Here is a 71,513-nt window from a genome sequence, read left to right on the forward strand (position 1 = left end):
GTCATTGATCCTTAAGGTGTGTTCAGACCAACTGTTGGCCGTTGTAGTGTTAATGGAAGTATTTCGCAACTGGCTAACATTTGCCCTTACGTTAGTTACGAATCAAGTACAGATACATATTTTCCGAACTCCCCATTTCGACCTTTGGATTCGCTCACTTTTCTCCGAGCCCTTCCCTTTTTCGTTCCGTCTCTGTAAAGTACTGAACACCTTTTACAGAAGTAGATCCTGTCAATGAAAACAACAACAGATCCTGTCTGTAGCTATTGGTAGATCTAGTCTAACAGAAGTAACAGTAGATCGCATCAGTAGATCCTGTCCTCAGACAACAGTCAGACAAAGAAACGATAGAGTCTGTCAGTAGATGCTGTCAGTAGAGACCTGTCCCCTCCTGGTGTGATCATGGCAGCCGGGGTCAAAGGTTGGACCCCCAGGATGCCTTCCACCTCCAAGCATTTGATGGATCCAACTTGTATTTTTGATTGGCTGTCTGTAATTGGATGTGTTTGATCGGCTGTTTCTAGGCAACCATCATGTCCGGCTCCAGCCTCAGTCTGAACCATGACCCCACCCCTCTGCGCAGCACACTGGGCCGCCAGGCGAGCTTCCAGGAACGCAGCAACTCCAAACCGAAGGTAACCAGCGCTGCCTCCCTACCTAACACGTGACTGTCACACCTGCGTTATATTACGTGTTTCTATCTTTACCGTCTTGAAGAATCACTCCCGTGCATTTTTTTTTCAGGTGACCCCTCGGTCAAACACCTTGCCCTCGGACCCCCAGCGCCGAGCCTTTGCCATGAGGAAGATGAGGCAGGAAGTCAATGAGATCCTAAACCAGAACCCTGTGGAACTCCACAAGGTGATGTTTCCCCCTTTGAAGTGGCAGGACATGAATCCACTTGCTGTGATCCTAACAGAGTGTGTGTCTGTGTTTGTAGCTGACTCTGGAGAAGAACTCAGATCTGGAGGACTTTGGTTTTAGTGTATCTGATGGTATGCTGGACCGCGGCGTATACGTTAACAACATCCGCGTGGGAGGCCCGGCAGAGCGGGGCGGCCTCCGAGCTTATGACCGAATACTACAGGTAAGGAACATGAGTATGTACGGTGACGCCAGCCCCTCTAGGAGGTTGTCCTTGGGCTCATGACTTGTATACCTTTCATGACTTCCAGATTAACCACGTGCGGACCAGGGACTTTGACTGCTGTCTCGTTGTTCCACTGATCGCCGAATCTTCAAACCATCTGGAGCTCGTCATCAGCCGAAACCCCACCAACTCCTCCCTGCTAGTCAATCACACTGATGGCACCAACAACAGCAGCCTCTCCCCTCAGCCAATAGGCAGCGAGCTGGGACCATCAGAGTTCTGCATTATCCAGGGAGAGGACGTTGGTCCGATCAAGTGGACCCAACCTGGAGATGGGCTGGGGGTAGGGCTTGGGATGGCTCAAGTGAATAATAATTCTTTATAGCAGAAAAAAAAACTGGATTAAACCGGTTCTAACCAGACTGAGACTGGAGAGGTCAACAAAGAAAACACTAAAACAAAGCTGATTAAACTGGTTCAGACCCATCCAAACTGGTTCAGAGTGGATCCCCCATGGTGCTACACACCTCTGGATGAACTTTGACCCTTGACTACTAAAGTTTGACCTTTGAACTGCTAAAGCAGCCTGAAAGCACACTGATGGACCGGAGCGACTCGTCACCTTTTCACTTGAACCAGTTCCACATACTGGTCCTACTGGTGTCACTGGAACCCGAACTATAACTACTGATCCTACTGGAACCATAGCCAGAGGTACTGGTCTAACTGGTCCAAGATTAATGGGTACTAGTTCTACTTGCCCAGAGCCATGGCTACTGATTCTATTGAAGCCAGAGCCATAGCAAGTGGTCTTACTGGCCCATAATACTGTTCTTACTGGAAAACAGAACCATGGCCCTACTGAAGCCACAAATAATGGTCTTACTGGTCCAAGACACATGGGCTCTGGTCTTAGGGGTGACAGAACCATGGGTACTGGTCCAAATGAAGCCAGAGCCACAGCCACTGGTCTTACTGATCCAACGCATGGTTCTTGTTCGTTGTCGCAGTGGCTCCTGGTCCATCTGGTCTTACTAGAATCAGAACCATGGCTTCTGGTTGTACTGGCCAAGGACCACAGCAGCACAAAGACTGATGACGCTCCAGAATCTAGAACCTGCTGATGGACAAACAGGTTGCCAAGGAGACTAGGGATGCTCCGATCACGCTATCTAGGACCGACGCTATTGGGATGGTCCAAACCAATACTGATTAGTGACTGGTGTCTGTTCTTAAACACTGAATTCATGTCAAAGTCTTAACCTTGATATTCTTCAGGTTGTGGGTAGAAGAACCTTTGTTGGCTCAGAGGGTTGAGTCTAAGCATAAGATTAAAGATGGACAAGAACAAGTCTAGAGATGGTAAATCTGAGTTGAAAATGGTCGTGTAAGGTTAAGATCAGGCATGGATGTGGTTTGGTGTAGTTCAGGTTCAGATAAGAATCTAGTCCAAAACAAGATGCAGCTTCTTGAATTTTATTTTTACATGTTAGATAAACAAAAACAAAATCCAAAAGTCCATTTGACAAGTACGTAGCTCGTAGGACGCTATCAGACTAGCACCATTGACCATTTCAACATAGACTTAAAGTCGTCGCTGATATCAGACAGAATTATCAACTCGTTACCATCTTCAGTCCGGTTTCCCTCCAAAGGTGGATTCGATTTTCCGTAACCGATCACTAGAGACGAACTCTGATGTTAGGTGATACTGAAAGACTATGTAAACACAGCTTGACGACTCACTAACCGTGGGTAGTCCCTCTGCGATGGTCAACGGGTTGATTACTTTTTCCATTGAGAGATGCCGCCACAAATCAGTCACTTGGTGGAGGGAGAGGATTCAAAGGTCTGGACCCAGGCAACAAAAGGTCCTGAAATTGTTTAGAAAAAAAGAAAATGCTCGTGCCAATTGGACAAACTCCATTAGCTGGGGAAGAGAAAGTCATTTTAAAACTTTACGACAACAACATAAGGCTCATTTCTGCTCCCATCCCGTGTTTAAATAGAGACGTACGTTCAAATCGTTCTGATCGTCTCTGTCCTCGTGCTTTCAAATGTCCTTTACGTTGAACGAACGTTGATCCAAACTTCCTCTAGAGGGCGTCGCTCACATTCAAAAGTTCCTCCAGTAAAGTTTGACCCCAACAAAGATGGAGACGATGGAGGAGAGAAGCGTCCTGAGTCAAAATGGCGGCAGCGTTGTAGACGGCGGTGGTGTGTGTGACACTAAAGACGTCCCAGAGTGTGGACGGAGAATTCCACACGTTGGTTTGACAGATGAGACAAAGTGACGACCGACGTCTCTGTCAGTGTTTCAGGACGACCGTCGGGGCTTCGATGACTCGCTCGCTCCTGATATTCACGCCACTTTTTTGTGTCCGGTGCTCGACACTGCCCCCACGGTTTCAGGTGGTACTGCAGCGTTTGCTCCGTATCTGTACGCATCCGCGAGCTTTCAGGATACGGACAGAAATACGGAGGAAATGGACGCAGAGGACGCACAGAAGCCTGCGTCCGTGTCCGTATGCGTCTCTAACGTGGAGCATGAATGAGCCTTTACTGGACCTCACAGTGAGGTTGGTGTTGACGGCTTCACGCTGGATTATAGCAGAATATTTCCCATTAGTACCGTCAAGTTTGAAAGGCGACCCGGGAGCCGCAGGGGTGGAAACAGACGGCCATGATGGATTTGGTGTGCTGTGGTGTTTTTAATGATCAGTCACTTTTGAGACATAAATCACGTCAATCACTATCGGCTGATATCGATCGTTCGGAGCATCCCTAATGAAATGTACAGAAAGACCGAGGGTTTACTGTTGAGATTTGAGTTCTGTGCCATGAACGAGCTGCAGACAGGAAGAGTAATAATAATGATGATGATGATGATGATGATGATGATGATGACACTGAGCAGTTCTACGAGAATCTTTTTCTACTGTTTACACCTGTTGGACTGGCCACACTGTGTGTATGTATGTGTGCGTGTCTGTGTGTGTGTGTGTGTTTGTATGTTATGTGTGTGTGTGTTAAACACAAGGCCAGTTAAGCCCCTCCCACCTCAATTCCTCGTCTTGGCTTTGCCCCGCCCCCCTCTCCCTTCTTCCCTCGACCAATAGGCAGCCAGGATGGCGGACAGACGGCGGTTTGAGAGATTCAGCTGATTGGCTGGAACCAATCAGAAAAGAAAACCTTCCCTGCCTGTCTGTGATTGGTTCTCCTCGGCACACAAGCCAACCAATCAGCTACCAGGAAGAAGCCAAGCATGCCCCCCCCCCACTCCCTCCCCCCAGTAACAGTGATCTATTATGCTAACCGATCGGTGTGTTTTTTGATTGACTGTTGTCAGTTTTCTCTGTTTGTTTGTTTCCATGGCGACTGAACCTGAAAAGATGTAAAATAGATGAAAAAACGGTTCAGTCGCGTCGCTGTTCACATCGAGACCATCGAACCCTGAAAACCTTCACCTCATAACCACGAAAACAACGATGTTACACCAGAAAAAAATCCTGATGAAACAGGAAACCTGTGACAGTAAATTCCTGTGTGTGTGTGTGTGTGTGTGCGTGTGTGTGTGTGTGTGTGTGTCTGTTTATTTTGGAATGATGTCAACATCCCACTCCTCTCACCTCAGTCTGAACTCACTATTTAAACTGGCCAATCAGAACTCTCCCTGAGCTCCAACCGCCAGTAAAAACCCTCCAATCGATCTCCGCTAAACCTCCTGTGCTCTGGATCGGAGCGATGTGATTGGCTGTTTCTGTCTGGACAGTTATCCCAAACTTAACTGAGATGTTTTCAATCTGTAGCTAGCATAACATGTGGCTACCCTGGAGTTAACACACACAGCACAAGGCTAACGATAGCTATGGTTACCGTCTAGCACACATATGTTTACCATCTGGGAAATGTAGCAAGTGTTTGGTTAGCGCACAGCTAACACAAGACTAACACAGAGTCAACATACCTACATGTTAGCACAGGGCTAACCCAGGGCCAACACTGGGCTAACAAAGCCAGTGTATGGTTGACACAAACCTTGCACAAAGCAAACCCAGGGTTAACAGCTGGTGAACACAGCTAGTATCTGTTTAACGCACAGCTAACAGAAGGCTACACGGAAACATGGCTAGGACAGGAACAAAACCTGGCTAATACAGCTAGCATATGGTTAGCAGACACCTAGAACGACGCTAACATAGCTAACACATAAAAAACAATATTTGGTTACCACACAGCTTTGGGGCTCATGTGACACAATAACCATTGCTTATATAAGGTAAGCATACAGCTAACACAGGGCTAATGGTGCGTTCCATTTACCTCGGAAGTCTGAGAATGACGTCGCACCCGAGTTATTAGCGTTTCAGTTGCAAAGTCGGAAAAAAGTAGCCAACGGACAAAAAACTGAAGTGGAAACGAGATGGCTACATCTACGAAAGGTCATTCACTACGTCTTAGGCGACTTTTTCTAACCCTTCTCCGTAAATTTGGGTCACAGAAAAAAACATAAATTAAAAAAACACTGGCTGTACTACCAGGCTACGGTTAGCCGTATTACAGGAGCTTCTACTTGCGGTTTACAGCCAGGGCAGCCATCTTTAAATGTCAACTCTGGGGTTGTTTGGACTCGAAGTTCAGAAATCCCGACTTCCGAGTACAACTGGAAAGCACCATAACACGCCTAGTTGCTAAATGGTTAGCACAGACCTGGAACATTAAGACATGGCTATGACATGGTGAACAGCTGTTAGCACACTGCTAACACCTAGATAACTTAGCTAGGTGTCAATTCAGACCTAGAACAAGATTAATACAAGACTAACACTCAGTAGTGTACACATACACATACGGCTAGCATAGGGCTAACAGCTAGTATTCAGTTAGCACATGGTTATCATTCACCATTTCATGGCTAACATTACACAAAAAATATAGTTGGTAGTGGTAACTACAGAAACTGGGTGGTAGCCTTGCCAGGTGATTAGCGCTGTTAGCATTTTAGCGCTGTTCCACCAATGGGATGCGGTCACAGAGCGGAGGGGCGTGGCTTCAGGAGGGTTTGATGAGTGAGATATAAAGCCATACACACTGTGTTTGTGTGCATGCGTTAAGTGTGTGTGTGTCTGTGACTGTGTGTGAATGTGTGTGTATATAACATTGCAGGGATTTGCACTCTTTAGTGATTCACCTCAGCAAGACATCCGCCCACACGCACGCACACACACACACACACACACCCACACACACACGCATTGCACTGCCATTTGAAATAGTGGGTCAGATTAGTTTCCATGTAGCTTCACCAACCAACCAAACTGTATTTTTCTTTAAAGGAACAGGGATGTTGTAAAGTATTTTTGTACAAATTTAATACTTTGGTAGCATGACGTTCCTGGTGTTTGTCCTGTCGGGCTCCACTGCTCTCCTCCACCCCCCTTTGTATGGACGACTACTGAGCAACAATAAAGATGAAGACCTGCTGGGAGGACTGGACTCTGCGTGGGTTTCTGTTTCAAAACAACATAATTTTAATATTTTATTCTCAACAATCAGTGTGAATGTAACTTTAAAGTGTGTGTGTGTGTCTTTAAATCAGTGTGAATGTAACTTTAAAGTGTGTGTGTGTGTCTTTAAATCAGTGTGAATGTAACTTTAAAGTGTGTGTGTGTCTTTAAATCAGTGTGAATGTAACTTTAAAGTGTGTGTGTGTCTTTAAATCAGTGTGAATGTTACTTTAAAGTGTGTGTGTGTGTGTCTTTAAATCAGTGTGAATGTAACTTTAAAGTGTGTGTGTGTGTGTGTCTTTAAATCAGTGTGAATGTAACTTTAAAGTGTGTGTGTGTGTGTGTCTTTAAATCAGTGTGAATGTAACTTTAAAGTGTGTGTGTGTGTGTCTTTAAATCAGTGTGAATGTAACTTTAAAGTGTGTGTGTGTGTGTCTTTAAATCAGTGTGAATGTAACTTTAAAGTGTGTGTGTGTGTCTTTGAATCAGTGTGAATGTAACTTTAAAGTGTGTGTGTGTGTGTCTTTAAATCAGTGTGAATGTAACTTTAAAGTGTGTGTGTGTGTCTTTAAATCAGTGTGAATGTAACTTTAAAGTGTGTGTGTGTGTGTGTGTGTCTTTAAATCAGTGTGAATGTAACTTTAAAGTGTGTGTGTGTGTCTTCAAATCAGTGTGAATGTAACTTTAAAGTTTGTGTGTGTGTCTTTAAATCAGTGTGAATGTAACTTTAAAGTGTGTGTGTGTGTGTGTCTTTAAATCAGTGTGAATGTAACTTTAAAGTGTGTGTGTGTGTGTGTGTCTTTAAATCAGTGTGAATGTAACTTTAAAGTGTGTGTGTGTGTGTGTGTCTTTAAATCAGTGTGAATGTAACTTTAAAGTGTGTGTGTGTGTCTTTAAATCAGTGTGAATGTAACTTTAAAGTGTGTGTGTGTCTTTAAATCAGTGTGAATGTAACTTTAAAGTGTGTGTGTGTGTGTCTTTAAATCAGTGTGAATGTTACTTTAAAGTGTGTGTGTGTCTTTAAATCTTTTGTTTCAAAACAACATTATTTAATTATTTTATTTTCAACAATATTTATTTGTCATTTTTCAGCACAATGTTGCATTTAACCCCTTCAAACCACACACACACACACACACACACACACACACCGAACATAAATACAAATATTTAGATTATAATAGAATAAAAGGAAATAAACAGTTGTAAAGAATTATACATTATACAATTAATTAAACATTTATTTATAATATAATTACGTGAATTAAAATAATAATAACTGTTATCGTGTAATTATATTTCTCTACATTAATTTTTATTTAAATTAAAGAAATCGCGAAACCGGAAGTGACGTTCGGGCTCGGCGCTCTCCTCTCCTGTCTGCTCGGTGGCTCCGCGGTGGATTGGTTCTGTCTGTGCGCCGCTGTGTTGACGTCGTTAGCCGTTAGCCGTTAGCTCCCGCTGCTCCAGAACAAACAACCGGAAATATCAGAACATTAACCGACGTCTCTGCGGGATTACTGAGCACCGAGCCCGGCCGGAAGCAGCATGTCCACCGCCCTGGAGAGCTACATCAACCGTATCCTGCTCACATGCTAACACGCTAACTGCCCGCTTGAATGAATGGGCGCATGCTAGTTAGCTTAGCCTCCAAGCTAGTAGTGCTATTTATGAACGTAGAGAGGGTTAGCTTGTCTGTTCCGCCGCTCAGGAGTGTTGTTTAGAGTTAGCATTGTAGCAGGGCGTTAGCATTTAATTAAATATGTTAATTTAACGTGTTTAGCTCCAGAAGCGCGTGTTTGTTCCTTTAACTGTGTGTGTTCAGGTACGGTGGCCATCATCACCTCAGACGGAAGGATGATCGTGGTGAGTTCAAAGACCTGATGACAGAGAAAAGGATCAAACCCTGGGTCTTTAAGACTATACCACTGTTAGTTTCAAAATACTGTGACTCTTACTCTGAAATACTGTGAATTTTACCCTGAAATGCCACGACTTTTACTCTGAAATGCTATGACTTTTACTCTGAAATACGACGACTCTTACTCTGCAATACTACGACTCTTACTCTGAAATACTGTGACTCTTACTCTGAAATACTGTGACTCTTATTCTGAAATACTATGACTTTTACTCTGAAATGCTACGACTTTTACTCTGAAATACTACGACTTTTACTCTGAAATGCTACGACTTTTACTCTGAAATGTATGACTCTTACTCTGAAATGCTATGACTTTTACTCTGAAATGCTCCGACTTTTACTCTGAAATACTATGACTTTTAGTTTCAGTAAAAACTACAATATTGACTCATTCATGTGTGTGTGTGTGTGCGCGTGCGTGTGTGTGTGTGTGTGTGCGCGTGTGTGTGTGTGGGTGTGTGTGTGTACCCGTGTGCGTGCGTGCATGTGTGTGTGTGTGTGTGCGCACGCGTGCGTGTGTGTGTGTGTGTGTGTGTGTGTGTACGTGTGTGTGTACGTGTGTGTGTACGTGTGTGTGCGTGTGTGTGTGTGTGTGCGTGTGTGTGTGTGTGTGTGCATGTGTGTGCGTGTGTGTGCGTGTGCGTGTGTGTGTGTGTGTGTGTGTGTGTGTGTGTGTGTGTGTGTGTGTGTGTGTGTGTGTGTGTGTGTGTGTGTGTGTGTGTGTGTGTGTGTGTGTGTGTGTGTGTGTGTGTGTGTGTGTGTGTGTGTGTGTGCAGGGCACCCTGAAGGGCTTCGATCAGACCATAAACCTGATCCTGGATGAGAGTCACGAGCGGGTGTTCAGCTCCAGTCAGGGGGTGGAGCAGGTGGTGCTGGGACTCTACATCGTCAGAGGAGACAACGTGTGAGTGTCCTTCTGTTGTTAGAGACGCGGGGATCGAACCCACGACCACGGGAAGACGAACAGTAACTTTAAAACGTCACATTTGAGAAGAGTTCGTTGGTAGAACGGGTTTTTTATGTCTTTTTTACTCCTGTTGCTTTTAAATATGACTTTTATTTTGAAATACTATGACTTTTACTTTGAAATACTATGCCTTTTACTCAGAATCGCCGTAGGCCTCGCGCTCGTACACGTGCGCACGCTCGTGCTCGTACACGTGCAAACGTGCTTTACTAAAGCCCACCTCTCCCAAACGGGCCGTGGACGGCAAGCGTGCCGCTCCTAGACGTGGTACGGTTGCACTCACACTGGTCAAAGGAACCAGACTTTAGCCGTGAAACGTGCTGGGGCACGGGACGGAGGCACAGTGGGAGTGCGCCCTGAGAACGACGCAGGAAGGCCGGTCACCGTAACAAATTTCACCGTTTTAAGAAAATTTCCAACTGAAATAATTATAATGTCGTTTGTGTGTGTGTGTGACTCTCCGGTGTGTGTGTCTGTGTGTGTGTGTGTGTGCGCGTGTGTCTCTCCGGTGTGTGTGTGTGTGTGTGTGTGTGTGTGTGTGTGTGTGTGTGTGTGTGTGTGTGTGTCAGGGCGGTGATCGGGGAGATCGACGAGGAAACAGATTCCACTCTGGATTTGGGAAACATCCGAGCCGAGCCGCTCAACTCTGTCGTCCACTGACCTCTGACCTCCCTCTCTCTCTGTCGCCGTGGCAACAGATGACGTCATGACTCAGCTGTGTGTGACGGGGGTCCGTTGCCCGTCGCGGGTCTGGAACCTTCCTCCTCTGAACGGACTCCTGACCTTTTTCTCTTTGTGTTTTTTATAAATAAAGAATCGTTCGAGTTGTTGATAAAAAATTTTAGTCTTCGAGTCAGTTTTTTTTTTTGTTTAAATAAAGTTTCACGTCTCGTTTCCTCAGAACTTTTGTTTGTTTTTTAAAACACGGATGGAAGTTAAAGTACAAAAGTACCAGATTCGTGGATGTAAACAGGTTCTCTGGGTCCAGATGTGTGGATGTAAACAGGTTCTCTGGGTCCAGATGTGTGGATGTAAACAGGTTCTCTGGGTCCAGATGAATGTAAACAGGTTCTCTGGGTCCAGATGAATGTAAACAGGTTCTCTGGGTCCAGATGAATGTAAACGGGTTCTCTGGGTCCAGATGAATGTAAACAGGTTCTCTGGGTCCAGATGAATGTAAACAGGTTCTCTGGGTCCAGATGAATGTAAACAGGTTCTCTGGGTCCAGATGAATGTAAACGGGTTCTCTGGGTCCAGATGAATGTAAACGGGTTCTCTGGGTCCAGATGAATGTAAACGGGTTCTCTGGGTCCAGATGTGTGGATGTAAGCGGGTTCAGATGATGAGTCATAATAAATCATCCCTCCTTTCATGAATGATGAAGGTGCGTTAAGCCGGCAGCAGGAGTTCTTCCACTAAACTCCGTGTTTGTGCGTCGCTGCTGTTTGTTGTTGTTTGAGTCAGAGCGCTCTGCAGTCGACTCGTCTGGTCTGGAGTCGGAGCCGGATCCTCGTAATGGAGCCGCAGCCAGGGGGCGCCTGAAACACACACGGGTCACTGTCACTGAAGGGTCCCTGAACGCATCATCACCATCATCACCATCGTCATCGTCATGACGATGGTGAACCCTAGTCCTAACCCAACCCCAACCCTAACCCCAACCCTAACCCCAACCCTAACCCCAACCCTAACCCCAACCCTAACCCTAACCCTAACCCCAACCCTAACCCTAACCCCAACCCTAACCCTAACCCTAACCCTAACCCTAACCCCAACCCTAACCCTAACCCTAACCCTAACCCCAACCCTAACCATAACCCCAACCCTAACCCTAACCCTAACCCCACAACCCTAACCCTAACCCTAACCCTAACTTTTGGTCATCATCACCATCATCACCACCATCATCATCTTCATCATCATCATCATCTTCATCATCTCACCTCTCTTGACCCTCTGACCCGGCGTCACCAGTAGCTCCGCCCCTATGCTGTGATTGACAGGTTCACCGGCCTTTGATCGTCCCGCCCCCAATTTATGAAGAACTTCAGCTAAAGTCAAACCGTCGACCGCCACCACGACACCTGCACACACACACATACACACACACCCACACACAGACACACACACACACACACACACACACACTCACACACACACACACACACACACACACACACACACACACACACACACACACACACACACACACACAGACACACACACACAAACACACACACACACACAGACACACACACACACACAGACACACATACACACACACACACACACACTCACACACGTTGTAAATCCTTTATTTGCACGAATTAAATACAATGTGAACAATGTCTTCCTGAACCACCAGAAGTCTGAGTCAGTGTGTGCTCGTGATTATCATTTATTATATCTTCATAAACGCTTTGATCACGTGTGAACAGATGATGAGTCATAATAAATCATCCCTCCTTTCATGAATGATGAAGGTGCGTTAAGCCGGCAGCAGGAGTTCTTCCACTAAACTCCGTGTTTGTGCGTCGCTGCTGTTTGTTGTTGTTTGAGTCAGAGCGCTCTGCAGTCGACTCGTCTGGTCTGGAGTCGGAGCCGGATCCTCGTAATGGAGCCGCAGCCAGGGGGCGCCTGAAACACACACGGGTCACTGTCACTGAAGGGTCCCTGAACGCATCATCACCATCGTCATCGTCATGACGATGGTGAACCCTAACCCCAACCCCAACCCCAACCCCAACCCTAACCCTAACCCTAACCCTAACCCCAACCCTAACCCTAACTCCAACCCTAACCCTAACCCTAGCCCTAACCCCAACCCTAACCCTAGCCCTAACCCCAACCCTAACCCTAACCCTAACCCTAGCCCTAACCCTAACCCCAACCCCAACCCCAACCCTAACCCTAACCCTGACCCTAGCCCCAACCCTAACCCTAACCCTAACCCTAACCCTAACCCTAACCCTAACCCTGAAACACACACGGGTCACTGTCACTGAAGGGTCCCTGAACGCATCATCACCATCGTCATCGTCATGACGATGGTGAACCCTAACCCCAACCCTAACCCCAACCCTAACCCTAACTCCAACCCTAACCCTAACCCTAGCCCTAACCCCAACCCTAACCCTAACCCTAACCCTAACCCTAACCCCAACCCCAACCCTAACCCTAACCCCAACCCCAACCCCAACCCCAACCCTAACCCTAACCCTAACCCCAACCCCAACCCTAACCCTAACCCTGACCCTAGCCCCAACCCTAACCCTAACCCTAGCCCCAACCCTAACCCTAACCCTAACCCTAACCCTAACCCCAACCCTAACCCCAACCCTAACCCTAACCCTAACCCTAACCCTAACCCCAACCCTAACCCCAACCCTAACCCTAACCCCAACCCCAACCCTAACCCTAACCCTAACCCTAACCCCAACCCTAACCCCAACCCTAACCCTAACCCCAACCCTAACCCTAACCCTAACCCCAACCCCAACCCTAACCCTAACCCTAACCCCAACCCCAACCCTAACCCTAACCCTAACCCTAGCCCCAACCCTAACCCTAACCCTAACCCCAACCCCAACCCCAACCCCAACCCTAACCCTAACCCTAACCCTAACCCTAACCCTAACCCTAACCCCAACCCTAACCCTAACCCTAACCCTAACCCCAACCCTAACCCTAACCCTAACCCTAGCCCCAACCCTAACCCCAACCCTAACCCTAACCCTAACCCTAACCCCAAACCCTAACCCTAACCCTACAACCCTAACCCTAACCCTAGCCCTAACCCTAACCCTAGCCCCAACCCTAACCCTAACCCTAACCCTAACCCCAACCCTAACCCTAACCCTAACCCTAGCCCCAACCCTAACCCTAACCCTAACCCTAGCCCCAACCCTAACCCTAACCCTAACCCCAACCCTAACCCTAACCCTAGCCCCAACCCCAACCCTAACCCCAACCCCAACCCTAACCCCAACCCTAGCCCCAACCCTAACCCTAACCCTAGCCCCAACCCTAACCCTAACCCTAACCCTAGCCCCAACCCTAACCCTAACCCTAACCCCAACCCTAACCCTAACCCTAACCCTAGCCCCAACCCTAACCCTAACCCTAACCCTAGCCCCAACCCCAACCCTAACCCCAACCCTAACCCTAACCCCAACCCCACAACCCTAACCCTAACCCTAACCCCAACCCTAACCCTAACCCTAACCCTAACCCCAACCCTAACCCTAACCCTAACCCCACAACCCTAACCCTAACCCTAACCCCAACCCTAACCCCCCTAGCCCTAGTCCTAACCCTAACTTTTGGTCATCATCACCATCATCACCACCATCATCATCTTCATCATCATCATCATCTTCATCATCTCACCTCTCTTGACCCTCTGACCCGGCGTCACCAGTAGCTCCGCCCCTATGCTGTGATTGACAGGTTCACCGGCCTTTGATCGTCCCGCCCCCAATTTATGAAGAACTTCAGCTAAAGTCAAACCGTCGACCGCCACCACGACACCTGCACACACACACATACACACACACCCACACACAGACACAGACACACACACACACACACACACACACACACACAGACACACACACACACACACACACACACACACACAGACACAGACACACACACAAACACACACACACACACACACAGACACACACACACACACAGACACACACACACACACACACTCACACACGTTGTAAATCCTTTATTTGCACGAATTAAATACAATATGAACAATGTCTTCCTGAACCACCAGAAGTCTGAGTCAGTGTGTGCTCGTGATTATCATTTATTATATCTTCATAAACGCTTTGATCACGTGTGAACAGATGATGAGTCATAATAAATCATCCCTCCTTTCATGAATGATGAAGGTGCGTTAAGCCGGCAGCAGGAGTTCTTCCACTAAACTCCGTGTTTGTGCGTCGCTGCTGTTTGTTGTTGTTTGAGTCAGAGCGCTCTGCAGTCGACTCGTCTGGTCTGGAGTCGGAGCCGGATCCTCGTAATGGAGCCGCAGCCAGGGGGCGCCTGAAACACACACGGGTCACTGTCACTGAAGGGTCCCTGAACGCATCATCACCATCGTCATCGTCATGACGATGGTGAACCCCAACCCCAACCCTAACCCTAACCCCAACCCTAACCTCAACCCTAACCCTAACCCCACAACCCTAACCCTAACCCTAACCCTAACCCCAACCCTAACCCTAGCCCCAACCCTAACCCTAACCCCAACCCCAACCCTAACCCCACAACCCTAACCCTAACCCTAACCCTAACCCTAGCCCCAACCCTAACCCTAACCCCAACCCCAACCCTAACCCTAGCCCTAACCCTAACCCCCAACCCTAACCCTAACCCTAACCCCAACCCTAACCCTAACCCCACAACCCTAACCTTAACCCTAACCCTAACCCCACAACCCTAACCCTAGCCCCAACCCCAACCCTAACCCTAACCCCAACCCCAACCCCAACCCTAACCCTAACCCTAACCCTAACCCCAACCCTAGCCCTAACCCCAACCCTAACCCTAACCCTAGCCCCAACCCCAACCCTAACCCTAACCCTAACCCCAACCCCAACCCTAACCCTAGCCCCAACCCTAGCCCTAACCCTAACCCCCAACCCTAACCCCAACCCTAACCCTAACCCCACAACCCTAACCCTAACCCTAACCCCACAACCCTAACCCTAACCCTAACCCCACAACCCTAACCCTAACCCTAACCCTAACCCCAACCCCACAACCTTAACCCTAACCCTACAACCCTAACCCTAGCCCCAACCCTAACCCTAACCCTAACCCTAACCCTAACCCCAACTTTAGCCCTAACCCTAACCCTAACCCCAACCCTAACCCTAACCCCACAACCCTAACCCTAACCCTAGCCCCAACCCTAACCCTAACCCCACAACCCTAACCCTAACCCTAGCCCCAACCCTAACCCCAACCCTAACCCTATCCCCAACCCTAGCCCTAACCCCAACCCTAACCCTAACCCTAACCCTAGCCCCAACCCTAACCCTATCATCCGTGTGTTTTACATTTAAGGCTGTTTGTACATTTATTTTATTTAAATATACTGACGTCACACACACACACATACACACACATATACACACACACGTTGTAAATCCTTTATTTGCATGAATTAAATACAATGTGAACAATGTCTTCCTTAACCACCATAAGTCTGAGTCAGTGTGTGCTCGTGATTATCATTTATTATATCTTCATAAACGCTTTGATCACGTGTGAACAGATGATGAGTCATAATAAATCATCCCTCCTTTCATGAATGATGAAGGTGCGTTAAGCCGGCAGCAGGAGTTCTTCCACTAAACTCCGTGTTTGTGCGTCGCTGCTGTTTGTTGTTGTTTGAGTCAGAGCGCTCTGCAGTCGACTCGTCTGGTCTGGAGTCGGAGCCGGATCCTCGTAATGGAGCCGCAGCCAGGGGGCGCCTGAAACACACACGGGTCACTGTCACTGAAGGGTCCCTGAACGCATCATCACCATCATCACCATCGTCATCGTCATGACGATAGTGAACCCTAACCCCAACCCCAACCCTAACCCCAACCCTAACCCTAACCCCAACCCCAACCCCAACCCTAACCCTAACCCTAGCCCTAACCCCAACCCTAACCCCAACCCCAACCCCAACCCTAACCCTAACCCCAGCCCCAACCCTAACCCTAGCCCCAACCCTAACCCCAACCCCAACCCCAACCCTAACCCTAACCCTAACCCCAACCCTAACCCTAGCCCCAACCCTAACCCCAACCCTAACCCTAACCCTAACCCTAACCCCAACCCTAACCCCAACCCCAACCCTAACCCCAACCCTAACCCTAACCCCAACCCCAACCCTAACCCTAACCCTAACCCTAGCCCCAACCCTAACCCTAACCCTAACCCTAACCCCAACCCTAACCCTAACCCCAACCCTAACCCCAACCCCAACCCTAACCCTAACCCTAACCCTAGCCCCAACCCTAACCCTAACCCCAACCCTAACCCTAATCCCAACCCTAACCCTAACCCTAACCCCAACCCCAACCCTAACCCTAACCCTAACAAGGGGTAACCCTAACCATTTCCCAAATTTTTAGAAAGGTCCTAGAGAGACGAGACCAAGCCAGAAAGGTTTCTCTCAGCCAGCTGAGCCAGAAAATCCCCTCATTTCGATTTCTGGAAATTCACTTAATTGGCTTTTAAAAATCACCCTTATTAGATAGAAGGTTCATTCCTTCGACGCTGGATTCCTCATATTTTTCTGCTTTTTTTGATACCAGTTTCATCAAGATTGCTCACCATGCAATATACAACCAGACAGCAGGTGGCGCTGTACCTGTTAGATGGCAAAATGGATGGTTTCCTCTAACTAATCTATTACATTCATTTTCCCCAAAATTCTCAGAGCTGTAAAATGCCCATAGATTATCTAATTTGAATGATTTCAACATCAAACTTCATATTTTTTTTCTGTCTTTCCTTGAGAATTTTCTTTTGAAATTCAGGGATAAAAATTAAAATGTATTGTTTGGGTAAAAAGAAGACATATGTACCAAAGTTACACTCTAGGCTTGACTGTTTGCCTCAGGTGAGTCCAAGTGGTCACTGGGATATGCTGAGGACCTGTAAAGACACCTACAGGAGGAAGCTGGGGGCCAAATTTCAGCAGAACAATGTGAGGGATGTGTGGACTGGTTTGAAGCAGATCACTGGGTGTAAGGTGAGCTGCAGACGGTCACCAGGCAGCCTGGAGAGGGCAAACGAGCTGAACAGATTCTTCAATAGGTTCAGCTCACAGCCTTCTGTCGTCTCCATGACACCTCCAGACCCCCACACACCCTCACTGCCCCAAATGCTTCCTCTCCTCCGCCTTCAATCCCCCGCTGTGAGCTCTCCTGTGCAGCACCTCTTCTCCTCCTCCACTTCTCCTCCTCCTCCACCTCTTCCTCCTCCACCTCCTCCTGTCTGATATGGTGGTTTGTGATACAGGAGCTCCGCAGGGGACTGTAGCACCCCCACAGAGCTACTTAGCTTTGCTGAGGGTCTACAGAGTTGGGGGTCTGAGAGCCTAATAAGGGTCAAAAGTAATGTCTGTAGGCCAAGTTTCATGCCCTTTGGTCCATTTTTGTAGCAACAGCGAGCACTCAAATGTTGGAGAGGGCGAATGTTCAAAGCCACGCCCATCGAAAAGTACACGTCCGAGCGGCACGTGAATGATGTCTACCCACTCGTCTCAGGACCCCAAACAACATATAGAAGATTCAGACTCCTGCGACCTCTAGAACAGGAGCTCCTCCTAAACCCTCCACCCAGGCCACAGGGTCTAACACTGTATAAGTCTAACAGGACCTGATTTACAGTTTTTCACAGAGGCAAAAAGAAATTCTAAAGAACTTTGGGATTTTCTTTCTTCAGATTACTGTTCAGTGTCTCCAGGGGATCCTCTGTTCTGAATCTGGGGGCCCTGGGGTCAAAGGTCGCGGCGCAGCGGCCAAAAACGCAGTGTGTGAGAATAGTCATTTAAATAGGAGGGAAAACCATCTTTTCTTTAATAATTCAAAAAGGCTGTAAGTCAGGGGGCTGAAATTAGAGTATGTCCATCGGTGCGCCACAGTCAACCAGGGCGCCGAGGTTCAGACCCCTCTGACCTACAGAAAGGTCAAAGGTCAGCTGTTTGGGTACATCGGGCCTACAAAAGCCTTTAGCAAAGCTTTTTTTAAATTATTCAAAAACGCTGTAAGTCAGGGGGCTGAAACGTGAGTATATGAATTGGGACGCTACATGTGATAAATGTGTCGAGTTTCAGACCCCTCTGACCTACAGAAAGGTCAAAGGTCAGCTGTTTGGGGACATCGGGCCTAAATAAGCCTAGAGCAAGGTTTTTTGGGAATAATTCAAATAGGAATTGAGTTAAGAGGCTGAAATTGTAGTTTGTTCATCGTGTCACCACAGGAAAAAAAACATGCTGAGTTTCAGACTCCTGCGACCTTTAAAAAGGTCAAAGGTTAGCTGTTTGGTGTGATCCGGAGAATGTACGGTAAAGTTTTTTGTTGTTTTAGGGAATTTCAGCCTGATTTTTGACTATGTCGTGTTTCACTGAGCCCTCTATCAGGTTGTTTTGGTCCCATTGTGATAGGACCCCCACAGAGCTACTTAGCTTTGCTGAGGGTCTACAGAGTTGGGGGTCTGGGAGCCTAATAAGGGTCAGAAGTAATGTCTGTAGGCCAAGTTTCATGCCCTTTGGTCCATTTTTGTAGCAACAGCGAGCACTCAAATGTTGGAGAAGGCGAATGTTCAAAGCCATGCCCATCGAAAAGTACGCGTCCGAGCGGCACGTGAATGATGTCTACCCGCTCGTCTCAGGACCCCAAACAACATATAGAAGATTCAGACTCCTGCGACCTCTAGAACAGGAGCTCCTCCTAAACCCTCCACCCAGGCCACAGGGTCTAACACTGTATAAGTCTAACAGGACCTGATTTACAGTTTTTCACAGGGGCAAAAACAATTCTAGAGAACTTTGGGATTTTCTTTCTTCAGATTACTGTTCAGTGTCTCCAGGGGATCCTCTGTTCTGAATCTGGGGGCCCTGGGGTCAAAGGTCGCGGCGCAGCGGCCAAAAAGGCAGTGTGTAAGAATAGTCATTTAAATAGGAGGGAAAACCATCTTTTCTTTAATAATTCAAAAAGTCTGTAAGTCAGGGGGCTGAAATTAGAGTATGTCCATCGGTGCCCCACAGTCAACCAGGGCGCCGAGGTTCAGACCCCTCTGACCTACAGAAAGGTCAAAGGTCAGCTGTTTGGTGACATCGGGCCTACAAAAGCCTTTAGCAAAGCTTTTCCTGAATAATTAAAAAACGCTGTAAGTATGGGGGCTGAAACATGAGTATATGAATTGGGACGCTACAGGTGACAAATGTGCCGAGTTTCAGACCCCTCTGACCTACAGAAAGGTCAAAGGTCAGCTGTTTGGGGACATCGGGCCTATAAAAGCCTTTAGCAAAGCTTTTGTTTAATTATTCAAAGAAGCATTAAGTTTGGCGTCTGAAACTGAAATTTGTGCATCTGGACACCACAGGGGGCCAGGGGGCCGAGTATCAGAAAACTATGACCTTCAGAAACCTCAAAAGTCAGCTGTTTGGTGCCTTACTGTCTTTGAAATGTGAACCTCAGAAGTACTTCCAGATTTACATATATGAGCACCGCAATAGATGTGAACTTGGAAGCAGTCTCTGGCTTGATAACTCACTGGTCCTGGTACCTAGAGTGACACAGACCCCTGTGTTTGATGCAACAAGGTCCAAGCTTCCATTTAGTATAGGAATGGACCTGATACCTCTCACAGTCTTTGTATTATGAGCCTTTGAAGTGGTCTGAAACATGCTCCTGAGCCCAGTCTGAAACAACATTTGTCCCAAACTCATGATGCACTTCACAAACGTACCTTTCCAAGGCCCATTCTGGAACATGAAATGTATGACACCACCTGTACATTCTGCAGCATGGATCATGGAAAAATGACACCATCTGTATATTCTGGAACATGGAGCATGGACTGTATGATGCCACCTGTACATTATGGAGCATGGAGCATGGAGTATATGACACCATCTGTATATTTTGAAGCATGTAGCATGGAATGCATGACGACACCTGCACATTCTGGAACATGTAAAAAGGAATGGAAGACGCCACCTGTTCATCTTGGAACATGGAACATCGAGCATGGAATGCAGAACTTTCTGTCTCAATAACTCATCATGACAACATGCACCTATAGTAACACTGCAAACTGTGTTTGATGCAGCAGGGTCCAAGCTTCCATTGAGTATAGGAATGGACCTGATACCTCTCACTGTCTTTGTATTATGAGCCTTTGAAATACCTCCAGATTTACACCTATGAGCACCACAATAGATCAGAACTTGGAAGCAGTCTCTGGCTTGATAACTCACTGGTCCTGGTACCTAGAGTCACACAGACCCCTGTGTTTGATGCAGCAAGGTCCAAGCTTCCATTGAGTATAGGAATGGACCTGATACCTCTCACTGTCTTTGTATTATGAGCCTTTGAAGTACCTCCAGATTTACACCTATGAGCACCACAATAGATCAGAACTTGGAAGCAGTCTCTGGCTTGATAACTCACTGGTCCTGGTACCTAGAGTCACACAGACCCCTGTGTTTGATGCAGCAAGGTCCAAGCTTCCATTGAGTATAGGAATGGACCTGATACCTCTCACTGTCTTTGTATTATGAGCCTTTGAAGTACTTCCAGATTTACACCGATGAGCACCACAATAGATCAGAACTTGGAAGCAGTCTCTGGCTTGATAACTCACTGGTCCTGGTACCTAGAGTCACACAGACCCCTGTGTTTGATGCAGCAAGGTCCAAGCTTCCATTGAGTACAGGAATGGACCTGATACCTCTCACTGTCTTTGTATTATGAGCCTTTGAAGTACTTCCAGATTTACACCTATGAGCACCACAATAGATCAGAACTTGGAAGCAGTCTCTGGCTTGATAACTCACTGGTCCTGGTACCTAGACTGACACAGACCCCTGTGTTTGATGCAGCAAGGTCCAAGCTTCCATTGAGTACAGGAATGGACCTGATACCTCTCACTGTCTCTGTATTATGAGCCTTTGAAGTACTCATAGTTTTGCATCTTCAGCCATCCTCAGCAATGAGAAGTTTATCCAAAGTTCCTAAAATTTTAAAGAACTTTTGGCTTTTCTGTCTTTGGATTACTGTTCAGTGTCTCCAGGGGATCCTCTGTTGCGAATCTGGGGGCCCTGGGGTCAAAGGTCGCCGCACAGCGGCCAAAAAGGCAGTGTGTAAGAATTCAAATTTAAAAAAGGAGGGAAAACCATCTTTTCTATAATAATTCAAAAAGGCTGTAAGGTAGGTATCTGAAATTGAAGTATGTCCATCGGTGCGCCACAGTCAACCAGGGTGTCGAGTGTCAGACCCCTGTGACCTACTGAAAAAAGGTCAAAGGTCAGCTGGTTGGTGCTATCGGGCCTAAAGAAGCCTTAAGCAAGGTTTTTTGGGAATAATTCTAATAGGCAGTGAGGTAGGGGGCTGAAATTTGAGTATGTGCATCGGGACACCCAGCGGGGTCAAGGTGCTGAGTACCAGACTACTAGAACCTTCGAAAAGGTCAAAGGTCAGCCGTTTTGTGCCATTGGGCCTAAATAAGCTTTACAAGTTTTTTTGGGAATAGTTCAAAGAGGAATTAAGGTGAGGGGCTGATATTAGAGTTTGTGCATCGTGTCACCACAGGCAATAAACATGCTGAGTATCAGACTCCTGGGACCTTCGCAAAGGTCAAAGGTCAGCCGTTTGGTGCCATCGGGCCTAAATGAGCCTAAAGCAAGTTTTTTTGGGAATAATTCAAAGAGGAATTGAGGTAAGAGGCTGAAATTGGAGTTTGTGCATCGTGTCACCACAGGCAATAAACATGCTGAGTATCAGACTCCTGGGACCTCTGGAGAGGTGGAAGGTCAGTCGCTTGGTTCGATCCGGAGAATGTACGGCAAAGTTTTTTGTTGTTTTAGGGAATTTCAGCCTGATTTTTGACTATGTCGTGTTTCACTGAGCCCTCTATCAGGTTGTTTTGGTCCCATTGCGATAAGTCCCCCACAGAGCTACTTAGCTTTGCTGAGGGTCTACAGAGTTGGGGGTCTGGGAGCCTTATAAGGGTCAGAAGTAATGTCTGTAGGCCAAGTTTCATGTCGTTTGGTCCATTTTTGTAGCAACAGCGAGCACTCAAATGTTGGAGAGGGCGAATGTTCAAAGCCACGCCCATCGAAAAGTACGCGTCCGAGCGGCACGTGAATGATGTCTACCCGCTCGTCTCAGGACCCCAAACGACATATCAAAGATTCAGACTCCTGCGACCTCTAGAACAGGAGCTCCTCCTAAACCCTCCACCCAGGCCACAGGGTCTAACACTGTATAAGTCTAACAGGACCTGATTTACAGTTTTTGACAGAGGCAAAAGAAATTCTAAAGAACTTTGGGTCCAAGCTTTGGGTCCAAGCTTCCATTGAGTATAGGAATGGACCTGATGCCTCTCACTGTCTTTGTATTATGAGCCTTTGAAATACCTCCAGATTTACACCTATGAGCACCACAATAGATGTGAACTTGGAAGCAGTCTCTGGCTTGATAACTCACTGGTCCTGGTACCTAGAGTGACACAGACCCCTGTGTTTGATGCAACAAGGTCCAAGCTTCCATTTAGTATAGGAATGGACCTGATACCTCTCACAGTCTTTGTATTATGAGCCTTTGAAGTGGTCTGAAACATGCTCCTGAGCCCAGTCTGAAACAACATTTGTCCCAAACTCATGATGCACTTCACAAACGTACCTTTCCAAGGCCCATTCTGGAACATGAAATGTATGACACCACCTGTACATTCTGCAGCATGGATCATGGAAAAATGACACCATCTGTATATTCTGGAACATGGAGCATGGACTGTATGATGCCACCTGTACATTATGGAGCATGGAGCATTGAATATATGACACCATCTGTATATTTTGAAGCATGTAGCATGGAATGCATGACGACACCTGCACATTCTGGAACATGTAAAACGGATTGTAAGACGCCACCTGTTCATCTTGGAACATGGAACATCGAGCATGGAATGCAGAACTTTCTGTCTCAATAACTCATCAGGACAACATGCACCTATAGTAACACTGCAAACTGTGTTTGATGCAGCAAGGTCCAAGCTTCCATTGAGTATAGGAATGGACCTGATACCTCTCACTGTCTTTGTATTATGAGCCTTTGAAATACCTCCAGATTTACACCTATGAGCACCACAATAGATCAGAACTTGGAAGCAGTCTCTGGCTTGATAACTCACTGGTCCTGGTACCTAGAGTGACACAGACCCCTGTGTTTGATGCAGCAAGGTCCAAGCTTCCATTGAGTATAGGAATGGACCTGATACCTCTCACTGTCTTTGTATTATGAGCCTTTGAAGTACCTCCAGATTTACACCTATGAGCACCACAATAGATCAGAACTTGGAAGCAGTCTCTGGCTTGATAACTCACTGGTCCTGGTACCTAGACTGACACAGACCCCTGTGTTTGATGCAGCAAGGTCCAAGCTTCCATTGAGTACAGGAATGGACCTGATACCTCTCACTGTCTCTGTATTATGAGCCTTTGAAGTACTCATAGTTTTGCATCTTCAGCCATCCTCAGCAATGAGAAGTTTATCCAAAGTTCCTAAAATTTTAAAGAACTTTTGGCTTTTCTGTCTTTGGATTACTGTTCAGTGTCTCCAGGGGATCCTCTGTTGCGAATCTGGGGGCCCTGGGGTCAAAGGTCGCCGCACAGCGGCCAAAAAGGCAGTGTGTAAGAATTCAAATTTAAAAAAGGAGGGAAAACCATCTTTTCTATAATAATTCAAAAAGGCTGTAAGGTAGGTATCTGAAATTGAAGTATGTCCATCGGTGCGCCACAGTCAACCAGGGTGTCGAGTGTCAGACCCCTGTGACCTACGGAAAGGTCAAAGGTCAGCTGGTTGGTGCTATCGGGCCTAAAGAAGCCTTAAGCAAGGTTTTTTGGGAATAATTCTAATAGGCAGTGAGGTAGGGGGCTGAAATTTGAGTATGTGCATCGGGACACCCAGCGGGGTCAAGGTGCTGAGTACCAGACTACTAGAACCTTCGAAAAGGTCAAAGGTCAGCCGTTTTGTGCCATTGGGCCTAAATAAGCCTTAAACAAGTTTTTTTGGGAATAGTTCAAAGAGGAATTAAGGTGAGGGGCTGATATTAGAGTTTGTGCATCGTGTCACCACAGGCAATAAACATGCTGAGTATCAGATCACTGCGACCTTCGCAAAGGTCAAAGGTCAGCCGTTTGGTGCCATCGGGCCTAAATGAGCCTAAAGCAAGTTTTTTTGGGAATAATTCAAAGAGGAATTGAGGTAAGAGGCTGAAATTGGAGTTTGTGCATCGTGTCACCACAGGCAATAAACATGCTGAGTATCAGACTCCTGGGACCTCTGGAGAGGTGGAAGGTCAGTCGCTTGGTTCGATCCGGAGAATGTACGGCAAAGTTTTTTGTTGTTTTAGGGAATTTCAGCCTGATTTTTGACTATGTCGTGTTTCACTGAGCCCTCTATCAGGTTGTTTTGGTCCCATTGCGATAAGTCCCCCACAGAGCTACTTAGCTTTGCTGAGGGTCTACAGAGTTGGGGGTCTGGGAGCCTTATAAGGGTCAGAAGTAATGTCTGTAGGCCAAGTTTCATGCTGTTTGGTCCATTTTTGTAGCAACAGCGAGCACTCAAATGTTGGAGAGGGCAAATGTTCAAAGCCACGCCCATCGAAAAGTACGCGTCCGAGCGGCACGTGAATGATGTCTACCCGCTCGTCTCAGGACCCCAAACGACATATCAAAGATTCAGACTCCTGCGACCTCTAGAACAGGAGCTCCTCCTAAACCCTCCACCCAGGCCACAGGGTCTAACACTGTATAAGTCTAACAGGACCTGATTTACAGTTTTTCACAGGGGCAAAAACAATTCTAAAGAACTTTGGGTCCAAGCTTTGGGTCCAAGCTTCCATTTAGTATAGGAATGGACCTGATGCCTCTCACTGTCTTTGTATTATGAGCCTTTGAAATACCTCCAGATTTACACCTATGAGCACCACAATAGATCAGAACTTGGAAGCAGTCTCTGGCTTGATAACTCACTGGTCCTGGTACCTAGAGTGACACAGACCCCTGTGTTTGATGCAGCAAGGTCCAAGCTTCCATTTAGTATAGGAATGGACCTGATACCTCTCACGGTCTTTGTATTATGAGCCTTTGAAGTGGTCTGAAACATGCTCCTGAGCCCAGTCTGAAACAACATTTGTCCCAAACTCATGATGCACTTCACAAACGTACCTTTCCAAGGCCCATTCTGGAACATAAAATGTATGACACCACCTGAACATTCTGCAGCATGGATCATGGAAAAATGACACCATCTGTATATTCTGGAACATGGAGCATGGACTGTATGATGCCACCTGTACATTATGGAGCATGGAGCATGGAGTATATGACACCATCTGTATATTTTGAAGCATGTAGCATGGAATGCATGACGACGCCTGCACATTCTGGAACATGTAAAAAGGAATGGAAGACGCCACCTGTTCATCTTGGAACATGGAACATCGAGCATGGAATGCAGAACTTTCTGTCTCAATAACTCATCATGACAACATGCACCTATAGTAAAACTACAAACTGTGTTTGATGCAGCAAGGTCCAAGCTTCCATTGAGTATAGGAATGGACCTGATACCTCTCACTGTCTTTGTATTATGAGCCTTTGAAATACCTCCAGATTTACACCTATGAGCACCACAATAGATCAGAACTTGGAAGCAGTCTCTGGCTTGATAACTCACTGGTCCTGGTACCTAGAGTGACACAGACCCCTGTGTTTGATGCAGCAAGGTCCAGGCTTCCATTGAGTACAGGAATGGACCTGATACCTCTCACTGTCTTTGTATTATGAGCCTTTGAAGTACTTCCAGATTTACACCGATGAGCACCACAATAGATCAGAACTTGGAAGCAGTCTCTGGCTTGATAACTCACTGGTCCTGGTACCTAGAGTGAAACAGACCCCTGTGTTTGATGCAGCAAGGTCCAAGCTTCCATTGAGTACAGGAATGGACCTGATACCTCTCACTGTCTTTGTATTATGAGCCTTTGAAGTACTTCCAGATTTACACCTATGAGCACCACAATAGATCAGAACTTGGAAGCAGTCTCTGGCTTGATAACTCACTGGTCCTGGTACCTAGACTGACACAGACCCCTGTGTTTGATGCAGCAAGGTCCAAGCTTCCATTGAGTACAGGAATGGACCTGATACCTCTCACTGTCTTTGTATTATGAGCCTTTGAAGTACTCATAGTTTTGCATCTTCAGCCATCCTCAGCAATGAGAAGTTTATCCAAAGTTCCTAAAATTTTAAAGAACTTTTGGCTTTTCTGTCTTTGGATTACTGTTCAGTGTCTCCAGGGGATCCTCTGTTGCGAATCTGGGGGCCCTGGGGTCAAAGGTCGCCGCACAGCGGCCAAAAAGGCAGTGTGTAAGAATTCAAATTTAAAAAAGGAGGGAAAACCATCTTTTCTATAATAATTCAAAAAGGCTGTAAGGTAGGTATCTGAAATTGAAGTATGTCCATCGGTGCGCCACAGCCAACCAGGGTGTCGAGTGTCAGACCCCTGTGACCTACTGAAAAAAGGTCAAAGGTCAGCTGGTTGGTGCTATCGGGCCTAAAGAAGCCTTAAGCAAGGTTTTTTGGGAATAATTCTAATAGGCAGTGAGGTAGGGCGCTGAAATTTGAGTATGTGCATCGGGACACCCAGCGGGGTCAAGGTGCTGAGTACCAGACTACTAGAACCTTTGAAAAGGTCAAAGGTCAGCCGTTTTGTGCCATTGGGCCTAAATAAGCCTTAAACAAGTTTTTTTGGGAATAGTTCAAAGAGGAATTAAGGTGAGGGGCTGATATTAGAGTTTGTGCATCGTGTCACCACAGGCAATAAACATGCTGAGTATCAGATCACTGCGACCTTTGCAAAGGTCAAAGGTCAGCCGTTTGGTGCCATCGGGCCTAAATGAGCCTAAAGCAAGTTTTTTTGGGAATAATTCAAAGAGGAATTGAGGTAAGGGGCTGAAATTGGAGTTTGTGCATCGTGTCACCACAGGCAATAAACATGCTGAGTATCAGACTCCTGGGACCTCTGGAGAGGTGGAAGGTCAGTCGCTTGGTTCGATCCGGAGAATGTACGGCAAAGTTTTTTGTTGTTTTAGGGAATTTCAGCCTGATTTTTGACTATGTCGTGTTTCACTGAGCCCTCTATCAGGTTGTTTTGGTCCCATTGCGATAAGTCCCCCACAGAGCTACTTAGCTTTGCTGAGGGTCTACAGAGTTGGGGGTCTGAGAGCCTTATAAGGGTCAGAAGTAATGTCTGTAGGCCAAGTTTCATGTCGTTTGGTCCATTTTTGTAGCAACAGCGAGCACTCAAATGTTGGAGAGGGCGAATGTTCAAAGCCACGACCATCGAAAAGTACGCGTCCGAGCGGCACGTGAATGATGTCTACCCGCTCGTCTCAGGACCCCAAACAACATATCAAAGATTCAGACTCCTGCGACCTCTAGAACAGGAGCTCCTCCTAAACCCTCCACCCAGGCCACAGGGTCTAACACTGTATAAGTCTAACAGGACCTGATTTACAGTTTTTCACAGGGGCAAAAACAATTCTAAAGAACTTTGGGTCCAAGCTTTGGGTCCAAGCTTCCATTTAGTATAGGAATGGACCTGATGCCTCTCACTGTCTTTGTATTATGAGCCTTTGAAATACCTCCAGATTTACACCTATGAGCACCACAATAGATCAGAACTTGGAAGCAGTCTCTGGCTTGATAACTCACTGGTCCTGGTACCTAGAGTGACACAGACCCCTGTGTTTGATGCAGCAAGGTCCAAGCTTCCATTTAGTACAGGAATGGACCTGATGCCTCTCACTGTCTTTGTATTATGAGCCTTTGAAATACCTCCAGATTTACACCTATGAGCACCACAATAGATCAGAACTTGGAAGCAGTCTCTGGCTTGATAACTCACTGGTCCTGGTACCTAGAGTGACACAGACCCCTGTGTTTGATGCAGCAAGGTCCAAGCTTCCATTTAGTACAGGAATGGACCTGATGCCTCTCACTGTCTTTGTATTATGAGCCTTTGAAGTACCTCCAGATTTACACCTATGAGCACCACAATAGATCAGAACTTGGAAGCAGTCTCTGGCTTGATAACTCACTGGTCCTGGTACCTAGAGTCACACAGACCCCTGTGTTTGATGCAGCAAGGTCCAAGCTTCCATTGAGTATAGGAATGGACCTGATACCTCTCACTGTCTTTGTATTATGAGCCTTTGAAGTACTTCCAGATTTACACCGATGAGCACCACAATAGATCAGAACTTGGAAGCAGTCTCTGGCTTGATAACTCACTGGTCCTGGTACCTAGACTGACACAGACCCCTGTGTTTGATGCAGCAAGGTCCAAGCTTCCATTTAGTACAGGAATGGACCTGATACCTCTCACTGTCTTTGAATTATGAGCCTTTGAAGTACTCATAGATTTGCATCTTCAGCCATCCTCAGCAATGAGAAGTTTATCCAAAGTTCCTAAAATTTTAAAGAACTTTTGGCTTTTCTGTCTTTGGATTACTGTTCAGTGTCTCCAGGGGATCCTCTGTTGCGAATCTGGGGGCCCTGGGGTCAAAGGTCGCCGCACAGCGGCCAAAAAGGCAGTGTGTAAGAATTCAAATTTAAAAAAGGAGGGAAAACCATCTTTTCTATAATAATTCAAAAAGGCTGTATGGTAGGTATCTGAAATTGAAGTATGTCCATCGGTGCGCCACAGTCAACCAGGGTGTCGAGTGTCAGACCCCTGTGACCTACGGAAAGGTCAAAGGTCAGCTGGTTGGTGCTATCGGGCCTAAAGAAGCCTTAAGCAAGGTTTTTTGGGAATAATTCTAATAGGCAGTGAGGTAGGGCGCTGAAATTTGAGTATGTGCATCGGGACACCCAGCGGGGTCAAGGTGCCGAGTACCAGACTACTACAACCTTCGAAAAGGTCAAAGGTCAGCCGTTTTGTGCCATTGGGCCTAAATAAGCCTTAAACAAGTTTTTTTGGGAATAGTTCAAAGAGGAATTAAGGTGAGGGGCTGATATTGGAGTTTGTGCATCGTGTCACCACAGGCAATAAACATGCTGAGTATCAGATCACTGCGACCTTCGCAAAGGTCAAAGGTCAGCCGTTTGGTGCCCTCGGGCCTAAATGAGCCTAAAGCAAGTTTTTTTGGGAATAATTCAAAGAGGAATTGAGGTAAGGGGCTGAAATTGGAGTTTGTGCATCGTGTCACCACAGGAAATAAACATGCTGAGTATCAGATCACTACGACCTTCGCAAAGGTCAAAGGTCAGCTGTTTGGTGTGATCCGGAAAACGTAAAGCAAAGTTTTTATGTTGTTTTAAGGAATTTCAGCCTGATTTTTGACTATGTCGTGTTTCACTGAGCCCTCTATCAGGTTGTTTCGGTCCCATTGCGATAAGTCCCCCACAGAGCTACTTAGCTTTGCTGAGGGTCTACAGAGTTGGGGGTCTGGGAGCCTTATAAGGGTCAGAAGTAATGTCTGTAGGCCAAGTTTCATGCCGTTTGGTCCATTTTTGTAGCAACAGCAAGCACTCAAATGTTGGAGAGGGCGAATGTTCAAAGCCATGCCCATCGAAAAGTACGCGTCCGAGCGGCACGTGAATGATGTCTACCCGCTCGTCTCAGGACCCCAAACAACATATAGAAGATTCAGACTCCTGCGACCTCTAGAACAGGAGCTCCTCCTAAACCCTCCACCCAGGCCACAGGGTCTAACACTGTATAAGTCAAACAGGACCTGATTTAAAGTTTTTGACAGAGGCAAAAAAAATTCTAGGGAACTTTGGGATTTTCTTTCTTCAGATTACTGTTCAGTGTCTCCAGGGGATCCTCTGTTCTGAATCTGGGGGCCCTTGGGTCAAAGGTCGCGGCGCAGCGGCCAAAAAGGCAGTGTGTAAGAATAGTAATTTAAATAGGAGGGAAAACCATCTTTTCTTTAATAATTCAAAAAGGCTGTAAGTCAGGGGGCTGAAATTAGAGTATGTCCATCGGTGCGCCACAGTCAACCAGGGCGCAGAGGTTCAGACCCCTCTGACCTACAGAAAGGTCAAAGGTCAGCTGTTTGGTGACATCGGGCCTATAAAAGCCTTTAGCAAAGCTTTTGTTTAATTATTCAAAGAAGCATTAAGTTTGGGGTCTGAAACTGAAATGTGTGCATCTGGACACCACAGGGGGCCAGGGGGCCGAGTATCAGAAAACTCTGACCTTCAGAAACCTCAAAGGTCAGCTGTTTGGTGCCTTACTGTCTTTGAAATGTGAACCTCAGAAGTACTTCCAGATTTACATATATGAGCACCGCAATAGATGTGAACTTGGAAGCAGTCTCTGGCTGGATAACTCACTGGCCCTGGTACCTAGAGTGACACAGACCCCTGTGTTTGATGCAGCAAGGTCCAAGCTTCCATTTAGTATAGGAATGGACCTGATACCTCTCACTGTCTTTGTATTATGAGCCTTTGAAGTGGTCTGAAACATGCTCCTGAGCCCAGTCTGAAACAACATTTGTCCCAAACTCATGATGCACTTCACAAACGTACCTTTCCAAGGCCCATTCTGGAACATGAAATGTATGACACCACCTGTACATTCTGCAGCATGGATCATGGAAAAATGACACCACCTGTATATTCTGGAACATGGAGCATGGACTGTATGATGCCACCTGTACATTATGGAGCATGGAGCATGGAGTATATGACACCATCTGTATATTTTGAAGCATGTAGCATGGAATGCATGACGACACCTGCACATTCTGGAACATGTAAAACGGATTGTAAGACGCCACCTGTTCATCTTGGAACATGGAACATCGAGCATGGAATGCAGAACTTTCTGTCTCAATAACTCATCATGACAACATGCACCTATAGTAACACTGCAAACTGTGTTTGATGCAGCAAGGTCCAAGCTTCCATTTAGTACAGGAATGGACCTGATACCTCTCACTGTCTTTGTATTATGAGCCTTTGAAATACCTCCAGATTTACACCTATGAGCACCACAATAGATCAGAACTTGGAAGCAGTCTCTGGCTTGATAACTCACTGGTCCTGGTACCTAGAGTGACACAGACCCCTGTGTTTGATGCAGCAAGGTCCAAGCTTCCATTGAGTATAGGAATGGACCTGATACCTCTCACTGTCTTTGTATTATGAGCCTTTGAAATACCTCCAGATTTACACCTATGAGCACCACAATAGATCAGAACTTGGAAGCAGTCTCTGGCTTGATAACTCACTGGTCCTGGTACCTAGAGTGACACAGATCCCTGTGTTTGATGCAGCAAGGTCCAAGCTTCCATTTAGTACAGGAATGGACCTGATACCTCTCACTGTCTTTGTATTATGAGCCTTTGAAATACCCCCAGATTTACACCTATGAGCACCACAATAGATCAGAACTTGGAAGCAGTCTCTGGCTTGATAACTCACTGGTCCTGTTACCTAGAGTGACACAGACCCCTGTGTTTGATGCAGCAAGGTCCAAGCTTCCATTTAGTACAGGAATGGACCTGATACCTCTTACTGTCTTTGTATTATGAGCCTTTGAAATACCCCCAGATTTACACCTATGAGCACCACAATAGATCAGAACTTGGAAGCAGTCTCTGGCTTGATAACTCACTGGTCCTGGTACCTAGAATGACACGGACCCCTGTGTTTGATGCAGCAAGGTCCAAGCTTCCATTTAGTATAGGAATGGACCTGATACCTCTCACAGTCTTTGTATTATGAGCCTTTGAAGTACTCCTAGATTTGCATCTATGGACATCTCTGGCGATGAGAAGTTTATCCAAACCCAAAGCAAAAGGCAGAGGCAAATTTGTGCTGTTAGGAACATTTATTTATGAACATGAACATGATTGTGGAGTCCCTTAGAAATCTGCCCTGAAGGCTGCCCATGTCTTAAAGAAAACGTTGTAATTTGGTTCCTTACGTGCATAAATAAAGGGACAAAACATAAAATAGTGCACTCAACTGTGAAATTACATTAAATGAAACACAAAAACGTGCACATCCTGTGGATAAAACATAATAAACGTGTATTTCCCAAAATCAGGAAGCATTCGTTCCTTTATTACTACTTCACCTTTATCTAACATGTAGGAAGCCAAGCGGAGTGGAGACATGGGAATTCTGTGGGACGAAGAGCTTTTAAAGCATTAACACACTTTGGCAGAACATTTAAATTTTTCAGTGTACGGTAATCTGTGGGAGGTCAGAAAAGGTCAGGTGTCCCAGCCTTCAAAGCTGCCTGATAAACGTGTCACACTGTGAAATTAGACTAACACATTGTTTGTGTTGCAAAAATAATGAAAATTAAAATAATAAAATCAGTCCTGTGAGGTGGCCATGCAATACAAAAAAGAGAATGCCCTCAAGGCTGCCATTCCATTGGTCAAAATATAAAAAAAAGTCTCTTCAAGGCTGCCCTTCCATTGGTCAAAATATAAAAAAAAGTCTCTTCAAGGCTGCCCTTCCATTGGTCAAAATATAAAAAAAAGTCTCTTCAAGGCTGCCCTTCCAGTGGAGATGTGTAAAGAGTGCCCTGAAAACCATAACCTGTGCAGTGAAGGAAATAAAGTAAAATGCCCTCAAGGGTGCCCTTCCATTGGTCAAAACATAAAAAGTTCTCTTCAAGGGTGCCCCTCCAGTGGAGATGTGTAAAGAGTGCATGTGCAGTGAAGGAAACAAAGTAAAATTGCCCTCAAGTGTGCCCTTCTTGTGGACAAAACCTGAAAAATAAAGGCTCTTAAGGGTGCTTTCAGGGGACAAAAGGTAAAATAAAGTGTCTTCAAATCATAAAAAGTGCCCTCAAGCCCGTCCTTCCAGTGGAGAAAAGGTAAAATAAAGTGTCTTATAACCAACATAATTACTTTAACTCACCATCTGGTCAATGCTGTCGCTGAACTTACTATTTGCTGCAATCACTTTTTCCATGCTGGTGCTCTGGCCTGCTGGACACAGTTGGTGCTCTACTCAAAAATACTCACTGAGTGTCTGGGATGTTTCCATCGAGCGTTTTGTTCTCCAGGGCTGGGGTTGCTGCCCTGTTCTCAGCAGGCGTTTTCTCCAGGCACTCAGGTGTCATCTGATTTGGGGGCTCAGCAACACAGTCTTTGTTCAGCAGGGCTGGGGTTGCTGCCCTGTTCTCAGCAGGCGTTTTCTCCAGGCACTCAGGTGTCATCTGATTTGGGGGCTCAGCAACACAGTCTTTGTTCAGCAGGGCTGGGGTTGCTGGCCTGTTCTCAGCTGGCGTTTTCTCCAGGAACTCAGGTGTCATCTGATTTGGGGGCTCAGCAACACAGTCTTTGTTCACCAGGGCTGGGGTTGCTGGCCTGTTCTCAGCTGGCGTTTTCTCCAGGCACTCAGGTGTGATCTGAATTTGGGGCTCAAGAACGTGGACTTTGTTCTCCAGGGCTGGGGTTGCTGGCCTGTTCTCAGTGAGCGTTTCCTCCACGCACTCAGGTGTCATCTTATTTTGGGGTTCAGGAACACGGTCTTCGTTCTCCCTGGCAGGAGTTTCTATCGGCTGCCCTGCTGGGGTTTCCTCCATGAATTTCTCCTGTGTGAGGATGAGGGGCGCACCCCTTGGAGCCTGCTCAAAAAGCGGTGCTTGTAGACTCTCCATCTCAGCATCAGTTGCTCGCTCAAAGCCTTCCCTCCTCCTGAACAGGGGCTTGATAGCAGTCATTTTGCTCAAATAATAGTTTGCAACTGGTTGTCTCAATTTCTCAACCGACACCGAGCACTTTCTAGGTGACTTAATTTGGATTTGCATATCCGCCGTGTCACTTTTCAATTTCTTGCTTTCAGGTGTGAAATTCAACCTCTTTCTGCGCTTTGGAAGTGACGGGAGTTCGTCCTCTGATGAAGAAGAAACAACATGGACACTCACTCCACATCCCTTTACAAAGCTCTCACGTTTTCGACGCATCCTCCTCAACTCCCCCTCAGACATCGATGAGCTTGATTCTGGTTCATCATCATAGACAGGTTCCTCTTCATTGGAGCTTGTCTCTGTTGTAGCAGTTAGGATGGGTGTATCATCACTTTCGTCAACTGGAGAGGGGTTTGCAACAGCACTCTGCAGGGCTTTCATTCGCAACTTTCTCGCTTCATACCCCATCACTTTGTCCGGCAGAGCGACATAAAATCGTTCTGCTGTGTTGGGGTCATGGCACATCTGCCTTGCCACCTGCTTCCTCTCCTTTTCGGAGAGGTGTTGGTTGGCCTGGAAACCCAAACAAAGAAGTTTTTAACAAAGTTTGATATGAATACAGTCCTTTGAACAACTGTGTCTCAACAGTTTAATCAACACTCTCAATAAAGATATAACTTATGACATCCAGTCTCTGAAATGTGTTCACTCCAAATTTGCTACTTCTACTTATATGCAAACATCAACATCATCTTATTTCTAATTCTAGCCGAAGATTCCTACTTCCAAATTCTGATCGATGGCCAGAATCCAACTAATATGATGTTCTTACTTGGGTGGAGACGCTGCTCCGGATCTTGTTGAAGCTGACAGTCCCCTTCATACCGGCATCCACCCAAGCCAGATGGAGGAAGTTTAGCGGCTTCTGAATCTGCTTGCCTTGCGCTGAGTGGAACACATAGTCGCTGCCTTGGCCTGGCTTACAGCACATGCCATGAGTCAGGTTTTCAAGCCAAGTAAATTCCTCATCGTTGAGGGAAAATACAGCTTGGCCAAATGATCTCACAGTTTTGTGGTCATCCACCTTAGAATACAAAATGCACAACATTAGTGTATTTCTATGGAGAGGTCAACTTTAAATGAGCAGAACAAATCACTGGTGACTAATGTGTGGGACTATGAAATGCTGACTTCAACAAAAAAACTAATGTTATCTTCACCAATTAAATGTTTATTGGTTGGAGCCACCACACCTAAATAAATACTAACCAGAACCTGGAATCTCTTGCCATGACTCCAAGTCTCAAAGTTGATCACATGTTCCTTGGTCAAGTTAGTGAGTACAATGGATCTGTGTCCGGTGAGTATGGACAGGTAGCCCATTACGTAGCCAATGAGCTTGGAATGATCCCTCTCTCCTCCAGTGCGGGCTAAGCTTTCTAAAAAACATGGCAAGATGTATACAGAAAAATACAGTTAAGAATGCAAGCTACTGAGGAAGGAAGAAGGAATACAATGTATATATAATAATGAAGTCTACTTACTGAACAGTTCAGGAATTTTTCTCCTGGCAATAACCATGAACTGATTTTCTTGCACTGCACTTAGCTGATTGTCTGTGAAAACAGTGTGACATGCATGCATTTTGATGACAAAATATATATAGGACATACAATTTGATTTTCAGAAAGTAAACATACAACATACTATCCTTACTGTAAACCATTACTACTGTCATTACTACTCGTCACATTTCCATTATGTGCATTTCATTATTATTGCCGTAATACTTCCTTATGTACCTTCATTACTGTTAACCATCTATTATAATTGTATACATTGTGATTTTGTTGATCTGCTCTTTACAAATGACATCTATTGCACGTCTGCCGTCCTGGGAGAGGAATCCCTCCTCCGTGGCCCTTCCTAAGTTTTCTCTCGCATTTTTTTCCCTGTTAAAAGAGTTTTTGGGGGGCAAGTGTTTCCACTCACTTAAACTGAGGGTCGAAGGACAGAGGGTGTTGTTTCTGTACAGATTGTAAAGCCCTCTGAGGCAAACTGTGATTTGTGAATTTGGGCTATAAAAATAAAGTTTGATTTGATTTATTTGATTAAACAATATTAGAATTAAAGAAATTGAAAACATTTACCTGTCTTAAGGCGTAGCACTTTTTGCCGGTGGACGACAATTTTCCTCTGGACTTCAGCCATGATTCTCTTGAGCTCATACTGAAGTGTGGTGAAATCCTTTTGTTTCATCTTACTTGCCTTCTGGAAGGAGTTCTCAACATGCCTGAGGAACATGACGACATTCGTCAACATGTTCTTCACCGTAGTCGCGGCATATCCCTTTTTGAAAAGGTAGGCTGTCCAGCTGTGGGAAAAGGTAGGAGTTACAAGTGACTAAATCTGACTTCCAGTTCCACCACATTCTATGTTCCAACCTTCTCAATTGTCGTCTATTTCAAAACACAATATATTTAAAATTGGAATTAATAGACAACATTAGAATTTGTATTTGTGTTTTGTGCCTGGTTAACTCTGAAAATTGTCTTTTTGAGGTCCAGAAAAATATGAGATTAATTAAATATGCAAACAGCTATGATTGGGCCCTTGTACCCCTTGCCAGTCTCGGCCTGTGGCGGGCACCGTGGCATGACGATTTGACGTAAAGCATATGTTTGTTTCATAAGGCTTACTTCCTGTCGCCAGCAGGTGGCACACTGACTATGGTCCTTAATTGTCTTATAGATGTTCTCAGGCCGAGACTCTCAACAATTTCATGTAAATCAGATGATATTTGTCACACAAGGTTTACTTTCTCTGCAAAGTAGATGGTGCAATCACTTTGACTCTTAATTGTCATGTAGATGTCTTCAGGCTGGGAATCTCATCAAACTTGTGAAGTTTGGGTCAGATTCAACCATGTAAAGTTGAGTAACAGCAACTTCATGTTTCATTGCGAAACATCAAAATTGCAAGTTTTGCAGTGAAAGACAGAAAAAACAATTCCTTCAGTTTCAAAAGGGCTTCGCAGTGGTCTCTGCTCGGGCCCTAAAAATACTTACACCCGTAACTTGTCTAGCTGGGTTAAGAATCTCAGGTCTCGGGCAACAGCATCGGGAGACAGGCCAGCGGCCATGTACAGACAGAAACTAAGGCCGTGGCTGGATGCCTGCTTCGCATTTTCCACGTCCTTCCTTCCTGTCCGTGATCCCTGTCGAAACTCTTTAAAGTCTCGAAGAATATTTTCTGCAATTAAACAACAGTTAGTTCCTATTAGTTGGACAACCCCAAGAAACAAAGGTGAAAAGAAAGAATTAGCTAACTGTAAATTTCTCTGTCCTATTTCCCAAGAACTGGAACTGAAAAGGAAAGGAAAACATACCATATAAATATTCACCACTCATCCACTTGTTTAGATGCTCTCCCTTTTGTGGCGATACAAATGCTTTCCTGGGAATACGGTTGGGTGACTGTGCTAACATCAAATCCTTCACATTCTTTTCCAGCTCCAGCAACTTGGATGTGAACTGCTTGCAGTTGCAGTTGCAATCGCATGCCCTTGCCACCGAACTACTCAAAACGTCCGTCATAGCAGAGTTAATGTGGGGCCCAGGGACAGGGGTCGAAGTAAGTGGCTGTCTGGCAGTAGGGTCAGTGGAAGTGGAGGAGTTGTGGGACCAGGTGACAGGCGTGGAAGGAAGGGGCTGACTGGCAGTAGGGTCAGAGGAAGAGGAGGAGTTGTGGGACCCAGTGACAGGGGTGGAAGGAAGTGGGTGACTGGCAGTAGGGTCAGAGGAAGAGGAGGACTTGTGGGACCCAGTGACAGGGGTGGAAGGAAGTGGGTGACTGGCAGTAGGGTCAGAGGAAGAGGAGGACTTGTGGGACCCAGTGACAGGGGTGGAAGGAAGTGGCTGACTGGCAGGAAGGTCAGTGGAAGAGGAGGACTTGTGGGACCCAGTGACAGGGGTGGAAGGAGGTGGCTGACTGGCAGGAAGGTCAGAGGAAGAGGGGGAGTTGTGGGACCCAGTGACAGGGGTGGAAGGAAGTGGCTGACTGGCAGGAAGGTCTGGGGAGGAGGACTTGTGGGACCCAGTGACAGGGGTGGAAGGAAGTGGCTGACTGGCAGGAAGGTCAGAGGAAGAGGAGGACTTGTGGGACCCAGTGACAGGCGTGGAAGGAAGTGGCTGACTGGCAGAAAGGTCAGAGGAGGAGGATTCCGCATTGGAAATTTCACAGAGTTCCAAGTCAGGAGGTGGACTATCATTCCCTGTAATGAAATTTAACTGATTTAGATTGGAAATCAAAAATGAAGTGTCTAGGTAAGTATGCTGAAGCAGTAGACAGCAGTAGGCAGTACGAAAAGTCGAATGAGTTGTTTGTTTTTTGACCTTCTCCCATTCATTCCTTATGAGAAATTTTTTCGCTGTTAGCTGTAGGGGCCAGTGCTCGGTGCGATTGTTCTGTGGCCCTAATTAACACAACTTAAAAGTACCATCTTGACTGATAGGCAATATGTCCAACGTCGATACCATGGGATCATCAGGGTCTGACCTCCGCAGTTGAGCAAACTCTTTCACGATGGCTGCTCTCTTGGCCATCCTCATAAAAGGTTCTCGTTCCTATTAACAAAAAAATTCTGATATTAGACAAACTTAAGAGGAACAAAACATTAGATTTACAACAGATCTTTTTAAATTAAAAACAATTGAATACACTCACCTCATGTAATGTTTTGAGATGTGCCTCTTGTAAGTGCTTATCAAGGCGGACAAGCTTTTTTTTCCCACAAAGATAGCAGTCCAACCTGTCTGTAGTTCTGCGGTAGGAAATGAAAAATTAGTGAGTCCAGGATATCCAAGCTGGTAACATAGCAGGGTATCTTTGCAGAAACATAGAAGAAACAAGAAACCTATTTGATTTAACATTACCGTGCATTCCCATATTTCATAAGAAGCTCGTACTCCAATTTATTTGGAATGGTGTGGGACACTTTAAGGTGTTGTCTCAAGTTGGCGTAGCTGGCAAAACACAATCCACATACTTTGCTCTGCAGATAAAGATAATAAACCAAATTAAGATTCTGCCTCCTCAGCATACTATCACAAAGTACATTCCATTAATTTTATACTTACCATCCTGCCAAAGAGGTAATTCACAACACCGAATCCTGTGCATTTAGAGAGGTCTAAGAAGGACAAGTGTTCACAATGTTAATGTCAAAAATTGGAAAAATGACCATATTCAAACAATAAGACCTTTTTTGTTATGAGCCAGCACACTTAATGGTATTTTACAGCTTATGTACTCTTACAGGTCTTGTTTATTTTGACGGGGTGAGACACAGGTTCGGTGTTGGCTGTGTTAGTTAGTGTGAGCGCAGTGCCAGCCACAGCTCTTGGTCTTGAGGATGCCCTGTTGCACACTGTCTGTCTTTCCGTCTCGTCACAAAGATATCTCTCCCTCAGTCGTGACTTTGGGCCTACAGGGTCCCTTGTTTCTTCACAATGAGGCAGCTTCCCTCTTTGTTTAAACAGACCGTTTCCATTCCTCTCACAGGTGCAGCATTCACACATTTCATTTCCTTCACCAAAAAAGCTGGGACCATAGTAAACTGTGATCTCTTCGCCAGGTGAGATGGTTCTAATCACTTCAATATAAGCAAAGGACTTGCGAGCGATGTACTTGGCATTTGGATTGCAGTCGTGGTTAATAAAACGTGCAGGCCCGAGCCAGAGCTGATCGCGGCGTTTGCGTAAGGAATACATCACGCTGAAGTCATTGACTCCAGCCTTCAGCACAGCGCTGTCAGCGGGACCAAACTCTGCTCTGCAGCCCCGCAGCACCTCGACACGCTGTCCTGCAAACCAGGGCTTCGTTGAGGTTACCTTTGCTCCATTGGTCTCAGAAGTGTATCTGTCACAGGACTCTATCTTAACACCACCGTCCAACAGAAAGGCACTGAGGTAGAGATAGACATGTTGCCTCAGCAGTTGCTGACGATGGCTTCCCACAGAATTAAAATAGTCACCAGCCAGTTTGCCCGCTGTCAGTACGTCGAATGTGGCGTTGAAATCATGTGTATGCTGAAAGCTCTGCAGGGTTTCTTTGAGAAAACCACAAAATTGTGTCTCAGGTAAAGGAGCGACGTTCATTTTATGGGTGCTGAAACCCAGCAGAGGGTCCAGCACCAAACTCGTGGCCAGGTCATCGATCTCACACAGCTCCGTAACATTCATTCCGGCCCCTCCGTCCATTGTCTCCAACCATCAGCATGCTGGGAGTTTTTGGAATCAACGAAAAGTATCGTCAGATGGTTTTTAATAACCTGTTAACTTGCTGTGGATCCTGTTTGCTTGCCAAGGAAAATTAGCGAAGCTGTGAAGCCTAGCCGCTTACATAAATGCCATTACGTAATTTGTTGGGCTTCTGATGACTAAAAAATTCCAGACTGAGCGGGAAAGGCAGGAATGTACCACACACAATGACAAATTAGCTTTAAAATGTGTGTATTATGTAGCTAGCTAGCTAACTCACTTCACAAACAAACAAAACAAATTTCGATCTATATATATTATGTGACAGATTGAAATTTGGAAATATTCCACATTTACATATATGCCATACCATTTTCGTGCGTGAAACACAATGCTATATAAAAGTTTTTAAAAGTGCAGGGTCAGGGTGATAAACATGACATTGTGATGTTAGAAAGTGAAATAAGGCAAACACAAACATTTTTCAAAACATTTTGTCCAAGAAAAGCAACAAACAACAGAGCTACCACTTACTCACCATGCAGCTGCTCCTGCTGAACTGATGAACTTCCTACTTCCTGTTTACACAGGAAGTTCAAATGTTAATCTATGTGGCAGCATAATACAGTGTATTAAAATGTGAAAGTACACTATTTATGAGTACTTTTCCCCCCTACTTTCTGTTACACAGGGAGTCCAACCCTTAAATCTGTGTGCATGCATTATACCATGTATTGAAATGTGGTACAATATTTTGTAAGTCAAACATTTAATGTATTTACAGAGATATGTAAAGTCTGGGAGCTGTGTTTTTATACCACAACTTGATGACTTTGAAATTATCAATTATCCCCGAACCAACACTCTATCTCTTCTTTTCTAATCAATTTACATGTAAATAAATTGACAAATTTATGCTGGGGTTTGTGTCTTTATCCAAACTTCATGCTGATTGGATTACTGTTCGGTTTCTCCAGGGGATCCTCTGGTTCGAATCTGGGGGCCCTGGGGTCAAAGGTCGCCGCACAGCGGCCAAAAAGACAGTGTGTAAGAATTCAAGTTTTAAAAAAAGGAGAGAAAATGTTTCTTGGGAATAATTCAAAAAGGCATTGAGGGAGGGGGCTGAAATTTGAGTGTGTGCATCTGGGTACGAAAGGGGGTCAGGGGAACGAGTTTTAGACCACTACGACCTTCGCAAAGGTCAAAGGTCAGCCGTTTGGTGCCATTGGGCCTAAATGAGCCTAAAGCAAGGTTTTTTGGGAATAATTCAAAGAGGAATTGAGGTAAGAGGCTGAAATTGTAGTTTTTGCATCGTGTCACCACAGGCAATAAACATGCTGAGGACCAGATCACTACGACCTTCGCAAAGGTCAAAGGTCAGCCGTTTGGTGTGATCCGGAGAACGTACATCAAAGTTTTTTTGATGTTTTAAGGAATTTCAGCCTGATTTTTGACTATGTCGTGTTTCACTGAGCCCTCTATCAGGTTGTTTTGGTCCCATTGCGATAGGACCCCCACAGAGCTACTTAGCTTTGCTGAGGGTCTACAGAGTTGGGGGTCTGGGAGCCTAATAAGGGTCAGAAGTAATGTCTGTAGGCCAAGTTTCATGCTGTTTGGTCCATTTTTGTAGCAACAGCGAGCACTCAAATGTTGGAGAAGGCGAATGTTCAAAGCCACGCCCATCGAAAAGTACGCGTCCGAGCGGCACGCGATTGATGTCTACCCGCTCGTCTCAGGACCCCAAACAACATATAGAAGATTCAGACTCCTGCGACCTCTAGAACAGGAGCTCCTCCTAAACCCTCCACCCAGGCCACAGGGTCTAACACTGTATAAGTCTAACAGGACCTGATTTACAGTTTTTCACAGGGGCAAAAGAAATTCTAAAGAACTTTGGGATTTTCTTTCTTCAGATTACTGTTCAGTGTCTCCAGGGGATCCTCTGTTCTGAATATGGGGGCCCTGGGGTCAAAGGTCGCGGCGCAGCGGCCAAAAAGGCAGTGTGTGAGAATAGTCATTTAAATAGGAGGGAAAACCATCTTTTCTTTAATAATTCAAAAAGGCTGTAAGTCAGGGGGCTGATATTAGAGTATGTCCATCGGTGCGCCACAGTCAACCAGGGCGCCGAGGTTCAGACCCCTCTGACCTACAGAAAGGTCAAAGGTCAGCTGTTTGGTGACATCGGGCCTATAAAAGCCTTTAGCAAAGCTTTTGTTTAATTATTCAAAGAAGCATTAAGTTTGGGGTCTGAAACTGAAATGTGTGCATCTGGACACCACAGGGGGCCAGGGGGCCGAGTATCAGAAAACTATGACCTTCAGAAACCTCAAAGGTCAGCTGTTTGGTGCCTTACTGTCTTTGAAATGTGAACCTCAGAAGTACTTCCAGATTTACACCGATGAGCACCACAATAGATGTGAACTTGGAAGCAGTCTCTGGCTTGATAACTCACTGGTCCTGGTACCTAGAGTGAAACAGACCCCTGTGTTTGATGCAGCAAGGTCCAAGCTTCCATTTAGTATAGGAATGGGCCTGATACCTCTCACGGTCTTTGTATTATGAGCCTTTGAAGTGGTCTGAAACATGCTCCTGAGCCCAGTCTGAAACAACATTTGTCCCAAACTCATGATGCACTTCACAAACGTACCTTTCCAAGGCCCATTCTGGAACATGAAATGTATGACACCACCTGTACATTCTGCAGCATGGATCATGGAAAAATGACACCATCTGTATATTCTGGAACATGGAGCATGGACTGTATGATGCCACCTGTACATTATGGAGCATGGAGCATGGAGTATATGACACCATCTGTATATTTTGGAGCATGTAGCATGGAATGCATGACGACACCTGCACATTCTGGAACATGTAAAAAGGAATGGAAGACGCCACCTGTTCATCTTGGAACATGGAACATCGAGCATGGAATGCAGAACTTTCTGTCTCAATAACTCATCATGACAACATGCACCTATAGTAACACTACGAACTGTGTTTGATGCAGCAAGGTCCAAGCTTCCATTGAGTATAGGAATGGACCTGATGCCTCTCACTGTCTTTGTATTATGAGCCTTTGAAATACCTCCAGATTTACACCTATGAGCACCACAATAGATCAGAACTTGGAAGCAGTCTCTGGCTTGATAACTCACTGGTCCTGGTACCTAGAGTGACACAGACCCCTGTGTTTGATGCAGCAAGGTCCAAGCTTCCATTGAGTACAGGAATGGACCTGATGCCTCTCACTGTCTTTGTATTATGAGCCTTTGAAGTACCTCCAGATTTGCACCTATGAGCACCACAATAGATCAGAACTTGGAAGCAGTCTCTGGCTTGATAACTCACTGGTCCTGGTACCTAGAGTGACACAGACCCCTGTGTTTGATGCAGCAAGGTCCAAGCTTCCATTGAGTATAGGAATGGACCTGATACCTCTCACTGTCTTTGAATTATGAGCCTTTGAAGTACTCATAGATTTGCATCTTCAGCCATCCTCAGCGATGAGAAGTTTATCCAAAGTTCCTAAAATTTTAAAGAACTTTTGGCTTTTCTGTCTTTGGATTACTGTTCATTGTCTCCAGGGGATCCTCTGTTGCGAATCTGGGGGCCCTGGGGTCAAAGGTCGCCGCACAGCGGCCAAAAAGACAGTGTGTAAGAATTCAAGTTTTAAAAAAAGGAGAGAAAATGTTTCTTGGGAATAATTCAAAAAGGCATTGAGGGAGGGGGCTGAAATTTGAGTGTGTGCATCTGGGTACGAAAGGGGGTCAGGGTACCGAGTTTTAGACCACTACGACCTTCGCAAAGGTCAAAGGTCAGCCGTTTGGTGCCATTGGGCCTAAATGAGCCTAAAGCAAGGTTTTTTGGGAATAATTCAAAGAGGAATTGAGGTGAGGGGCTGAAATTGGAGTTTGTGCATCGTGTCACCACAGGCAATAAACATGCTGAGGATCAGATCACTACGACCTTCGCAAAAGGTCAAAGGTCAGCTGTTTGGTGTGATCCGGAGAACGTACATCAAAGTTTTTTGTTGTTTTAAGGAATTTCAGCCTGATTTTTGACTATGTCGTGTTTCACTGAGCCCTCTATCAGGTTGTTTTGGTCCCATTGCGATAGGACCCCCACAGAGCTACTTAGCTTTGCTGAGGGTCTACAGAGTTGGGGGTCTGGGAGCCTTATAAGGGTCAGAAGTAATGTCTGTAGGCCAAGTTTCATGCCGTTTGGTCCATTTTTGTAGCAACAGCGAGCACTCAAATGTTGGAGAAGGCGAATGTTCAAAGCCACGCCCATCGAAAAGTACGCGTCCGAGCGGCACGTGAATGATGTCTACCCGCTCGTCTCAGGACCCCAAACGACATATCAAAGATTCAGACTCCTGCGACCTCTAGAACAGGAGCTCCTCCTAAACCCTCCACCCAGGCCACAGGGTCTAACACTGTATAAGTCTAACAGGACCTGATTTACAGTTTTTCACAGGGGCAAAAGAAATTCTAAAGAACTTTGGGATTTTCTTTCTTCAGATTACTGTTCAGTGTCTCCAGGGGATCCTCTGTTCTGAATATGGGGGCCCTGGGGTCAAAGGTCGCGGCGCAGCGGCCAAAAAGGCAGTGTGTAAGAATAGTAATTTAAATAGGAGGGAAAACCATCTTTTCTTTAATAATTCAAAAAGGCTGTAAGTCAGGGGGCTGAAATTAGAGTATGTCCATCGGTGCGCCACAGTCAACCAGGGCGCCGAGTTTCAGACCCCTCTGACCTACAGAAAGGTCAAAGGTCAGCTGTTTGATGACATCAGGCCCATAAAAGCCTTAAGCAAAGCTTTTCCTGAATAATTCAAAAAGGCTTTGAGGTTTGGGTCTGAAACTGAAGTGTGTGCATCAGGACACCACAGGGGGCCAGGGGGCCGAATTTCAGACCGCCATGACCTTCGCAAAGGTCAAAGGTCAGCTGTTTGGTGTGATAAAAAAATGCAATATTTGGCGCCCCCTAGCTCTTGAAAAGAAGGGGGTGGAGCTTTGGTTCAAAGACGCCCTGACTCAGCTCGTTGAGCCCTTTCCGTCGATGTCTCGCTCGTGGCTCTCGGACCCACGCTTCAAAAGTTACACAGTCGCCCCTCCCCCGCCCTGCTCTCTGCCTCTCCTCAGCCGGCTCAAGTCGCCTTTCTCAGCTCTGAAGGCAATTTTAATGGGATTTTCAAAAGTGAGCTAGCTCCCTCTGCTTCACATATGTTTTGCAGCTGTGTGAGTTGTACCCATCACCAAATTTGGGGGGTCCTAAACCTAATCCCTCCCCAGCTATGATGTCACCTACATAACCATTCCAATATCCAAATGTTGGCCTATACCATAGTAAAGTAACATGACTTTAGCCCACATTTCTCTGCAACGATGCGACACAGACGGCTCATTTCAAGGCTGCTATACTCAGCATGTAGAGAGCTACGAGAAAGCGCCTGTTCGGTCCTGTTTGAGAAAACTTTTGTCAAAGGTCAGCTGTTCTCTGCTATCGGGCCTAAAGAAGCCATTATCAAGGTTTTTGGGGAATAATTCAAAAGGGCATTGATGGAGGGGGCTGAAATTTGAGTGTGTGCATCGGGACATGAAAGGGGGTCAGGGTGCCGAGTTTCAGATCACTACGACCTTTGCAAAGGTCAAAGGTCAGCCGTTTGGTGCTATCGGGCCTAAGTAAGCCTAAAGCAAGGTTTTTTGGGAATAATTCAAAGAGGAATTGAGGTGAGGGGCTGAAATTGGAGTTTGTGCATCGTGTCACCACAGGAAATAAACATGCTGAGGATCAGACACTTGCGACCTTTAAAAAGGTCAAAGGTCAGCCGTTTGGTGTGATCCGGAGAACGTACATCAAAGTTTTTATGTTGTTTTAAGGAATTTCAGCCTGATTTTTGACTATGTCGTGTTTCACTGAGCCCTCTATCAGGTTGTTTTGGTCCCATTGCGATAAGTCCCCCACAGAGCTACTTAGCTTTGCTGAGGGTCTACAGAGTTGGGGGTCTGGGAACCTAATCAGGGTCAGAAGTAATGTCTGTAGGCCAAGTTTCATGCCGTTTGGTCCATTTTTGTAGCAACAGCGAGCACTCAAATGTTAGAGAAGGCGAATGTTCAAAGCCACGCCCATCGAAAAGTAGGCGTCCGAGCGGCACGTGAATGATGTCTACCCGCTCGTCTCAGGACCCCAAACAACATATAGAAGATTCAGACTCCTGCGACCTCTAGAACAGGAGCTCCTCCTAAACCCTCCACCCAGGCCACAGGGTCTAACACTGTATAAGTCTAACAGGACCTGATTTACAGTTTTTCACAGGGGCAAAAGAAATTCTAAAGAACTTTGGGATTTTCTTTCTTCAGATTACTGTTCAGTGTCTCCAGGGGATCCTCTGTTCTGAATCTGGGGGCCCTGGGGTCAAAGGTCGCGGCGCAGCGGCCAAAAAGGCAGTGTGTGAGAATAGTCATTTAAATAGGAGGGAAAACCATCTTTTCTTTAATAATTCAATAACGCTGTAAGTCAGGGGGCTGAAACGTGAGTATATGAATTGGGACGCTACAGGTGACAAATGTGCCGAGTTTCAGACCCCTCTGACCTACAGAAAGGTCAAAGGTCAGCCGTTTGGTGACAACAGGCCTATAAAAGCCTTTAGCAAAGCTTTTCCTGAATAATTCAAAAAGGCTTTGAGGTTGGGGTCTGAAACTGAAATGTGTGCATCAGGACACCACAGGGGGCCAGGGGGCCGAATTTCAGACTGCCATGACCTTCGCAAAGGTCAAAGGTCAGCTGTTTGGTGTGATAAAAAAATGCAATATTTGGCGCCCCCTAGCTCTTGAAAAGAAGGGGGTGGAGCTTTGGTTCAAAGACGCCCTGACTCAGCTCGTCGAGCCCTTTCCGTCGATGTCTCGCTCGTGGCTCTCGGACCCACGCTTCAAAAGTTACACAGTCGCCCCTCCCCCGCCCTGCTCTCTGCCTCTCCTCAGCCGGCTCAAGTCGCCTTTCTCAGCTCTGAAGGCAATTTTAATGGGATTTTCAAAAGTGAGCTAGCTCCCTCTGCTTCACATATGTTTTGCAGCTGTGTGAGTTGTACCCATCACCAAATTTGGGGGGTCCTAAACCTAATCCCACCCCAGCTATGATGTCACCTACATAACCATTCCAATATCCAAATGTTGGCCTATACCATAGTAAAGTAACATGACTTTAGCCCACATTTCTCTGCAACGATGCGACACAGACGGCTCATTTCAAGGCTGCTATACTCAGCATGTAGAGAGCTACGAGAAAGCGCCTGTTCGGTCCTGTTTGAGAAAACTTTTGTCAAAGGTCAGCTGTTCTCTGCTATCGGGCCTAAAGAAGCCATTATCAAGGTTTTTGGGGAATAATTCAAAAGGGCATTGATGGAGGGGGCTGAAATTTGAGTGTGTGCATCGGGACATGAAAGGGGGTCAGGGTGCCGAGTTTCAGACCACTACGACCTTCGCAAAGGTCAAAGGTCAGCTGTTTGGGGACAACGGGCCTAAATAAGCCTAAAGCAAGGTTTTTTGGGAATAATTCAAAGAGGAATTGAGGTAAGAGGCTGAAATTGTAGTTTGTGCATCGCGTCACCACAGGAAATAAACATGCCGAGGATCAGATCACTACGACCTTCGCAAAAGGTCAAAGGTCAGCTGTTTGGTGTGATCCGGAGAACGTACATCAAAGTTTTTTTGTTGTTTTAAGGAATTTCAGCCTGATTTTTGACTATGTCGTGTTTCACTGAGCCCTCTATCAGGTTGTTTTGGTCCCATTGCGATAAGTCCCCCACAGAGCTACTTAGCTTTGCTGAGGGTCTACAGAGTTGGGGGTCTGGGAGCCTTATAAGGGTCAGAAGTAATGTCTGTAGGCCAAGTTTCATGCCGTTTGGTCCATTTTTGTAGCAACAGCGAGCACTCAAATGTTGGAGAAGGCGAATGTTCAAAGCCACGCCCATCGAAAAGTACGCGTCCGAGCGGCACGCGATTGATGTCTACCCGCTCGTCTCAGGACCCCAAACAACATATAGAAGATTCAGACTCCTGCGACCTCTAGAACAGGAGCTCCTCCTAAACCCTCCACCCAGGCCACAGGGTCTAACACTGTATAAGTCTAACAGGACCTGATTTACAGTTTTTCACAGAGGCAAAATAAATTCTAAAGAACTTTGGGATTTTCTTTCTTCAGATTACTGTTCAGTGTCTCCAGGGGATCCTCTGTTCTGAATATGGGGGCCCTGGGGTCAAAGGTCGCGGCGCAGCGGCCAAAAAGGCAGTGTGTAAGAATAGTCATTTAAATAGGAGGGAAAACCATCTTTTCTTTAATAATTCAAAAAGGCTGTAAGTCAGGGGGCTGAAATTAGAGTATGTCCATCGGTGCGCCACAGTCAACCAGGGCGCAGAGGTTCAGACCCCTCTGACCTACAGAAAGGTCAAAGGTCAGCTGTTTGGTGACATCGGGCCTATAAAAGCCTTTAGCAAAGCTTTTCCTGAATAATTAAAAAAAGCTGTAAGTCAGGGGGCTGAAACGTGAGTATGTGAATTGGGACGCTACATGTGACAAATGTGTCGAGTTTCAGACCCCTCTGACCTACAGAAAGGTCAAAGGTCAGCCGTTTGGGGACATCGGGCCTAAATAAGCCTAAAGCAAGGTTTTTTGGGAATAATTCAAAGAGGAATTGAGTTAAGAGGCTGAAATTGTAGTTTGTGCATCGTGTCACCACAGGAAATAAACATGCTGAGGACCAGATCACTACGACCTTCGCAAAGGTCAAAGGTCAGCTGTTTGTTGTGATCCGGAGAACGTACATCAAAGTTTTTTTGTTGTTTTAAGGAATTTCAGCCTGATTTTTGACTATGTCGTGTTTCACTGAGCCCTCTATCAGGTTGTTTTGGTCCCATTGCGATAGGACCCCCACAGAGCTACTTAGCTTTGCTGAGGGTCTGCAGAGTTGGGGGTCTGGGAGCCTCATAAGGGTCAGAAGTAATGTCTGTAGGCCGAGTTTCAGACTCCTCTGACCTACAGAAAGGGCATAGGTCAGCTGTTTAATGCATTAAAAACTCAATATTTGGCGTCCCGTATCTCTGGACAGGAAGGGGCTAGAGCTGTGGTTCAAAGACGCCCCAGCTCGGTTTCTCGGGCCCTACGAGGAGGCGTGTGTTTCGTCAAGCTGAGCCTACTTTGGTCCCAAAGATTGCAGTAGCTGCACAGCGCTGACGCATGTTTGACAGCGTCTGGGGCTGTTTCTAAAAACGTCTGTCTTTTCAGTCTACGACCCACTCTTAAAAAGTGTAAAAGAATTCCCACGCCCTGCTGGTATTCCTGCTCTCCCGGCTGCCTTGGTTTGCCTTCTGCAACTCTAGAGTCAAAATGTGATTATTGATCTCAATGTTGCCAAACAATGGGATAGACACTTGGAAGCTCTTCTGGCTGAAGGCTGGGGTCGGGCTGGTGAAGCGTGTCAATTTTGACACTTTTGAAACAAACAGAAGTCATTAAACACTTAATTAGAACATTTGGGAAAGATTTGACTTTTTAGAATGAAATTAGGTTAAAAAACGGATTTAGAGTAATCTATATTAAAAAACGGATTAGTTGGCCTATACTGCCCCTAGTGGACATTTTTGGAATAAAAAATTCAAATCGGGAATGGTGGAGCGATGCCGCCATCTAGTGGTCAAATTTCATATTCCGAATTTTATATTTTTTTTTTGGAATTCTGGATTCGGGAATTTCCAAGCTACTGTATAATAGACGAGAATCTGACCTGGAAATTTGGAATATACGCTTCGCCCATTCATTGTCTATGTGAAGACCCTACCCCTAACCCTAACCCTAACCCTAACCCTAACCCTAACCCTAACCCTAACCCTAACCCTAACCCTAACCCTAACCCTAACCCTAACCCTAACCCTAACCCTAACCCTAACCCTAACCCTAACCCTAACCCTAACCCTAACCCTAACCCTAACCCTAACCCTAACCCTAACCCTAACCCTAACCCTAACCCTAACCCTAACCCTAACCCTAACCCTAACCCTAACCCTAACCCTAACCCTAACCCTAACCCTAACCCTAACCCTAACCCTAACCCTAACCCTAACCCTAACCCTAACCCTAACCCTAACCCTAACCCTAACCCTAACCCTAACCCTAACCCTAACCCTAACCCTAACCCTAACCCTAACCCTAACCCTAACCCTAACCCTAACCCTAACCCTAACCCTAACCCTAACCCTAACCCTAACCCTAACCCTAACCCTAACCCTAACCCTAACCCTAACCCTAACCCTAACCCTAACCCTAACCCTAACCCTAACCCTAACCCTAACCCTAACCCTAACCCTAACCCTAACCCTAACCCTAACCCTAACCCTAACCCTAACCCTAACCCTAACCCTAACCCTAACCCTAACCCTAACCCTAACCCTAACCCTAACCCTAACCCTAACCCTAACCCTAACCCTAACCCTAACCCTAACCCTAACCCTAACCCTAACCCTAACCCTAACCCTAACCCTAACCCTAACCCTAACCCTAACCCTAACCCTAACCCTAACCCTAACCCTAACCCTAACCCTAACCCTAACCCTAACCCTAACCCTAACCCTAACCCTAACCCTAACCCTAACCCTAACCCTAACCCTAACCCTAACCCTAACCCTAACCCTAACCCTAACCCTAACCCTAACCCTAACCCTAACCCTAACCCTAAACCCTAACCCTAAACCCTAACCCGCTTCAGAAGCTTTCCCATACAAATCTCCCAGTAATACAGGTGTAAAGCAGCCTAACCATGAAGAATATGTGGTTGATTTCACTTTTCCATAGCATTGGGCCGATTTACAGGTGAAATGTCGTTTCCAGCCTTCAGGAGCAGTTAAAGGCTTCAAAACCCTCATTTTCAGCCTTTTCAGGCTCTGAAACGCTTAAAGCCACCTTCGCATGGAAGCCACTGTAACTCCGCTTCAGAAGCTTTCCCATACAAATCTCCCAGTAATACAGGTGTAAAGCAGCCTAACCATGAAGAATATGTGGTTGATTTCACTTTTCCATAGCATTGGGCCGATTTACAGGTGAAATGTCGTTTCCAGCCTTCAGGAGCAGTTAAAGGCTTCAAAACCCTCATTTTCAGCCTTTTCAGGCTCTGAAACGCTTAAAGCCACCTTCGCATGGAAGCCACTGTAACTCCGCTTCAGAAGCTTTCCCATACAAATCTCCCAGTAATACAGGTGTAAAGCAGCCTAACCATGAAGAATATGTGGTTGATTTCACTTTTCCATAGCATTGGGCCGATTTACAGGTGAAATGTCGTTTCCAGCCTTCAGGAGCAGTTAAAGGCTTCAAAACCCTCATTTTCAGCCTTTTCAGGCTCTGAAACGCTTAAAGCCACCTTCGCATGGAAGCCACTGTAACTCCGCTTCAGAAGCTTTCCCATACAAATCTCCCAGTAATACAGGTGTAAAGCAGCCTAACCATGAAGAATATGTGGTTGATTTCACTTTTCCATAGCATTGGGCCGATTTACAGGTGAAATGTCGTTTCCAGCCTTCAGGAGCAGTTAAAGGCTTCAAAACCCTCATTTTCAGCCTTTTCAGGCTCTGAAACGCTTAAAGCCACCTTCGCATGGAAGCCACTGTAACTCCGCTTCAGAAGCTTTCCCATACAAATCTCCCAGTAATACAGGTGTAAAGCAGCCTAACCATGAAGAATATGTGGTTGATTTCACTTTTCCATAGCATTGGGCCGATTTACAGGTGAAATGTCGTTTCCAGCCTTCAGGAGCAGTTAAAGGCTTCAAAACCCTCATTTTCAGCCTTTTCAGGCTCTGAAACGCTTAAAGCCACCTTCGCATGGAAGCCACTGTAACTCCGCTTCAGAAGCTTTCCCATACAAATCTCCCAGTAATACAGGTGTAAAGCAGCCTAACCATGAAGAATATGTGGTTGATTTCACTTTTCCATAGCATTGGGCCGATTTACAGGTGAAATGTCGTTTCCAGCCTTCAGGAGCAGTTAAAGGCTTCAAAACCCTCATTTTCAGCCTTTTCAGGCTCTGAAACGCTTAAAGCCACCTTCGCATGGAAGCCACTGTAACTCCGCTTCAGAAGCTTTCCCATACAAATCTCCCAGTAATACAGGTGTAAAGCAGCCTAACCATGAAGAATATGTGGTTGATTTCACTTTTCCATAGCATTGGGCCGATTTACAGGTGAAATGTCGTTTCCAGCCTTCAGGAGCAGTTAAAGGCTTCAAAACCCTCATTTTCAGCCTTTTCAGGCTCTGAAACGCTTAAAGCCACCTTCGCATGGAAGCCACTGTAACTCCGCTTCAGAAGCTTTCCCATACAAATCTCCCAGTAATACAGGTGTAAAGCAGCCTAACCATGAAGAATATGTGGTTGATTTCACTTTTCCATAGCATTGGGCCGATTTACAGGTGAAATGTCGTTTCCAGCCTTCAGGAGCAGTTAAAGGCTTCAAAACCCTCATTTTCAGCCTTTTCAGGCTCTGAAACGCTTAAAGCCACCTTCGCATGGAAGCCACTGTAACTCCGCTTCAGAAGCTTTCCCATACAAATCTCCCAGTAATACAGGTGTAAAGCAGCCTAACCATGAAGAATATGTGGTTGATTTCACTTTTCCATAGCATTGGGCCGATTTACAGGTGAAATGTCGTTTCCAGCCTTCAGGAGCAGTTAAAGGCTTCAAAACCCTCATTTTCAGCCTTTTCAGGCTCTGAAACGCTTAAAGCCACCTTCGCATGGAAGCCACTGTAACTCCGCTTCAGAAGCTTTCCCATACAAATCTCCCAGTAATACAGGTGTAAAGCAGCCTAACCATGAAGAATATGTGGTTGATTTCACTTTTCCATAGCATTGGGCCGATTTACAGGTGAAATGTCGTTTCCAGCCTTCAGGAGCAGTTAAAGGCTTCAAAACCCTCATTTTCAGCCTTTTCAGGCTCTGAAACGCTTAAAGCCACCTTCGCATGGAAGCCACTGTAACTCCGCTTCAGAAGCTTTCCCATACAAATCTCCCAGTAATACAGGTGTAAAGCAGCCTAACCATGAAGAATATGTGGTTGATTTCACTTTTCCATAGCATTGGGCCGATTTACAGGTGAAATGTCGTTTCCAGCCTTCAGGAGCAGTTAAAGGCTTCAAAACCCTCATTTTCAGCCTTTTCAGGCTCTGAAACGCTTAAAGCCACCTTCGCATGGAAGCCACTGTAACTCCGCTTCAGAAGCTTTCCCATACAAATCTCCCAGTAATACAGGTGTAAAGCAGCCTAACCATGAAGAATATGTGGTTGATTTCACTTTTCCATAGCATTGGGCCGATTTACAGGTGAAATGTCGTTTCCAGCCTTCAGGAGCAGTTAAAGGCTTCAAAACCCTCATTTTCAGCCTTTTCAGGCTCTGAAACGCTTAAAGCCACCTTCGCATGGAAGCCACTGTAACTCCGCTTCAGAAGCTTTCCCATACAAATCTCCCAGTAATACAGGTGTAAAGTAGCCTAACCATGAAGAATATGTGGTTGATTTCACTTTTCCATAGCATTGGGCCGATTTACAGGTGAAATGTCGTTTCCAGCCTTCAGGAGCAGTTAAAGGCTTCAAAACCCTCATTTTCAGCCTTTTCAGGCTCTGAAACGCTTAAAGCCACCTTCGCATGGAAGCCACTGTAACTCCGCTTCAGAAGCTTTCCCATACAAATCTCCCAGTAATACAGGTGTAAAGCAGCCTAACCATGAAGAATATGTGGTTGATTTCACTTTTCCATAGCATTGGGCCGATTTACAGGTGAAATGTCGTTTCCAGCCTTCAGGAGCAGTTAAAGGCTTCAAAACCCTCATTTTCAGCCTTTTCAGGCTCTGAAACGCTTAAAGCCACCTTCGCATGGAAGCCACTGTAACTCCGCTTCAGAAGCTTTCCCATACAAATCTCCCAGTAATACAGGTGTAAAGCAGCCTAACCATGAAGAATATGTGGTTGATTTCACTTTTCCATAGCATTGGGCCGATTTACAGGTGAAATGTCGTTTCCAGCCTTCAGGAGCAGTTAAAGGCTTCAAAACCCTCATTTTCAGCCTTTTCAGGCTCTGAAACGCTTAAAGCCACCTTCGCATGGAAGCCACTGTAACTCCGCTTCAGAAGCTTTCCCATACAAATCTCCCAGTAATACAGGTGTAAAGCAGCCTAACCATGAAGAATATGTGGTTGATTTCACTTTTCCATAGCATTGGGCCGATTTACAGGTGAAATGTCGTTTCCAGCCTTCAGGAGCAGTTACAGGCTTCAAAACCCTCATTTTCAGCCTTTTCAGGCTCTGAAACGCTTAAAGCCACCTTCGCATGGAAGCCACTGTAACTCCGCTTCAGAAGCTTTCCCATACAAATCTCCCAGTAATACAGGTGTAAAGCAGCCTAACCATGAAGAATATGTGGTTGATTTCACTTTTCCATAGCATTGGGCCGATTTACAGGTGAAATGTCGTTTCCAGCCTTCAGGAGCAGTTAAAGGCTTCAAAACCCTCATTTTCAGCCTTTTCAGGCTCTGAAACGCTTAAAGCCACCTTCGCATGGAAGCCACTGTAACTCCGCTTCAGAAGCTTTCCCATACAAATCTCCCAGTAATACAGGTGTAAAGCAGCCTAACCATGAAGAATATGTGGTTGATTTCACTTTTCCATAGCATTGGGCCGATTTACAGGTGAAATGTCGTTTCCAGCCTTCAGGAGCAGTTACAGGCTTCAAAACCCTCATTTTCAGCCTTTTCAGGCTCTGAAACGCTTAAAGCCACCTTCGCATGGAAGCCACTGTAACTCCGCTTCAGAAGCTTTCCCATACAAATCTCCCAGTAATACAGGTGTAAAGCAGCCTAACCATGAAGAATATGTGGTTGATTTCACTTTTCCATAGCATTGGGCCGATTTACAGGTGAAATGTCGTTTCCAGCCTTCAGGAGCAGTTAAAGGCTTCAAAACCCTCATTTTCAGCCTTTTCAGGCTCTGAAACGCTTAAAGCCACCTTCGCATGGAAGCCACTGTAACTCCGCTTCAGAAGCTTTCCCATACAAATCTCCCAGTAATACAGGTGTAAAGCAGCCTAACCATGAAGAATATGTGGTTGATTTCACTTTTCCATAGCATTGGGCCGATTTACAGGTGAAATGTCGTTTCCAGCCTTCAGGAGCAGTTAAAGGCTTCAAAACCCTCATTTTCAGCCTTTTCAGGCTCTGAAACGCTTAAAGCCACCTTCGCATGGAAGCCACTGTAACTCCGCTTCAGAAGCTTTCCCATACAAATCTCCCAGTAATACAGGTGTAAAGCAGCCTAACCATGAAGAATATGTGGTTGATTTCACTTTTCCATAGCATTGGGCCGATTTACAGGTGAAATGTCGTTTCCAGCCTTCAGGAGCAGTTACAGGCTTCAAAACCCTCATTTTCAGCCTTTTCAGGCTCTGAAACGCTTAAAGCCACCTTCGCATGGAAGCCACTGTAACTCCGCTTCAGAAGCTTTCCCATACAAATCTCCCAGTAATACAGGTGTAAAGCAGCCTAACCATGAAGAATATGTGGTTGATTTCACTTTTCCATAGCATTGGGCCGATTTACAGGTGAAATGTCGTTTCCAGCCTTCAGGAGCAGTTAAAGGCTTCAAAACCCTCATTTTCAGCCTTTTCAGGCTCTGAAACGCTTAAAGCCACCTTCGCATGGAAGCCACTGTAACTCCGCTTCAGAAGCTTTCCCATACAAATCTCCCAGTAATACAGGTGTAAAGCAGCCTAACCATGAAGAATATGTGGTTGATTTCACTTTTCCATAGCATTGGGCCGATTTACAGGTGAAATGTCGTTTCCAGCCTTCAGGAGCAGTTAAAGGCTTCAAAACCCTCATTTTCAGCCTTTTCAGGCTCTGAAACGCTTAAAGCCACCTTCGCATGGAAGCCACTGTAACTCCGCTTCAGAAGCTTTCCCATACAAATCTCCCAGTAATACAGGTGTAAAGCAGCCTAACCATGAAGAATATGTGGTTGATTTCACTTTTCCATAGCATTGGGCCGATTTACAGGTGAAATGTCGTTTCCAGCCTTCAGGAGCAGTTAAAGGCTTCAAAACCCTCATTTTCAGCCTTTTCAGGCTCTGAAACGCTTAAAGCCACCTTCGCATGGAAGCCACTGTAACTCCGCTTCAGAAGCTTTCCCATACAAATCTCCCAGTAATACAGGTGTAAAGCAGCCTAACCATGAAGAATATGTGGTTGATTTCACTTTTCCATAGCATTGGGCCGATTTACAGGTGAAATGTCGTTTCCAGCCTTCAGGAGCAGTTAAAGGCTTCAAAACCCTCATTTTCAGCCTTTTCAGGCTCTGAAACGCTTAAAGCCACCTTCGCATGGAAGCCACTGTAACTCCGCTTCAGAAGCTTTCCCATACAAATCTCCCAGTAATACAGGTGTAAAGCAGCCTAACCATGAAGAATATGTGGTTGATTTCACTTTTCCATAGCATTGGGCCGATTTACAGGTGAAATGTCGTTTCCAGCCTTCAGGAGCAGTTAAAGGCTTCAAAACCCTCATTTTCAGCCTTTTCAGGCTCTGAAACGCTTAAAGCCACCTTCGCATGGAAGCCACTGTAACTCCGCTTCAGAAGCTTTCCCATACAAATCTCCCAGTAATACAGGTGTAAAGCAGCCTAACCATGAAGAATATGTGGTTGATTTCACTTTTCCATAGCATTGGGCCGATTTACAGGTGAAATGTCGTTTCCAGCCTTCAGGAGCAGTTAAAGGCTTCAAAACCCTCATTTTCAGCCTTTTCAGGCTCTGAAACGCTTAAAGCCACCTTCGCATGGAAGCCACTGTAACTCCGCTTCAGAAGCTTTCCCATACAAATCTCCCAGTAATACAGGTGTAAAGCAGCCTAACCATGAAGAATATGTGGTTGATTTCACTTTTCCATAGCATTGGGCCGATTTACAGGTGAAATGTCGTTTCCAGCCTTCAGGAGCAGTTAAAGGCTTCAAAACCCTCATTTTCAGCCTTTTCAGGCTCTGAAACGCTTAAAGCCACCTTCGCATGGAAGCCACTGTAACTCCGCTTCAGAAGCTTTCCCATACAAATCTCCCAGTAATACAGGTGTAAAGCAGCCTAACCATGAAGAATATGTGGTTGATTTCACTTTTCCATAGCATTGGGCCGATTTACAGGTGAAATGTCGTTTCCAGCCTTCAGGAGCAGTTAAAGGCTTCAAAACCCTCATTTTCAGCCTTTTCAGGCTCTGAAACGCTTAAAGCCACCTTCGCATGGAAGCCACTGTAACTCCGCTTCAGAAGCTTTCCCATACAAATCTCCCAGTAATACAGGTGTAAAGCAGCCTAACCATGAAGAATATGTGGTTGATTTCACTTTTCCATAGCATTGGGCCGATTTACAGGTGAAATGTCGTTTCCAGCCTTCAGGAGCAGTTAAAGGCTTCAAAACCCTCATTTTCAGCCTTTTCAGGCTCTGAAACGCTTAAAGCCACCTTCGCATGGAAGCCACTGTAACTCCGCTTCAGAAGCTTTCCCATACAAATCTCCCAGTAATACAGGTGTAAAGCAGCCTAACCATGAAGAATATGTGGTTGATTTCACTTTTCCATAGCATTGGGCCGATTTACAGGTGAAATGTCGTTTCCAGCCTTCAGGAGCAGTTAAAGGCTTCAAAACCCTCATTTTCAGCCTTTTCAGGCTCTGAAACGCTTAAAGCCACCTTCGCATGGAAGCCACTGTAACTCCGCTTCAGAAGCTTTCCCATACAAATCTCCCAGTAATACAGGTGTAAAGCAGCCTAACCATGAAGAATATGTGGTTGATTTCACTTTTCCATAGCATTGGGCCGATTTACAGGTGAAATGTCGTTTCCAGCCTTCAGGAGCAGTTAAAGGCTTCAAAACCCTCATTTTCAGCCTTTTCAGGCTCTGAAACGCTTAAAGCCACCTTCGCATGGAAGCCACTGTAACTCCGCTTCAGAAGCTTTCCCATACAAATCTCCCAGTAATACAGGTGTAAAGCAGCCTAACCATGAAGAATATGTGGTTGATTTCACTTTTCCATAGCATTGGGCCGATTTACAGGTGAAATGTCGTTTCCAGCCTTCAGGAGCAGTTAAAGGCTTCAAAACCCTCATTTTCAGCCTTTTCAGGCTCTGAAACGCTTAAAGCCACCTTCGCATGGAAGCCACTGTAACTCCGCTTCAGAAGCTTTCCCATACAAATCTCCCAGTAATACAGGTGTAAAGCAGCCTAACCATGAAGAATATGTGGTTGATTTCACTTTTCCATAGCATTGGGCCGATTTACAGGTGAAATGTCGTTTCCAGCCTTCAGGAGCAGTTAAAGGCTTCAAAACCCTCATTTTCAGCCTTTTCAGGCTCTGAAACGCTTAAAGCCACCTTCGCATGGAAGCCACTGTAACTCCGCTTCAGAAGCTTTCCCATACAAATCTCCCAGTAATACAGGTGTAAAGCAGCCTAACCATGAAGAATATGTGGTTGATTTCACTTTTCCATAGCATTGGGCCGATTTACAGGTGAAATGTCGTTTCCAGCCTTCAGGAGCAGTTAAAGGCTTCAAAACCCTCATTTTCAGCCTTTTCAGGCTCTGAAACGCTTAAAGCCACCTTCGCATGGAAGCCACTGTAACTCCGCTTCAGAAGCTTTCCCATACAAATCTCCCAGTAATACAGGTGTAAAGCAGCCTAACCATGAAGAATATGTGGTTGATTTCACTTTTCCATAGCATTGGGCCGATTTACAGGTGAAATGTCGTTTCCAGCCTTCAGGAGCAGTTAAAGGCTTCAAAACCCTCATTTTCAGCCTTTTCAGGCTCTGAAACGCTTAAAGCCACCTTCGCATGGAAGCCACTGTAACTCCGCTTCAGAAGCTTTCCCATACAAATCTCCCAGTAATACAGGTGTAAAGCAGCCTAACCATGAAGAATATGTGGTTGATTTCACTTTTCCATAGCATTGGGCCGATTTACAGGTGAAATGTCGTTTCCAGCCTTCAGGAGCAGTTAAAGGCTTCAAAACCCTCATTTTCAGCCTTTTCAGGCTCTGAAACGCTTAAAGCCACCTTCGCATGGAAGCCACTGTAACTCCGCTTCAGAAGCTTTCCCATACAAATCTCCCAGTAATACAGGTGTAAAGCAGCCTAACCATGAAGAATATGTGGTTGATTTCACTTTTCCATAGCATTGGGCCGATTTACAGGTGAAATGTCGTTTCCAGCCTTCAGGAGCAGTTAAAGGCTTCAAAACCCTCATTTTCAGCCTTTTCAGGCTCTGAAACGCTTAAAGCCACCTTCGCATGGAAGCCACTGTAACTCCGCTTCAGAAGCTTTCCCATACAAATCTCCCAGTAATACAGGTGTAAAGCAGCCTAACCATGAAGAATATGTGGTTGATTTCACTTTTCCATAGCATTGGGCCGATTTACAGGTGAAATGTCGTTTCCAGCCTTCAGGAGCAGTTAAAGGCTTCAAAACCCTCATTTTCAGCCTTTTCAGGCTCTGAAACGCTTAAAGCCACCTTCGCATGGAAGCCACTGTAACTCCGCTTCAGAAGCTTTCCCATACAAATCTCCCAGTAATACAGGTGTAAAGCAGCCTAACCATGAAGAATATGTGGTTGATTTCACTTTTCCATAGCATTGGGCCGATTTACAGGTGAAATGTCGTTTCCAGCCTTCAGGAGCAGTTAAAGGCTTCAAAACCCTCATTTTCAGCCTTTTCAGGCTCTGAAACGCTTAAAGCCACCTTCGCATGGAAGCCACTGTAACTCCGCTTCAGAAGCTTTCCCATACAAATCTCCCAGTAATACAGGTGTAAAGCAGCCTAACCATGAAGAATATGTGGTTGATTTCACTTTTCCATAGCATTGGGCCGATTTACAGGTGAAATGTCGTTTCCAGCCTTCAGGAGCAGTTAAAGGCTTCAAAACCCTCATTTTCAGCCTTTTCAGGCTCTGAAACGCTTAAAGCCACCTTCGCATGGAAGCCACTGTAACTCCGCTTCAGAAGCTTTCCCATACAAATCTCCCAGTAATACAGGTGTAAAGCAGCCTAACCATGAAGAATATGTGGTTGATTTCACTTTTCCATAGCATTGGGCCGATTTACAGGTGAAATGTCGTTTCCAGCCTTCAGGAGCAGTTAAAGGCTTCAAAACCCTCATTTTCAGCCTTTTCAGGCTCTGAAACGCTTAAAGCCACCTTCGCATGGAAGCCACTGTAACTCCGCTTCAGAAGCTTTCCCATACAAATCTCCCAGTAATACAGGTGTAAAGCAGCCTAACCATGAAGAATATGTGGTTGATTTCACTTTTCCATAGCATTGGGCCGATTTACAGGTGAAATGTCGTTTCCAGCCTTCAGGAGCAGTTAAAGGCTTCAAAACCCTCATTTTCAGCCTTTTCAGGCTCTGAAACGCTTAAAGCCACCTTCGCATGGAAGCCACTGTAACTCCGCTTCAGAAGCTTTCCCATACAAATCTCCCAGTAATACAGGTGTAAAGCAGCCTAACCATGAAGAATATGTGGTTGATTTCACTTTTCCATAGCATTGGGCCGATTTACAGGTGAAATGTCGTTTCCAGCCTTCAGGAGCAGTTAAAGGCTTCAAAACCCTCATTTTCAGCCTTTTCAGGCTCTGAAACGCTTAAAGCCACCTTCGCATGGAAGCCACTGTAACTCCGCTTCAGAAGCTTTCCCATACAAATCTCCCAGTAATACAGGTGTAAAGCAGCCTAACCATGAAGAATATGTGGTTGATTTCACTTTTCCATAGCATTGGGCCGATTTACAGGTGAAATGTCGTTTCCAGCCTTCAGGAGCAGTTAAAGGCTTCAAAACCCTCATTTTCAGCCTTTTCAGGCTCTGAAACGCTTAAAGCCACCTTCGCATGGAAGCCACTGTAACTCCGCTTCAGAAGCTTTCCCATACAAATCTCCCAGTAATACAGGTGTAAAGCAGCTAACCATGAAGAATATGTGGTTGATTTCACTTTTCCATAGCATTGGGCCGATTTACAGGTGAAATGTCGTTTCCAGGCCTTCAGGAGCAGTTAAAGGCTTCAAAACCGCTCATTTTCAGCCTTTTCAGGCTCTGAAACGCTTAAAGCCACCTTCGCATGGAAGCCACTGTAACTCCGCTTCAGAAGCTTTCCCATACAAATCTCCCAGTAATACAGGTGTAAAGCAGCCTAACCATGAAGAATATGTGGTTGATTTCACTTTTCCATAGCATTGGGCCGATTTACAGGTGAAATGTCGTTTCCAGCCTTCAGGAGCAGTTAAAGGCTTCAAAACCCTCATTTTCAGCCTTTTCAGGCTCTGAAACGCTTAAAGCCACCTTCGCATGGAAGCCACTGTAACTCCGCTTCAGAAGCTTTCCCATACAAATCTCCCAGTAATACAGGTGTAAAGCAGCCTAACCATGAAGAATATGTGGTTGATTTCACTTTTCCATAGCATTGGGCCGATTTACAGGTGAAATGTCGTTTCCAGCCTTCAGGAGCAGTTAAAGGCTTCAAAACCCTCATTTTCAGCCTTTTCAGGCTCTGAAACGCTTAAAGCCACCTTCGCATGGAAGCCACTGTAACTCCGCTTCAGAAGCTTTCCCATACAAATCTCCCAGTAATACAGGTGTAAAGCAGCCTAACCATGAAGAATATGTGGTTGATTTCACTTTTCCATAGCATTGGGCCGATTTACAGGTGAAATGTCGTTTCCAGCCTTCAGGAGCAGTTAAAGGCTTCAAAACCCTCATTTTCAGCCTTTTCAGGCTCTGAAACGCTTAAAGCCACCTTCGCATGGAAGCCACTGTAACTCCGCTTCAGAAGCTTTCCCATACAAATCTCCAGTAATACAGGTGTAAAGCAGCCTAACCATGAAGAATATGTGGTTGATTTCACTTTTCCATAGCATTGGGCCGATTTACAGGTGAAATGTCGTTTCCAGCCTTCAGGAGCAGTTAAAGGCTTCAAAACCCTCATTTTCAGCCTTTTCAGGCTCTGAAACGCTTAAAGCCACCTTCGCATGGAAGCCACTGTAACTCCGCTTCAGAAGCTTTCCCATACAAATCTCCCAGTAATACAGGTGTAAAGCAGCCTAACCATGAAGAATATGTGGTTGATTTCACTTTTCCATAGCATTGGGCCGATTTACAGGTGAAATGTCGTTTCCAGCCTTCAGGAGCAGTTAAAGGCTTCAAAACCCTCATTTTCAGCCTTTTCAGGCTCTGAAACGCTTAAAGCCACCTTCGCATGGAAGCCACTGTAACTCCGCTTCAGAAGCTTTCCCATACAAATCTCCCAGTAATACAGGTGTAAAGCAGCCTAACCATGAAGAATATGTGGTTGATTTCACTTTTCCATAGCATTGGGCCGATTTACAGGTGAAATGTCGTTTCCAGCCTTCAGGAGCAGTTAAGGCTTCAAAACCCTCATTTTCAGCCTTTTCAGGCTCTGAAACGCTTAAAGCCACCTTCGCATGGAAGCCACTGTAACTCCGCTTCAGAAGCTTTCCCATACAAATCTCCCAGTAATACAGGTGTAAAGCAGCCTAACCATGAAGAATATGTGGTTGATTTCACTTTTCCATAGCATTGGGCCGATTTACAGGTGAAATGTCGTTTCCAGCCTTCAGGAGCAGTTAAAGGCTTCAAAACCCTCATTTTCAGCCTTTTCAGGCTCTGAAACGCTTAAAGCCACCTTCGCATGGAAGCCACTGTAACTCCGCTTCAGAAGCTTTCCCATACAAATCTCCCAGTAATACAGGTGTAAAGCAGCCTAACCATGAAGAATATGTGGTTGATTTCACTTTTCCATAGCATTGGGCCGATTTACAGGTGAAATGTCGTTTCCAGCCTTCAGGAGCAGTTAAAGGCTTCAAAACCCTCATTTTCAGCCTTTTCAGGCTCTGAAACGCTTAAAGCCACCTTCGCATGGAAGCCACTGTAACTCCGCTTCAGAAGCTTTCCCATACAAATCTCCCAGTAATACAGGTGTAAAGCAGCCTAACCATGAAGAATATGTGGTTGATTTCACTTTTCCATAGCATTGGGCCGATTTACAGGTGAAATGTCGTTTCCAGCCTTCAGGAGCAGTTAAAGGCTTCAAAACCCTCATTTTCAGCCTTTTCAGGCTCTGAAACGCTTAAAGCCACCTTCGCATGGAAGCCACTGTAACTCCGCTTCAGAAGCTTTCCCATACAAATCTCCCAGTAATACAGGTGTAAAGCAGCCTAACCATGAAGAATATGTGGTTGATTTCACTTTTCCATAGCATTGGGCCGATTTACAGGTGAAATGTCGTTTCCAGCCTTCAGGAGCAGTTAAAGGCTTCAAAACCCTCATTTTCAGCCTTTTCAGGCTCTGAAACGCTTAAAGCCACCTTCGCATGGAAGCCACTGTAACTCCGCTTCAGAAGCTTTCCCATACAAATCTCCCAGTAATACAGGTGTAAAGCAGCCTAACCATGAAGAATATGTGGTTGATTTCACTTTTCCATAGCATTGGGCCGATTTACAGGTGAAATGTCGTTTCCAGCCTTCAGAGCAGTTAAAGGCTTCAAAACCCTCATTTTCAGCCTTTTCAGGCTCTGAAACGCTTAAAGCCACCTTCGCATGGAAGCCACTGTAACTCCGCTTCAGAAGCTTTCCCATACAAATCTCCCAGTAATACAGGTGTAAAGCAGCCTAACCATGAAGAATATGTGGTTGATTTCACTTTTCCATAGCATTGGGCGATTTACAGGTGAAATGTCGTTTCCAGCCTTCAGGAGCAGTTAAAGGCTTCAAAACCCTCATTTTCAGCCTTTTCAGGCTCTGAAACGCTTAAAGCCACCTTCGCATGGAAGCCACTGTAACTCCGCTTCAGAAGCTTTCCCATACAAATCTCCAGTAATACAGGTGTAAAGCAGCCTAACCATGAAGAATATGTGGTTGATTTCACTTTTCCATAGCATTGGGCCGATTTACAGGTGAAATGTCGTTTCCAGCCTTCAGGAGCAGTTAAAGGCTTCAAAACCCTCATTTTCAGCCTTTTCAGGCTCTGAAAACGCTTAAAGCCACCTTCGCATGGAAGCCACTGTAACTCCGCTTCAGAAGCTTTCCCATACAAATCTCCCAGTAATACAGGTGTAAAGCAGCCTAACCATGAAGAATATGTGGTTGATTTCACTTTTCCATAGCATTGGGCCGATTTACAGGTGAAATGTCGTTTCCAGCCTTCAGGAGCAGTTAAAGGCTTCAAAACCCTCATTTTCAGCCTTTTCAGGCTCTGAAACGCTTAAAGCCACCTTCGCATGGAAGCCACTGTAACTCCGCTTCAGAAGCTTTCCCATACAAATCTCCCAGTAATACAGGTGTAAAGCAGCCTAACCATGAAGAATATGTGGTTGATTTCACTTTTCCATAGCATTGGGCCGATTTACAGGTGAAATGTCGTTTCCAGCCTTCAGGAGCAGTTAAAGGCTTCAAAACCCTCATTTTCAGCCTTTTCAGGCTCTGAAACGCTTAAAGCCACCTTCGCATGGAAGCCACTGTAACTCCGCTTCAGAAGCTTTCCCATACAAATCTCCCAGTAATACAGGTGTAAAGCAGCCTAACCATGAAGAATATGTGGTTGATTTCACTTTTCCATAGCATTGGGCCGATTTACAGGTGAAATGTCGTTTCCAGCCTTCAGGAGCAGTTAAAGGCTTCAAAACCCTCATTTTCAGCCTTTTCAGGCTCTGAAACGCTTAAAGCCACCTTCGCATGGAAGCCACTGTAACTCCGCTTCAGAAGCTTTCCCATACAAATCTCCCAGTAATTACAGGTGTAAAGCAGCCTAACCATGAAGAATATGTGGTTGATTTCACTTTTCCATAGCATTGGGCCGATTTACAGGTGAAATGTCGTTTCCAGCCTTCAGGAGCAGTTAAAGGCTTCAAAACCCTCATTTTCAGCCTTTTCAGGCTCTGAACGCTTAAAGCCACCTTCGCATGGAAGCCACTGTAACTCCGCTTCAGAAGCTTTCCCATACAAATCTCCCAGTAATACAGGTGTAAAGCAGCCTAACCATGAAGAATATGTGGTTGATTTCACTTTTCCATAGCATTGGCCGATTTACAGGTGAAATGTCGTTTCCAGCCTTCAGGAGCAGTTAAAGGCTTCAAAACCCTCATTTTCAGCCTTTTCAGGCTCTGAAACGCTTAAAGCCACCTTCGCATGGAAGCCACTGTAACTCCGCTTCAGAAGCTTTCCCATACAAATCTCCCAGTAATACAGGTGTAAAGCAGCCTAACCATGAAGAATATGTGGTTGATTTCACTTTTCCATAGCATTGGGCCGATTTACAGGTGAAATGTCGTTTCCAGCCTTCAGGAGCAGTTAAAGGCTTCAAAACCCTCATTTTCAGCCTTTTCAGGCTCTGAAACGCTTAAAGCCACCTTCGCATGGAAGCCACTGTAACTCCGCTTCAGAAGCTTTCCATACAAATCTCCCAGTAATACAGGTGTAAAGCAGCCTAACCATGAAGAATATGTGGTTGATTTCACTTTTTCCATAGCATTGGGCCGATTTACAGGTGAAATGTCGTTTCCAGCCTTCAGGAGCAGTTAAAGGCTTCAAAACCCTCATTTTCAGCCTTTTCAGGCTCTGAAACGCTTAAAGCCACCTTCGCATGGAAGCCACTGTAACTCCGCTTCAGAAGCTTTCCCATACAAATCTCCCAGTAATACAGGTGTAAAGCAGCCTAACCATGAAGAATATGTGGTTGATTTCACTTTTCCATAGCATTGGGCCGATTTACAGGTGAAATGTCGTTTCCAGCCTTCAGAGCAGTTAAAGGCTTCAAAACCCTCATTTTCAGCCTTTTCAGGCTCTGAAACGCTTAAAGCCACCTTCGCATGGAAGCCACTGTAACTCCGCTTCAGAAGCTTTCCCATACAAATCTCCCAGTAATACAGGTGTAAAGCAGCCTAACCATGAAGAATATGTGGTTGATTTCACTTTTCCATAGCATTGGGCCGATTTACAGGTGAAATGTCGTTTCCAGCCTTCAGGAGCAGTTAAAGGCTTCAAAACCCTCATTTTCAGCCTTTTCAGGCTCTGAAACGCTTAAAGCCACCTTCGCATGGAAGCCACTGTAACTCCGCTTCAGAAGCTTTCCCATACAAATCTCCCAGTAATACAGGTGTAAAGCAGCCTAACCATGAAGAATATGTGGTTGATTTCACTTTTCCATAGCATTGGGCCGATTTACAGGTGAAATGTCGTTTCCAGCCTTCAGGAGCAGTTAAAGGCTTCAAAACCCTCATTTTCAGCCTTTTCAGGGCTCTGAAACGCTTAAAGCCACCTTCGCATGGAAGCCACTGTAACTCCGCTTCAGAAGCTTTCCATACAAATCTCCCAGTAATACAGGTGTAAAGCAGCCTAACCATGAAGAATATGTGGTTGATTTCACTTTTCCATAGCATTGGGCCGATTTACAGGTGAAATGTCGTTTCCAGCCTTCAGGAGCAGTTAAAGGCTTCAAAACCCTCATTTTCAGCCTTTTCAGGCTCTGAAACGCTTAAAGCCACCTTCGCATGGAAGCCACTGTAACTCCGCTTCAGAAGCTTTCCATACAAATCTCCCAGTAATACAGGTGTAAAGCAGCCTAACCATGAAGAATATGTGGTTGATTTCACTTTTCATAGCATTGGGCCGATTTACAGGTGAAATGTCGTTTCCAGCCTTCAGGAGCAGTTAAAGGCTTCAAAACCCTCATTTTCAGCCTTTTCGGCTCTGAAACGCTTAAAGCCACCTTCGCATGGAAGCCACTGTAACTCCGCTTCAGAAGCTTTCCCATACAAATCTCCCAGTAATACAGGTGTAAAGCAGCCTAACCATGAAGAATATGTGGTTGATTTCACTTTTCAATAGCATTGGGCCGATTTACAGGTGAAATGTCGTTTCCAGCCTTCAGGAGCAGTTAAAGGCTTCAAAACCCTCATTTTCAGCCTTTTCAGGCTCTGAAACGCTTAAAGCACCTTCGCATGGAAGCCACTGTAACTCCGGCTTCAGAAGCTTTCCCATACAAATCTCCCAGTAATACAGGTGTAAAGCAGCCTAACCCATGAAGAAATATGTGGTTGATTTCACTTTTCCATAGCATTGGGCCGATTTACAGGTGAAATGTCGTTTCCAGCCTTCAGGAGCAGTTAAAGGCTTCAAAACCCTCATTTTCAGCCTTTTCAGGCTCTGAAACGCTTAAAGCCACCTTCGCATGGAAGCCACTGTAACTCCGCTTCAGAAGCTTTCCCATACAAATCTCCCAGTAATACAGGTGTAAAGCAGCCTAACCATGAAGAATATGTGGTTGATTTCACTTTTCCATAGCATTGGGCCGATTTACAGGTGAAATGTCGTTTCCAGCCTTCAGGAGCAGTTAAAGGCTTCAAAACCCTCATTTTCAGCCTTTTCAGGCTCTGAAACGCTTAAAGCCACCTTCGCATGGAAGCCACTGTAACTCCGCTTCAGAAGCTTTCCCATACAAATCTCCCAGTAATACAGGTGTAAAGCAGCCTAACCATGAAGAATATGTGGTTGATTTCACTTTTCCATAGCATTGGGCCGATTTACAGGTGAAATGTCGTTTCCAGCCTTCAGGAGCAGTTAAAGGCTTCAAAACCCTCATTTTCAGCCTTTTCAGGCTCTGAAACGCTTAAAGCCACCTTCGCATGGAAGCCACTGTAACTCCGCTTCAGAAGCTTTCCCATACAAATCTCCCAGTAATACAGGTGTAAAGCAGCCTAACCATGAAGAATATGTGGTTGATTTCACTTTTCCATAGCATTGGGCCGATTTACAGGTGAAATGTCGTTTCCAGCCTTCAGGAGCAGTTAAAGGCTTCAAAACCCTCATTTTCAGCCTTTTCAGGCTCTGAAACGCTTAAAGCCACCTTCGCATGGAAGCCACTGTAACTCCGCTTCAGAAGCTTTCCCATACAAATCTCCCAGTAATACAGGTGTAAAGCAGCCTAACCATGAAGAATATGTGGTTGATTTCACTTTTCCATAGCATTGGGCCGATTTACAGGTGAAATGTCGTTTCCAGCCTTCAGGAGCAGTTAAAGGCTTCAAACCCTCATTTTCAGCCTTTTCAGGCTCTGAAACGCTTAAAGCCACCTTCGCATGGAAGCCACTGTAACTCCGCTTCAGAAGCTTTCCCATACAAATCTCCCAGTAATACAGGTGTAAAGCAGCCTAACCATGAAGAATATGTGGTTGATTTCACTTTTCCATAGCATTGGGCCGATTTACAGGTGAAATGTCGTTTCCAGCCTTCAGGAGCAGTTAAAGGCTTCAAAACCCTCATTTTCAGCCTTTTCAGGCTCTGAAACGCTTAAAGCCACCTTCGCATGGAAGCCACTGTAACTCCGCTTCAGAAGCTTTTCCCATACAAATCTCCCAGTAATACAGGTGTAAAGCAGCTAACCATGAAGAATATGTGGTTGATTTCACTTTTCCATAGCATTGGGCCGATTTACAGGTGAAATGTCGTTTCCAGCCTTCAGGAGCAGTTAAAGGCTTCAAAACCCTCATTTTCAGCCTTTTCAGGCTCTGAAACGCTTAAAGCCACCTTCGCATGGAAGCCACTGTAACTCCGCTTCAGAAGCTTTCCCATACAAATCTCCCAGTAATACAGGTGTAAAGCAGCCTAACCATGAAGAATATGTGGTTGATTCACTTTCCTAGCATTGCGGCTCGATTTACAGGTGAAATGTCGTTTCCAGCCTTCAGGAGCAGTTAAAGGCTTCAAAACCCTCATTTTCAGCCTTTTCAGGCTCTGAAACGCTTAAAGCCACCTTCGGCATGGAAGCCACTGTAACTCCGCTTCAGAAGCTTTCCCATACAAATCTCCCTGTAATACAGGAGTAAAGCAGCCTAACCATGAAGAATATGTGGTTGATTTCACTTTCCATTGCATTGGGCCGATTTACAGGTGAAATGTCGTTTCCAGCCTTCAGGAGCAGTTAAAGGCTTCAAAACCCTCATTTTCAGCCTTTTCAGGCTCTGAAACGCTTAAAGCCACCTTCGCATGGAAGCCACTGTAACTCCGCTTCAGAAGCTTTCCCATACAAATCTCCCAGTAATACAGGTGTAAAGCAGCCTAACCATGAAGAATATGTGGTTGATTTCACTTTTCCATAGCATTGGGCCGATTTACAGGTGAAATGTCGTTTCAGCCTTCAGAGCAGTTAAAGGCTTCAAAACCCTCATTTTCAGCCTTTTCAGGCTCTGAAACGCTTAAAGCCACCTTCGCATGGAAGCCACTGTAACTCCGCTTCAGAAGCTTTCCCATACAAATCTCCCAGTAATACAGGTGTAAAGCAGCCTAACCATGAAGAATATGTGGGTTGATTTCACTTTTCCATAGCATTGGGCCGATTTACAGGTGAAATGTCGTTTCCAGCCTTCAGGAGCAGTTAAAGGCTTCAAAACCCTCATTTTCAGCCTTTTCAGGCTCTGAAACGCTTAAAGCCACCTTCGCATGGAAGCCACTGTAACTCCGCTTCAGAAGCTTTCCCATACAAATCTCCCAGTAATACAGGTGTAAAGCAGGCCTAACCATGAAGAATATGTGGTTGATTTCACTTTTCCATAGCATTGGGCCGATTTACAGGTGAAATGTCGTTTCCAGCCTTCAGGAGCAGTTAAAGGGCTTCAAAACCCTCATTTTCAGCCTTTTCAGGCTCTGAAACGCTTAAAGCCACCTTCGCATGGAAGCCACTGTAACTCCGCTTCAGAAGCTTTCCATACAAATCTCCCAGTAATACAGGTGTAAAGCAGCCTAACCATGAAGAATATGTGGTTGATTTCACTTTTCCATAGCATTGGGCCGATTTACAGGTGAAATGTCGTTTCCAGCCTTCAGGAGCAGTTAAAGGCTTCAAAACCCTCATTTTCAGCCTTTTCAGGTCTCTGAAACGCTTAAAGCCACCTTCGCATGGAAGCCACTGTAACTCCGCTTCAGAAGCTTTCCATACAAATCTCCCAGTAATACAGGTGTAAAGCAGCCTAACCATGAAGAATATGTGGTTGATTTCACTTTTCATAGCATTGGGCCGATTTACAGGTGAAATGTCGTTTCCAGCCTTCAGGAGCAGTTAAAGGCTTCAAAACCCTCATTTTCAGCCTTTTCAGGCTCTGAAACGCTTAAAGCACCTTCGCATGGAAGCCACTGTAACTCCGCTTCAGAAGGCTTTCCCATACAAATCTCCCAGTAATACAGGTGTAAAGCAGCCTAACCATGAAGAATATGTGGTTGATTTCACTTTTCCATAGCATTGGGCCGATTACAGGGTGAAATGTCGTTTCCAGCCTTCAGAGCAGTTAAAGGCTTCAAAACCCTCATTTTCAGCCTTTTCAGGCTCTGAAGCGCTTAAAGCCACCTTCGCATGGGAAGCCACTGTAACTCCGCTTCAGAAGCTTTCCCATACAAATCTCCCAGTAATACAGGTGTAAAGCAGCTAACCATGAAGATATGATGTGGTTGATTTCACTTTTCCATAGCATTGGGCCGATTTACAGGTGAAATGTCGTTCCAGCCTTCAGGAGCAGTTAAAGGCTTCAAAACCCTCATTTTCAGCCTTTTCAGCTCTGAAACGCTGTAAAGCCACCTTCGCATGGAGACCACTGTAACTCCGGCTTCAGAAGCTTTCCCATACAAATCTCCCATTAATACAGGTGTAAAGCAGCCTAACCATGAAGAATATGTGTTGATTTCACTTTCCATCATAGCATTGGGCCGATTTACAGGTGAAATGTCGTTTCCAGCCTTCAGGAGCAGTTAAAGGCTTCAAAACCCTCATTTTCAGCCTTTTCAGGCTCTGAAACGCTTAAAGCCACCTTCGCATGGAAGCGACTGTAACTCCGCTTCAGAAGCTTTCCCATACAAATCTCCCAGTAATACAGGTGTAAAGCAGCCTAACCATGAAGAATATGTGGTTGATTTCACTTTTCCATAGCATTGGGCCGATTTACAGGTGAAATGTCGTTTCCAGCCTTCAGGAGCAGTTAAAGGCTTCAAAACCCTCATTTTCAGCCTTTTCAGGCTCTGAAACGCTTAAAGCCACCTTCGCATGGAAGCGACTGTAACTCCGCTTCAGAAGCTTTCCCATACAAATCTCCCAGTAATACAGGTGTAAAGCAGCCTAACCATGAAGAATATGTGGTTGATTTCACTTTTCCATAGCATTGGGCCGATTTACAG

The 71,513-nt window shown here is 45.6% G+C and overlaps 3 protein-coding genes across 3 annotated transcripts; 2 read left to right on the forward strand and 1 right to left on the reverse strand.

The window, feature by feature from the left end:
* The first annotated feature begins 529 nt into the window (after positions 1–529).
* LOC310966282 (glutamate receptor-interacting protein 1-like) lies at positions 530–4,268 on the forward strand. The gene is made up of 4 exons (XM_083940863.1): positions 530–635; positions 745–861; positions 941–1,087; positions 1,176–4,268. Exons 1-4 carry the CDS (start codon positions 534–536, stop codon positions 1,473–1,475), a joined length of 666 nt encoding a protein of 221 aa, XP_083796989.1. The 5' UTR covers positions 530–533; the 3' UTR covers positions 1,476–4,268.
* Positions 4,269–8,025: 3,757 nt separating this feature from the next.
* lsm8 (LSM8 homolog, U6 small nuclear RNA associated) lies at positions 8,026–10,383 on the forward strand. Its single transcript, XM_083940865.1, has 4 exons — positions 8,026–8,176; positions 8,423–8,463; positions 9,298–9,425; positions 10,058–10,383. The coding sequence occupies exons 1-4, from the start codon at positions 8,146–8,148 to the stop codon at positions 10,146–10,148; spliced, it is 291 nt and encodes a 96-aa protein (XP_083796991.1). The 5' UTR covers positions 8,026–8,145; the 3' UTR covers positions 10,149–10,383.
* A 494-nt stretch (positions 10,384–10,877) lies between these two features.
* On the reverse strand, positions 10,878–33,246 carry tymp (thymidine phosphorylase; the record flags this gene model as incomplete). The annotated part of the gene is made up of 4 exons (XM_083940864.1): positions 10,878–11,026; positions 11,432–11,572; positions 13,878–14,018; positions 33,222–33,246. 4 exons carry the CDS (start codon positions 33,244–33,246, stop codon positions 10,878–10,880), a joined length of 456 nt encoding a protein of 151 aa, XP_083796990.1.
* Positions 33,247–71,513: the final 38,267 nt, after the last annotated feature.

Source organism: Echiichthys vipera (assembly GCF_963691815.1).
Source record: "Echiichthys vipera genome assembly, contig: SCAFFOLD_43_1, whole genome shotgun sequence".
Lineage (NCBI taxonomy): Eukaryota > Metazoa > Chordata > Actinopteri > Perciformes > Trachinidae > Echiichthys > Echiichthys vipera.

What these genes read in the sequence shown, in the direction of transcription:
- lsm8 (XM_083940865.1), top strand. Translation starts at nt 8,146, where the DNA reads ATGTCCACCGCCCTGGAGAGCTACATCAACC. An exon ending in CCTGGAGAGCTACATCAACC is followed by an intron (nt 8,177 to 8,422) that starts GTATCCTGCTCA and finishes GTGTGTGTTCAG; the next exon opens with GTACGGTGGCCATCATCACC. An exon ending in CAGACGGAAGGATGATCGTG is followed by an intron (nt 8,464 to 9,297) that starts GTGAGTTCAAAG and finishes GTGTGTGTGCAG; the next exon opens with GGCACCCTGAAGGGCTTCGA.
- LOC310966282 (XM_083940863.1), top strand. Translation starts at nt 534, where the DNA reads ATGTCCGGCTCCAGCCTCAGTCTGAACCATGACCCCACCCCTCTGCGC. An exon ending in GCAGCAACTCCAAACCGAAG is followed by an intron (nt 636 to 744) that starts GTAACCAGCGCT and finishes TTTTTTTTTCAG; the next exon opens with GTGACCCCTCGGTCAAACAC. An exon ending in CTTATGACCGAATACTACAG is followed by an intron (nt 1,088 to 1,175) that starts GTAAGGAACATG and finishes CATGACTTCCAG; the next exon opens with ATTAACCACGTGCGGACCAG.